The sequence below is a fragment of the Hibiscus syriacus genome, unplaced genomic scaffold (assembly GCF_006381635.1).
Source record: "Hibiscus syriacus cultivar Baekdansim isolate YM2019G1 unplaced genomic scaffold, ASM638163v2 tig00117048_pilon, whole genome shotgun sequence".
NCBI classification, from domain to species: Eukaryota; Viridiplantae; Streptophyta; class Magnoliopsida; order Malvales; family Malvaceae; genus Hibiscus; species Hibiscus syriacus.
In genome coordinates, this window is record NW_024063538.1 from 5,503,825 (window position 1) to 5,575,913 (window position 72,089).

General features: G+C 33.2%; 2 protein-coding genes across 2 annotated transcripts; both read right to left on the minus strand.

Annotated features, from left to right (window-relative positions):
• Window positions 1-30,640: 30,640 nt before the first annotated feature.
• On the minus strand, window positions 30,641-33,146 carry LOC120197405 (ER membrane protein complex subunit 7 homolog). The gene is made up of 7 exons (XM_039198947.1): window positions 33,025-33,146; window positions 32,708-32,754; window positions 32,156-32,264; window positions 31,817-31,880; window positions 31,607-31,723; window positions 31,407-31,515; window positions 30,641-31,039 (listed from the first exon to the last, which is right to left on the minus strand). Exons 1-7 carry the CDS (start codon window positions 33,087-33,089, stop codon window positions 30,948-30,950), a joined length of 603 nt encoding a protein of 200 aa, XP_039054878.1. The 5' UTR covers window positions 33,090-33,146; the 3' UTR covers window positions 30,641-30,947.
• Window positions 33,147-34,906: 1,760 nt separating this feature from the next.
• Window positions 34,907-38,489, minus strand: LOC120197404 (uncharacterized vacuolar membrane protein YML018C-like). The gene is made up of 8 exons (XM_039198946.1): window positions 38,184-38,489; window positions 36,882-37,271; window positions 36,456-36,667; window positions 35,915-35,985; window positions 35,724-35,822; window positions 35,451-35,568; window positions 35,205-35,340; window positions 34,907-35,117 (listed from the first exon to the last, which is right to left on the minus strand). The coding sequence occupies exons 1-8, from the start codon at window positions 38,262-38,264 to the stop codon at window positions 35,055-35,057; spliced, it is 1,170 nt and encodes a 389-aa protein (XP_039054877.1). The 5' UTR covers window positions 38,265-38,489; the 3' UTR covers window positions 34,907-35,054.
• Between the last annotated feature and the right edge of the window lie 33,600 nt (window positions 38,490-72,089).

Sequence of the window (72,089 nt, forward strand, 5' to 3'; positions counted from 1 at the left end):
TAGAAGAATGTGGACTTTATAATTGAACAAGCAACTAGGTAAAATTATATTTCATGTTTTGTTTAATGTTTACATGTTGTTAAGTTTATGGTATGTTGAGATATGTTGTAATTGTAGTATTGGGATATGTTAATGAACATTATAATTTTTTTTCCATAATTATGTCCAAATGATTGCATGTTTGCTGGTGAACATTATAATTGTGGATTTATGATATGCTGTGAACATTACAATTTTGTTTCTGTCATAATTATGGTTTTGTGATATGCTGATGAACATTACGTAAACTGTTTTTTGTTGATATATACAAGCGCTGAGCTAAACATGTTAAAGGGTTAAAATATCAATTTGAATATGGGCCAAGACACCAATACGTGGTGGACATGAGCTCCCCCTCTTGTTCTTTTAGGAAATGAGACTTGACAGACATCCAATGTATCCATACAGTAACAGTCATGCAACTGTACGATGAACGCCTGAACTTTATGTTCATTAATGCTACCACAAATCTACTCAGCTCACAATATACTTGAATTTTGTTTTCCTATGAAAGGTGAACTACTCAACTATTTAAATATAAAGTTCACCACTTGTGTTTATTTTCTAAACCTTTTTCTTCTTTATTAACAGGTGCTAAGCAATGGACTCCTATCACTGACATGAGCTTATTCTACCTCAAGAATTAAGAATACCACCTGCAAGGCAAACTAAAAAAGGATGAAAAAAGCTGAAAAAGGAAATAATCGACATAAGCTATGCAAGAAAAGTTCGCTCAAAAACTGCTCCAAGTATGGGAAACTTGGCTACAATAAGAGGACCTGTAGAGGAAAAATCGGTGGTAATAGGAGACTAAACCAACATGAACTTAGATCCAACTAACGACATATAACTCTCAAACAACAAGCTCGACGTGCACGTAACCAACCATTCCAACAGCCAACTCCAAGGAACAACAAGTAAGGCACAAATTACCTATAAGGATGCCACTTAATCCACCTACAATAGTTTATTGGATTATGCTACCACCTACAACAATCCATACGATGCCTGCTAGTCAATAATATTTCTTTTTAACCCTCACACTCAAAAATTTTATACTACATCAAAGGATTGAAGTATGTCCAAGTAATTATGGAACCTTTTGTGTAATTTACTTGGGAACTTGACTTATTTTGTCATATACCTACTACTTATAGGATATATGTTATTTTGATTATAATGGCTTTTATGTATAACCATTCTTTTGTCCTTATTTTGACTTGAATTAAGCTTTGGCTTAATGTGATATTGAATTAGAGCAGGTTTGACAAATTATTGTTTTAACTTGTATCAGTTTGAAAATTGATTTAAAGTTGAATTTCTTTTGCCAACTAAAAAAGGATGCAATAAGATGATGAAGAAAACAATCGACCTAAGCTATGCAAGAAAAGTTCGCTCGGAAACTACTCCAAGTGTGGAAAACTTGGATACAATAAGAGGACTTGTAGAGGAAAAATCGGTGGTAATAGGAGACTAAACCAACATGAACTTAGATCCAACCAACGACATATATCTCACCAGCAACAAGCTCGACGTGCACATAACCAGCCATCTCAACAACCAACTCCAAGGAACAACAACTAAGGCAAAAATTACCTATAAGGAGGCCACTTAATCCACCTACAATAGTTCATTGGCACCTACAATAATCCATGCGATGACTGCCAGTCAAGAATATTTCTTTTTAACCCTTTCACTCAAAATTTTTACACTACATCAAATGATTGAAGTATGTCCAAGTGATGATGGAACTTTTTATGTAATTTACTTTGGAACTTGACTTATTTTGTCATATACCTAATACTTATAGGATATATATTATTTTGATTATAATGGTTTTATGTATAACCATTCTTTTGTCCTTATTTTGACTTGAATTAAGCTTTGGATTAATGTGATATTGAATTAGAGCAGGTTTGACAAATTATTATTTTAATTTGTATCAAACTTGTATCAGATTGACAATTGATTTAAAGTTGAATTTCGTTTGCTAACTAAAAAAAGGATGAAAGAAGTTGAAGAAGGAAACAATCGACCTAAGCTATGTAAGAAAAGTTCGCTCGAAAACTGCTCCAATTGTGGGAAACTTGGTTACAATAAGAGGACTTGTAAAGGAAAAATCTATGGTAATAGGAGACTAAACCAACATGAAGTTAGATCCAACCATCGACATATAACTCACCAGCAACAAACTTGACGTGCATGTAACCAACCATCCCAATAGCTAACTCCAAGGAACAACAAGTAAGGCACAAATTACCTATAAGGAGACCACTTAATCCACCTACAATAGTTCATTAGATGATGCCACCACCTAAAACAATCCATACGATACCTGCTAGTCAAGAATATTTCTTTTTAACCCTCCCACTCAAAAATTTTACACTACATCAAAGGATTGAAGTATGTCCAAGTGATGATGGAACTTTTTATGTAATTTACTTGGGAACTTGACTTATTTTGTCATATACTTGCTAGTTATAGGATATCGATTATTTTGATTGTAATGGTTTTTATGTATAACCATTCATTTGTCCTTATTTTGACTTGAATTAAGCTTTGTCTTAATGTGATTTTGAATTAGAGCAGATTTGACAAATTATTATTTTAACTTGTGTCAAACTTGTATCAGTTTGACAATTGATTAAAGTTAATATGAAGTTATTTTGGTTATTCTTGTAGTTCACTGCAAAATAAAAATTATCATATGATAACTTATCAATGTAAAAGGAAAATTTTCATTACATAATTCTACTCTTAAAGCATAACACCACCATTACAGCATAACACCCTAAGAATTCATCTGGAAATCCATACAATCTGTCATTATAAAAAATTAACATTATAAAAAGCTTTTATCCACAATTCAAATAAAGTCATTCTTAAACAAAAACCTTTAGTCCATACAAAGCATCATTTCACTCATAAAGATAAAATCAAAACATATGTCATTTGCTAACCCAAAGCTTATAGAGACATAAAATCAAGACAAATAGCCAAAAAAATCCTCTCATTTTTCTATTTTTCTCAATTTCTTTAACAGCCCTAAGCACACAGGTTTTGCTCGAGACACCATTGGGGAATCCACTCAAACAAAAAAAATGTCATTTTTAGTCATTTTCACCCCTATAATTTAGATAACCAAAGAACCTCCTCCAAAAATTTTTGTTCATCCAAGCCGCAACCACAATAGTTGGTTGTCTACAATTGTAAAGCGAAACATCAATTGAGTCTTTCATCCTCACCTTAGCTAGGTTTTCTCTTGGGAATTTTCTGAGAAATTTTAAACAAAAAAGAGAATATGAATGCAAATGGCTAAATTAGGGTTAAGTGTTGATTTTTTATTTAAAGTGAAAAGGTAATTGTTAGAGCCATTTCACTGTCCATCATGGCAATCCAAGTTAGCATATAACAACTGTTAACATAATGTGAAAATTTTGTAACAAACGATAATGTTAGTGACCAATTTATGACTTTTAAAAAATCAGTGGTAAAAACAAAAATTTACTCAAACATTAGTGACCATTTGCATAGCTTGCCCGAAAATAATGTAGTTGAACTGAGTACTCAATCACTTGAATTTTTCTTTGAATTTTAAATTTATTTTAATTTTAATTTGATTTCAATTTCAATTTGAAGGATATATGCTATATCAACTATAAATAGAAGCCTTTATGCTTTGTTACCTCTCGTGCTAAAGAATTCAAACACATCTTTGTTGCCTTCAAACATATTTGTTCCTTCTCATTTTGATGGGATAAAAACCATAATCTCCTATCAATATTTAAAAACGATACTATGGAGTAGTCAAGTAACAACTCATCAGAAACTCTCAAGCAATAAAACCATAATCCATCAGTATATTTCTTCAAAGTTACTTACATAATTATTTATGAGCCACTCTCTTACATTATGTTTTGTAATTATTTGTTAATTAAATTGATGCAATATATGTAGAGCTGTTGGTAGGATAGAACTAGTTAATAAATGTTATGTATGTAGCATCAAACTCCATTTGTAAGAATATTTTCTTATAAACTTCCACAATTATCAGGTTCCCAAACTTGATTAACCATAAGTTGATTATTTATTTCTGATATCTTATTTGATTTTTTATTCATTTCAAATGTAATGTATGGCCATCAATTTGAGGCATAAGTAGGAAGATTGAATATGTGAAGAATATCTTTTAAAGAATGAGTCCATCCCGATTGAGAAGATTGAAGTTGTTTAAGAGATGCACACCTAATTGAGACTGATCATTAAGGCATGAGCTAGATGATTGGATTTGTGAAGGATGCCTTAGTTATCTCCATCAATTTTAATCTGTTTAGTTCGATCTAATATAATTGAGGAGATTGAAATTATCTAAGATATGCACACCTAATTGAGACTGATTATTTGTTTGTTTGCCTTCTCAAATGACCAGTGTCATTTATTGGCTTGCCTCTTTAAATGATCAGTTTCAATCAAGTGTTTCTCTAACATAACGACTGTATTATGGAAATGTAGTTTACAATTGTAAGCTACAAACACATATGTGGTTTAATAAGCAAGCACAAAATAAATGTAAATCAAGCGTTTTAATATATAATATAGGAAGCAATTTCAGGCTCATGTTATTCTACAAATTAAACTTCCCCAAGCAAATACATAACACAAAAATTTCAATCATAACGATGAACCATCCTTTCAATCTTCGTAGTCAGTAGACTCGTCAGATGGTAAGTTTAGTTCTTTAATCCATTGTTCTTTCTCTTGTTTCTTCCTATAAACAAATATGCTCGTTTCTAAGATTTTGGTGGCCCGGGACGAATTTAAAAATTGGGCCTCTAATAATAAATATTAAAAACTTATAAGAGTATACAAAAATAAATTATTTTATTTATAAAATATATTTTTTATCAAACCCAACAATAAAAATTGAGACTCTAATAAATATTAAAATTGGGCCTCATCGTTGAAGTTTTGCCTCACTTTTAGATAAATTGATTGACGGTGTAACACACTCTCACCTATATTATTATAATTATAAAAAGAAAACAATAAAAAACATAATTAACAACCACAAATTAAAAATATACAAAAATTCAGAATTTATATAAAGAAAATTCAAAGCATAATCATAAATTCATAAAATATACTTTACCTTATCTTGGGTAACCTTTGACCTTTGTATCTTAATGGATGAATAACCTTTGTATCTTGAGAAATACCAAAAGGGAAATACAAGCTTTAAACAATATAATGCCAAATACAAAAATGGTTTTTAACATAATACTCACTAATACCATTTATATACAAGTAAAAAGACCAAAAGAAAAAAAAAAGCTGTTCAGAATCCATCATTAAACTAAAAATGTGTATAGGGAAACTAAGAAAATAATTACTAATAATTAATCTCTATATAAAATAATAATTATATTATAACAACTCTTTTTTTTTATTAGATGTAGTTAGATTTGATTTAGTTATTTTATTTTATTTTATTTTTTGAAGGGCACCACTCAATTGATGGGATGTTTCTGGCTATTACTTTTTGTTTGATTTTAATATAAGAGCGACTAAATAACGTTTCAAGATAAAAAAAAAATTAATTTTATTGTAATAGGAAAAAATTTTGGTTGGGGGCCCTACACAGATAATATTAATTATTTATAACTGATTGAGGTCATGAGCAGGTGCTTCTCCTGCCCAAGGACAACTACGTCTCTAAACAAACAACTCTAATGTTTCATGTTTTGCTTCTTTATTTCTAAATGCATCTTCTTCAAACTCGTTATTTGAATTGCAGCAAAATGTATCTACTTTGACAATATCAATAAACAATTCAACTTAACTTACCGAATTCCCTATGTATGTCTCAATTATTTTACGAATTGTTGCATTATTGTTCATATAGCTCAATATTGAATCTTGTTGAACTGAGTTTATGGGGAAACTATAGCTTAGTGACTGCAATTTTATATTTCCCTGTACAGTAAACCTTATTTGGAACTTGATTCATCAAATTGAATGTTTCAATGTCTTCTTAAAATGGAATTTTGAAAGATTTCTCATCACAATACACAATCATTGAAATTTTTGTCATTGAGAACAAGAAGATTTGGTCTCATAATACACAATACACAATAAATATTATTGGATATATATGTCTAGTTCAATCAATTGCATTTTCTACACAATATATGTGTCTTATGTAACACCCACAGACCATGACCTCATCCGATCTGAGGTGTCACATTAAGACCATCGGAGTGACCCATAGTAAAAATCCAACAAAAATTTAAAATTTCTTTTAAAACGTGTAAAATCCTAAAACAATTTATAATTAAAATACAATTTCAAAAAACCATTCATATATTACAAACAGAACTAAAATCATACACGTTTCAAAATTCGGATATGAAAACGTAATACCACCTACACGCCCCCTAAAAATATGCACCGTACTCCGCAAGCAACGCTGGTGGAACTCCTTTAATATTGTCGATAGTTACACTGGTTCAATTCTTTTAACCTAAAATAGTGAGTAACAGAATGAGCTTTGGGAAGCTCAGTAATACAGTACTACAAAAAGATGTTGAAGGACATGTATATAATAGGTAAGCATAATTTTCCTTATTGATTCAGACATCTACAGATTCTTATGTTGAGCTATGGTCCCACTGATATCTTAGGTAGTAAAAGACGGGAAGCTTCCACTTCAGAGTAAACGTTCAGAGGACTAGGTTCATAAGATCAGAATAGGGTGTCTAGTGTATTCCCACAAAACCGTGAAAATGTACAAATATTTTTAAAACAATAGCAGTTTAAAATGTATTTTTAAAAACCATAGTAAAACCCTTCAACTAAACTCCAATCTTTATAATTGTATCCATAAGGACTTACCTTAGGCCCAAAGTGTATATGTGTAAATCTAAGGGAGCACCTTGGGTCCATAAGGTGTTACCCTAGCCGAAGCGTAGGTGCCCACATGATGGGAGTGCCCTCAGACCCGTAAGGACTTACCCAATGCACACAGCAGATGAGCCGCCTTAAGGGAGTATCTTAGGGTTCATAAGGTCTTACCACTAGGCCTATTAGGCCCAGAAGCCTACCCAAGAGTCGTCTTAGGTCCATAAGGAATTACCAGTCGGAGCTGAACCTATACAAGCAATTACCAGTAACTACTGAACCTACCAGAGTCTTTAGTCATACTAGAGTCCCAGAGTACCCCGTATAAAAATAATTTCAGTCAGTAAATAGAGATATCAAAAATCAAAGCAGAGATCATAACAAACATCAGAGATCAGTACATATATCAAAGCTCAGAGGAAAAAAGAGGCCATACAATATTTCAGATAACAGAGACATACTTTTAAAATCAGAGAAAGTATTTGTGTGATCAGGGAACACACTAGAGGTTTCAGATATTATTTGGAGGTGATTGGTATTTATCAGATATGGAATTATGAAACTTTTATAAACTGATTAAATTCATAAATGAGATCCCTATAATAGGGTTTGATAACTGACATATTCATAAGTTATTTAGAATGTGATTTATCATGATCATAAGGTATTTAGATATTTTTCGGAGGCATTATGTAATCAGAAAGGTATTCAGAATCCTATGCATAAGAGTTACTTGTGTTTTCATATATGACAGGAGTAATTCCATTATTCAGGAAATCAGAGTCATTTTGGGCATTAGGTTCTTGGAGAATTCTTAGTGATTTGATTTAATAAGGAGAAACGAATATTCAAGGCATTTAAGATTTTTGTCGATCTATCAAAATATTGAGTTAACTTGAACAATACAAATCGTTGCACTTCAAGGGTATTCACTCTTTAATACAAACAACTCTTGTGAATTGATTATCTTCATAATCATCACTGAATGGATCTTAGGGAGACAAACAGATTTTCCAATGGTCTTTATTTCATTTCTACATTGCAATGATATCAGGAAATATCAACGTGCTTGATTCGTGGTTCAAAACCCTTATAGATGGTACAATATATAAGATCATCAGTGTTTCCAGACTTATCCAAGTTATTCGCTTAATTCAAGGTCATTGAGGTACTTAAATCAATTCGTATTCAAGTTTATCCCGTCCACTTCAGAGTTTCTAGAGTAATTCTATCATTTTAACAATTCGAATACGTACAGTACTTCCATTCAGTTTAACTTTGTCATTTCGAGAAATTCAGACGTGTAAGGTACTTTTGAAATTTAGCCTCCGAGTGTTCACTCAAGAATTAGAAAATTTAAGTCTTTTACCATCTCAAAGATCATGATTGATTAACATGAGTATTTTCAATTTCTGGTAAAATCCTTATCTTTTTTATCATACCGGTATTTTCATTGATTCTTATCCAAACATTTTCGACATTTAACCTTTAACGAGATTAATCAGAATTTACGAGTTCCGAGATTGATTGATTGATTTACTGATTAAATCACTGAACTTATATTTGTGTTTTTGATCGGTCTACCAATTTCTTTTATGAGCTGTCAGAGTCTTATATAATGTTCCTTCTTAATTCCAAATTCAATTTGAGTCCAATGATAATTAAGTACACCTCATGGACGAATTATTTTCATTCGTGCATTTACCAATTATCAATGTGTTCCAAAAAGCATACAAAAAGAAGTAGAGAATTACCTCGATTTCCATGCTCTACCGATCGAACATTTAAAATCCATTCGATCACTCTCGAACTTGAATTCAACATCCAATAATTCATCGGATACATAGAAAACGAATTTACGTTAGAAATTGCACTTAATTGGAAACCAAATTGAATCCGAAGGTAAAACACTGAAAAATGGCTTAGCATGTGAGAATTTGGCAAAACAGACTTCAGATTCGGACTCATGACGTCTAAAAACATAAAATAGGACTTTTAATAAAATTTGACTTTTTTTATCAAAGTTAACAGTTAGACCGGTCAAAGTCAACAGTCAAACCGGTCAACGCTTCAGGTTAAAGTCAACAAGTAGGATCCAGTTGACTCGGTTAAGACCGGGTTGGCTGGTTCTGGTCGATCCATATCGATTGGACCGATTCTAGAAGATTTATAGGGCAGTGGCAAGCACGCGCACTATCGATGCGTGCGACGGTGACAGGGAATGGGGACAACATTCGAGCCTTCCACAAGCAGCCAATTACCAAATACAACCCAAAACAATCCAAAAAAGTCAACCAATATCCACAATAAAATAGTCGAAAACATTCAAAATTTACCCTTAACGTCGGATGACAAAACAGACGGTAATAGACGGCAGCTTCGGTCGGGTTAGGATTAGACGTCGATGGGGAACTCAATGGCGGCAGCAGTGAGGTGAGACGATTTTCAGATCTGTCGGAATTAAAGAATAACCATACGACGACGGTAGGGGTTTCGATGAAGCTTCATCCACTTCTCCATAGAAAATGAAGGCTTTGTTCAACAAATTGACCGAGGGGTTTTGGTCGGACGACGACGATGTCTTCCCTGAGACGAGAGGTGACGTGCACCACCTGTCGAAGGAGGGATAAATGAATAGGAAATTTGTGGGTTGATTTTAAGGTTTAGGGATTAAACGGGTTCACTAATACTCAGGGAACCAAAATGGGTTTTGATTTTTATTTTTGGGTTCAGATAGGTTATGGAAAACTTTCAGGTCTAGTCTCTAAACTTCCCAAACCTTTGAATTACACTTAGAAATCTTCAAAAATTATTCGTTTTAGTCATTTAATTAAATACAATAAAATCTAGCCCCTAAATTAGGGTATGACAGTTCTCTACCCCTTAAAAGAATTTCGTTCTCAAAATTCACTCAAGTTACAGAAATGCATAAGCAAAGCTTTCACCAATTATTCAATATCTTCATATAGCTTTTACAGAAGTATGGGTCCTCTAATAATCTTTAACCAACTGAATGTACATTATCGTTAAAACTCTCCCTCATCCCAAAAAATAATTTGAACAGAATTATTTGTGTGGAATCAATTCGACCTTAGCTCCGAGGTAAGGTTCATAGAGCGGTAATATATCCTAATTTCATTTCTAGAGTCGGGTTAGAATTTCTAGAGTAAGTAACTCTCTCATTACTCGTGAGGCGCTTTATAGAATTTGGACAAACGTTATTAGTATTCCTTTATACATTGGTCGAGCCCTAACAGATAAAAAACTTAGGTTAGCTTATTACAAAGAAGAGCTCGAATTTGGAGTTCCGACTTAGAGAAATATAGTTGTATTCTAGGGGCATGTATTAACCAGACATCTTGTGACATTCGACCGACCGATCTATCCAGAAAACTTGACTCAGTCTAAGCTCTGATACTACTAAATGTAACACTCAAAAACCGATGCAGGTGACCCGATCCGATCCAAGGTGCCACATTAAGGCCACTGGAGTGACCCACAATATAAATCCCGAAAAATTTAAAATTTCTTTTAAAACGTGTAAAATCCTAAAATAATTTATAATTAAAATACAAGTTCGGAAAACCATTCATATATTACAGACGTAACTAAAATCATACACGTTTCAAAACTCATATATAAAAATAGAATACCACCTATATACCCCCTAAAAACATGCACCGTACTCTGCAAGCAATGCCAGTGGAACTCCTTTACTGATGTCGATGGTTACACTAGTTCAATTCTTTTAACCTGAAATAGTGAGTAACAGAGTGAGCTTTGGGAAGCCCAGTAATACAGTATTACAAAAAGATGCTGAAGGACATGCATATAATAGGTAAGCATAATTTTCCTTATTGATTCAGACATCTACATATTCTTATGATGAGTTGTGGTCCCACTGAAATCTCAGGCCGTAAAAGACGGGAAGCTTCTAGTTTAGAGTAAATGTTTGGAGGACTAGGTTTATGAGATCAAAATAAGGTTTCTAGTGTATTCCCACAAAACCAGTGAAAATGTACATATCTTTTTTTAAAACAATTTCAATTTAAAACATATTTTTAACAGCCATAGTAAAACCCTCCAACCAAATGCCAATATGCAGTTCACCATAACTGCATCCATAAGGACTTACCCTAGGCCCAAAGGGCGTAAGTGCAAACCTAAAGAAGAACCTTGGGTCCATAAGGTCTTACACTAGCCGAAGCGTATGTGCCCACCTGAGGGGAGTGCCCTCAGGCCCATAAGAACCTACCCAAAGTACACAGCAGAGGAGCCACCCTAAGAGGGTGCCTTAGGGTCTATAAGGTCTTACCACTAGGCCCAGGAGCCCACCCAAGATTCTCCTTAGGTCCATAATGAATTACCAGTCAGATCTGAACCTATACAATGAATTACCAGCAACAACTGAACCTACCAGAGTTTTCAGTCATACCAGAGTCCCAAAGTACCCCGTATAAAAATAATTTCATTCAGTAAATAGAGATATCAGAAATCAGAGCAGAGATCAGATATCAGATATCACAACAAAAATATAAGATCAGTACATATATCAAAGTTTAGAGCAGAAATCAAAGGTCAGACTATATTTCAGATAACATATACATACTTTTAAAATTAGAGAAAGAATTCGTGTGATCAGGGAACATAGTAGAGGTTCCAGATATTATTCGAAGGTGACTGGTATTTATCATATAGAGAGTTGTGAAACTTCTTTAAACTTATTAAATTCATAAATGAGATCCCCATAATAGGGTTTGATAGTTGACAAATTCATCAGTTCCTCATAACGTGATTTATCAGGATCATAAAGTATTCGGATATTTTTCGGAGGCACTATGTAATCAGAAAGGTATTCAGAATCCTATGTGTCAAAGTTACATGTGTTTTCATATATGATAGGAGTGATTCCATTATTCAGGAAATCAGAGGCATTTTGGGCATTAGGCTATTGAAGAATTCTTAGTGATTTGATATAATAAGGAGAAACGAAGATTCAGGGCATTTAAGATTTATGTCGATCTATCGAAATATCGAGTTAACTCGAACTGTACAAATTCCAGCAATGATACTTGTCAACTGATCGAATCTTTTCACTTCAAGGGTATTCACTCTTTAATATAGAAAACTCTTGTCAATTGATCATCTTTAGAATCATCGTTGAATGGATCTTAGGGAGACGAACAGATATTTCAATGGTCTTTATTTCATTTCTACATTGCAACGATATTAGGAAATGTTGATGTGCTTGATTCGTGGTTCAAAACCCTTATAGATGGTACAATATATAAGAACATCAGTGTTTCCAGAATTATCCAAGTTATTCGCTTAATGCAAGGTCATTGGGGTACTTAAATCAATTCGTATTCAAGTTTATCCCGGTCACTTCGGAGTTTACAGAGTAATTCTATCGTTTTAACAATTCGAATATGTATAATACTTCCATTCATATCAACTTTTTCATTTCGAGAAATTCAGATGTGTAAGGTACTTTTAAAATTTAGCCTCTGAGTGTTCCCTTAGGAATTAGAAAATTTAAGTCCTTTACCAACTCAAAGATCATGATCGATTAACATGAATTTCACTTTATGGGAAAATCCTTATCTTTTTTTATCATACCGGTATTTTTGTTGTTTCTTATCCAAGCATTTTCGACATTTAATCTTTAACCAGATTAATCAGAATTTACGAGTCCCGAGATTGATTGATTTACTGATTAAATCATCGAACTTAGATTTGTTTCCGATCGATCCACCAATTTCTTTTACAATCCGACTAAGTCTTATACAGCGTTCCGTCTTTATTCCAAATTCAATTTAAGTCCAATGATAATTAAATACACCTCCTGGACCAATTATTTCTATTCATGCATTTACCAATTATCAATGTGTTCCGAAAAAACATACAAAAGGTAGTAAAGTATTCCCTCGATTTTCATGCTCCACCGATCGAACATTTAAACTCTATTTGATCACTTTCAAACTTGAATTCAACGTCCAATAATTCCTCGGATACATAGCAAACGAATTTACGTCAGAAAACGCACTTAATTGAGAAACCAAATTGAATCCGAATGTAAAACACTGTAAAATGGCTTACCAAGTGCGAATTTGGCAAAACAGACTTTGGATTCGAACTCAGGATGTCGAGAAAACATAAAATATGACTTTTCGAAAAAATTTCAATGGTCAGGCCGATCAACGGTTAACGGGTCAGGTCAGTTTAACTCGAGTCGGGTCAGGTTGAATCGGTTCGGGTTTAGTTGACTCGATTCGGGTCAGGTTGACTCGGTTCGGACCGGGTTGGTCAGTTCAGGCCATTCCAGTCGTTCTAGAAGGTATCTAGGGTAGGGGCGAGCCCCACGTGCACTACTGGCACATGTGGCGGGAACGAGGACAACAGTCGAGATTTCCACAAGTAGCTAATCATTAAATACAACCCAAAAAATCCAAAAAATCAACCAAAATCCACTATAAAACAATCAGAAACATTTGAATTCACCTTTAACTTCAAACGACGAAACCAATGGCAATAGACGACGGCTTGGTCGGGTTAAGAGCAGACGACGATGGGAAACTCAATGGCGGCAGCAGTGAAGCGAGACGATCATCGGATCGGTCAAAATCGAAGGAAAACTGTATGGCGATGGCGGGGCTTCGACGAAGATTCATTGGCTTCTCCACGAAAAACGTAGGCTCCGTTCAAAAAATTGAACGAGGGGTTTCGGTCGGACGACAACGACGTCTTCCTTGGGACGAGCAGTGATGTGCACCGTCGGTCGGAGGAGGGAGAAACGATAAGTAAAGTGGTGGGTTGGTTTTGGGGTTTTGGGATTTTGGGGGTTCACTAATACCCAGGGAACCAAAATGTTTTGGTTTTATTTTTGGGTTCAAATAGGTTATGGGAAAATTATGGTTCTAGTCCCTAAACTTTCCAAACCTTTGAATTTGACTGAAAAATGTTCAAAATTATTCGTTTTAGTCCTTCAATTAAATACAATAAAATCTAGCCCCTAAATTAGAGTGTGATATCTTACATAGTAAATATTCCATTTCATACATAATAAAGATTTCATTCTGATAGGAAACACAATCAATATTCCCTTTATTACGTGACTTTGTCGATATTTCTTTCTTTCTTGGGGATCAAGTAAGCTTTGAATAGTATTAATTGTTATTCTTTATCTGCTAAAGCCTGTTAATACATTTTACTTTAATAGTTATCTAAATCATGAACCTCAACCTATTACATAAATATTGTCCAATAAAAATTCAGTAAAATTTTTGAATTAAAGTATCGAACCTCAAGTAATATGTATAGATATTTTAATAAAATATGTTGAATATTCGAGAAAAAACATTGTTGAGTTAATCGATTGATGGAATCGGCCAAGAGGGGGTGAATTGACAATAAAAATTTTGGTGGAAGCTTTTGCAGAAAATTGAAAGTAATTGCACAGCAATTTACAGTGGTTCGACTTTATCAACCAAAGTCTAAGTCCACTACCTTAGCTATCCACACTAAGGATTTTCCAATAAATTCACTAATTTTTTCTTTCTTTTGAGGCCAAAGAGATAACCTTACAATTCCCTCAAGAATATACCTCAATTCTTGAGAACACTCTTTACTTAAAGAGAAGATTACAAATTTGCAAACTTACAAGAAAAACCTCACAAGGCAAATATGTTTGCACAATTCTAGAACAAAGAAAAAAACACTCAAGAATAAATACAATTGAGCACAATAAGTGTTCTTGAAAGCAAAATGAATACTGAATGAAAAATAGACTTGAAATGCTCAAACTTGAGGTTTGATGCTTTCTCTTTGATTCTCTCTTGATTCTAGTTGCTTGATGTTTCTTGTTCTTGATCAATGGCTTCTAAGCTTGCTTAAATACACCTTGAATCACTTCTAAACGTTGGGGATCATTAATGAAGTTATTGGAGCTGTTTAAGTGTGAAAACAATTAATATTTCTGCTTGGAGCTTGGGGGAATCGGTACCCCCTCATGGGGAATCGGTTCCTTAAGTGTAAAATTCAAATATTCGACCGTTTAACAGTGGGGGGGAATCGGTTCCCTCCAAGCACACTGTTATTTCTCGGAGCAAAACCATTCAAGGGGGAATCGGTTCCCTCTGGACAAACTGTAATTTTTGGCTTTGAAACGATTCGAAATACTTTGTAAAATTGTTTTGAAATTATTTTAAGATTAAAACTTAATTTTACACTTTAGTAAGGATTTAAAATGAACTTTGAAATACTTTGAGTAATATTTTGATATTCGATTTAATATATCGAATATGCTTAGAAAAAACATTTTCAAAATTAAAAATCTTTTAAATTAATTTGTTATATCGAAACATCAAAATGTTTTCAACAATCTCCCCCTTTTTGATATAACAAAACATTTTAAGATTTTCTAATTTAAAAATGAATTTTGATTTTGAAAAATACTACTCCCCCTTACTTTAACACTTTCTCCCCCTTTAAAACGCTTTTAACATTTCTCACCCTTTTTGTTAAATCAAAAAGACTCGTAAAAGATTTTAAAAAAAGTTTTGAAATCATTTAGCCAATTGATTATAGATATATATATATATCTTAAGCTGCTAAGATCATAATCAAGAGAAACGTTAGCCATTAGTTTCATAATCAATATTCATAATCAATGTGACATGGCAAAATTGGTCATATAGCTATCATGATGTAAATGATGCAATAATAATAAAAATTTAACCACGCCAAATATATAGAAATATAAGTTCAAACCATCCATAAATCCAAACAAATTCAAAGTAAAAAACAATCCAAAAACATTCAAAATGTTTTAACAATAATGCAAATATCCAAGTTCAATCCAAACAAGCAAAGCAAAGATCAAAGTTCAAGCATCCGTAGGAGGATCGGGAGGAGGGAAATGAGCTCGCATAGCGGCCATCTCATGTGAGAGTGCATCAATGCATTCATTCATAGAAGCATTGTTTGTGCGTATCTCCAGGAGAATTTCCAATTGTTGAGCTCCCATTGTGGATAAATGAGATTCTATGGAAGTAAAGCGATAATCCATGGAAGCATATCGGAAATTGAATGTCTCCATAAAGGATCGAAAGTATAGAGGCATTACATCCTCTGGTTGTGCTTGTTCCTCTGCTCGTGCTTGTTCCTCATGTTGTTCTGGTTTATCGTCGGAGTCATCAACTTCATGCGGTTGCTCACCGGTACGAACCCAAAGACCAGTTTCTTCATTGATCTTCCATCCCGATTTAGTTAAAGAGAATAGATTGATTTGGTTTTTTGAGGGGAAAGGAAGCATCAAGACCTACTCTAAGCCCATCCTTCTTAAACAGATTACTAAGAATACAACAGTAAACTAAAGAAGAACACAATTTCTTATTGGGAACAAGATTTACGGTTTCGACAAGTTCAGCAAAAATAATCTGTGGAAGGTTAATTTTGTAATTATTTTGGACACAATGAAGCCAAAATAGATCTAAGGCTCGAAGAGTAGAGTAACGGCCTCCGGATGGTCGAAACCACCAAAAGATCATGAGGTGAAGAAAATGGTCATGAAGGTCTAGAACACTTGCACTATCCCTTTGCTTATACTGAGATCCTACCGTAAGTTTTTCATTGTCTAACCCTTCATTATCTAATCCTAATGCTTTGGCAATGGATTTCGAGTCAAGATGAAAGAATCATCCTAGAAGATAGGATCAAATCCCTATGGTTAAGGTTTTCTCTCGGTTTTTAATGCAAACAGCATTAGAGTAGAAGATACGAACAAGTTGATGGTAGACAATGGGTTCAAGCTCAAAGAGTTTGTCAAATTTCCACTCATGAAGAGTAGGAAGATGACGAAAATTGATGTCTAGCATGGCTTGAAGAGATGGGATACGTTCTTCCCGGATTTTGTAGGACTCAAAGTATTGACAAAACCTATAGTAGAGATTTTGTTTACGACCGGGTTCATTGAAACAAGAATTGAGAATGTTCATGTTTGGATCATCGGGATTAGGAATAGGAATTTTTGGGATAGGTGGAGGATTTGGAGGTGAGTTTGGAGGTTGGCTAGAACGACTAGAGGAGGCCCTAGAACGTTTATGAGACATGGTTTAAAATAATCAGAATGGAAAGATAACCCGCATTTTTAAAAACATATGTATGGAAAATAATCAATCCCAAAACTCAAAAGAGTCTTCAATATTTCAAGGTTCTCTAAATCAATCCTAATGGGCAAAGTTTTTGAAAAACTTATTGAAAAATAAGGTTTGAAAATCAATATATGTATAGTTTTCATAACCAACAACGTAATTCAATCAAAACACAATAATTTGAAAAATAATTAATTTTTTTATTTCAAAAATTTCAAAAAATTTTGGAAAATTCTTGTGTTTTTGATGAAATTAGTTTTAAAATCTAGTTTCTAATCACTAAACAATCAATGTCTGATCTAAAGTTCATCCTAGAACTACCTAAAAACTAGTTCTAAAATCAAAATTTGATGAAATAGAAGTTTTAGAAAAATACCTTGAAGAATTTCGGATTTGAGTGAGATTAGATGAAGTTTGCACTTTTTTGATGATTCCAACAGGTTTAGAAGATGATATTTGAAGAGAATTCCAATTAAAAACGTTGTTTTGAGGCAAAGTGGAGATTTGAGAGATTGAGAGAGTGATAGGCGGCAAAGGAAGAAAAAGAGAGGGTTTGAGCAAAATATAAGGGTTCTGCCCGATAAAACTAGAACCCTCAAGGGGTATCGATTCCCCTGTGGGGGGGAATCGGTTCCCCTTCAAGGGGGTATCGATTCCCTCTGCACTAAAATGCTAAAATCTGATTTTTAAATACTCAAAATGCTAAATTAATTTTCCCTAGTGGTATTGGCAACTCATATATTGAAAATTAATCATGTTCAATCAATCAAATTTATCATAAAAAATTATTTGAACATAAAGTTAATTTTCACCAAAAATCATAAACTCCCCCTAACTAAAAGCAATGAATGTAATAAAAAATTACTATTATATGTATTTTTCATTTTTTTTTAAAGTGCTAAAATTATTTTAAACACTAAGTGAAGATAGGTTGGTCAAACCTAATTCTCTCCTAAGTGTCCAAAATCTTTCCTTGTCTAAAGGCTTTGTAAAGATATCCGCTAATTGATGCAAAGTATCAACAAATTCTAGAACTAGATCTTCCTTAGTGACATGGTCTCTAATGAAGTGATGTCTTATTTCAATGTGCTTAGTTCTAGAGTGTTGGATGGGATTTTTAGTGAGACAAATAGAACTAGTATTGTCACACTTAATAGGAATAGTACCTACTTCAATTCCATAATCAAAAAGTTATTGTTTCATCCATAAAACTTGTGCACAACAACTACTGGCTGAAATGTATTCCGCTTCAGTGGTAGATAATGCAACACAATTTTGTTTATTTGAAAACCAAGAAATCAACATATTTCCAAGGAATTGGCAAGTACCGGAGGTGCTTTTCCTATCTATTTTGCATCCTCCATAATCCGCATCAGAAAAGGCATGCAAGCTAAAGCTGGAGTCTCTAGGATACCAAAGTCCTAAACTAGGAGTGTCCTTAAGGTATCTAAAGATTCTCTTAACAGCTAGTAAATGTGATTCCTTATGGCATGATTGAAATCTAGCACATAAGCAAATACTAAACATAATGTCCGGTCTACTTGCAGTTAGATAAAGTAAAGATCCAATAATTGACCTATATAATTTAACATCTATATATTTACCTCCTTCATCTAAGTCAAGCTTTGTTGAAGAGCTCATTGGAGTGTCATGAGGCTTGCCATTTTCCAGTCCAAATTTCTTGAGCATATCTTTGACGTACTTAGCTTGATTGATGAAGATGCCATCTTTTCTTTGCTTGATTTGGAGTCCCAGGAAAAATGAGAGCTCCCCCATCATGCTCATTTCGAATTCACTTTGCATTAGCTTAGACATCATTAGTAGAACCAAATATTATATCATCAACATAAATTTGAACTACTAATAAATCTTTACCTTTATGCTTTAAAAACAATGTAGTGTCAACCTTCCCTTTTCAAAAACCTTTTTCAATTAAAAAGTTTGACAATCTTTCATACCAAGCTCTAGGAGCTTGTTTTAAACTATAAAGTGCTTTTGTCAATTTAAGAACATGATCCAGAAATTTTGAATCTTCAAAACCTGGAGGTTGTTCCACATACACTTCTTCTTTTATAAAATCATTTAAAAATGCACTTTTAACATCCATTTGATATAATTTATATTCATGAAAACATGCAAATGCTAATAACATTCTAATTGCTTCCATCCTAGCTACGGGAGCGTATGTTTCATCATAGTCTATGTCCTCTTCTTGAGTATACCCTTGAGCAACAAGTCTAGCCTTGTTTCTCACTATATTACCACTCTCATCAAGCTTATTCCTAAATACTCATCTAGTACCTACAATAGATTTATTACTAGGCCTTTCAACTAATGTTCGTACTTTACTTCTCTCAAATTGATTTAACTCTTCTTGCATAGCCATAATCCAATGTTCATCATTTAATGCTTCTTTAATATTCTTAGGCTCTATGCATGAGATAAATGCAACATAATTACAAATATTTCTAAGAGAATATCAAGTTGTTACCCCTTTGGATGGATCACCTATAATCTCACCATCCTTGACATAGTTGTATTCCCTTGGATAAGATACTTCCCTTTCTTCAATGGTTGAATTCTCGAGAGGATCATGAGTTTCCTCATCTTTCGTTTCTTCCTTTGATGATGATTCTCCAACGTCATGTCTAACGTCATTTGCTTGTACAATACCTACATCATCATAAACACAAGAATCCTTCCTCGGAAGGAGATTATCATCGAAAATAACATGTATAGACTCTTCTACAACTAAAGTTCTTTTATTAAATACTCGATAAGCTTTAGAATTTAAGGAATAACCCAGAAAAATTCATTCATCACTTTTAGCATCAAATTTGCCAATGTTTTCTTTACCGTTGTTTAAATCAAAACATTTACATCCAAAAGGATGAAAATAACTAATGTTAGGCTTTTTATTTTTGAAAATTTCATATGGAGTTTTCTTTAAAATTGGCCTAATCATTACTCGATTTACAACATAACAAACGGTATTTGTGGCTTCCGCCCAAAAATATTTTGGCAAATTATTTTCACAAAGCATGGTTCTAGCCATTTCTTCTAAAGTTTGATTTTTCCTCTCAACAATTCCATTTTGTTGAGGGGTTCTAGGTGCTGAAAAATTATGGCTAATACCATTAGAATTACAAAACTCATTAAATCTAAGATTTTCAAATTCAGTGCCATGATCACTTCTAACACTAGTGATAGAGTAACCTTTTTCGTTTTGGATTATTTTTGAAAATGTGATGAAATTTTCTAATGCTTCATCTTTAGTACTTAAGAATAGAACCCAAGTATATCTAGAATAGTCATCTACCAAGACAAATGCATATTGTTTCCACCCAAGCTAGTAGTCCTAGTTGGCCCAAAAAGATCTATATGGATCAATTGTAATACTCTACTAGTTGACACATCATTAATGGATTTAAAAGAAACTCGCTTTTGTTTTCCTTTAGCACAAGCATCACAGATTTTATCATTATCCAATTTTAGTTTAGGCAGCCCTCGAACCAATTCTCCTTGAACTAACCGTTGCAAAACACTCATGCTAGCATGTCCTAGTCTTCTATGCCATAACCAACTATCATGCTCATCTTTTGCAACTAGGCATAAATTAGTCATTTCTATGGAGTCTAAATGCACCATGTATATGTTTCCTATTCTATGACCAACAAGCATAATCCGATTAGATGCAATGTCAATGACTTTACAACCATTAGTTTCAAATATGACATTGAATCCTTTATCATATAATTGACTAATACTCAAGAGATTATGCTTTAATCCATTCACATATAACACATTTTTAATTTGTATGGAAGAGGTATTACCTATTGTACCTATATTTTCAATGTGACCTTTTGAATCATCACCAAAAGTCACTTCTCCTCCATTTTTGGCGTTAAGCTCAATAAACTGGCTTTTGTCACCGGTCATGTGTCTCGGGCATCCACTATCAAGGTACCATGAATTTGAATTTATTTCTCGTGCCTTGTAGCAATGCTCCTTTCCCTACAAACATAGATTAATTTTTTATTTTTGGTACCCAAATTCTTTTGGATCCATATTCATTAGTTGCCAAAATTCTAGTCCCTTTAGGTATCCATTTGTGTAGGATATCTTTATCTTTAGTAGTAATGAGTTCTTTAGGAACCCACATACTTCTAACGATTTTTCCATTAGAGTTTCTTTGGGGACCTTTATAATTGTAGTTTTTAAAATCTTTTCTTACAAAGTTGGATTTTGAATTTTCTCCTTTTTCAAAACGTTTTGTTTTAACTTTATCAAAAGAAGTTTTAAGATCATCAATCTTCTTTTGATGATCATCATGAACTTTTGAAAGTAGGTTATGCAAATCAATATTTTTCTTTTCAAAATCATTAATTTTGATTTGCAATTCTTTGATCTTACTTTCAAGCTCATTGTTGGTCTTGGATATAAGACTATTTTCGTTCTTCAATTTTGAAATATCATTTTTGTATTTTGAAAATAGAGTCTTATAATCCGAAGTCAACCCATTATAATCCTCTAATAACTCATCATAAGATAATTCATCCAAATCGAATGAGTTAGAGGTAACCTTAGAATCTTCCCCGATAGCCATCAAGCACAAGTTTGCAACTTCTTGTTCCTCTTCATCGGAACCTTCTTCATCGCTTCATGTAGCTACATGAGCCTTGTGCTTCTTTTTGGATTGACCCTTTTTCTTCAATTGTGGGCAATCATATTTGACATGCCCCAGCTTTTTGCATTCATAGAAAATGATCGGGTCTTTCTCCTTCGACTAAGTTTTGAAGCCTTCATGACGTTTGAATTTTCTTCCTCGGTTGGGCATCATTAACTTTATGAATCGTTTGGCAAATAATGCCATTTCCTCGTCATCATCATCGTCATTCGAATCACTCTCATCTTTTGTGGATTTGAGAGCAACTCCAATGTTTTTCTTATTCTCCTTCTCCTTTGGTGTCTCGTCAATATTATTGAGGTCTAATTCATCTTCAAGCATCATTTCATGAGTGAGAAGGGAACCGATTAGTTCTTCAAGAGTTAAGGACGTTAGATCCTTAGACTCGATGATTGCCGTCTTCTTTGATTGCCACGATTTTGGAAGGGAGTAGACTAACTTCCTCACAAGCTTTTCATTTGAAATGATCTCTCCATATGATTTGAGACCATTGACAAACGTTGAAAATCTATCCATCATAGCTTTGATATCTTCATTTGGTTTCATCCTGAAATTTTCATAGCTATGCGTTAGAATACTAATTTTAGATTTCTTTACCTCATCGGTACATTCATGGGTGACTTGAAGTTTGTCTCATATTACTTTGGCGGTTGTACAAGATGAAACTCTTCTGTATTCATCTGGTCTAAGAGCACAAAATATGATATGGATGGCTTTGGAGTTGAGCTTGAACATTCTTGTCTCTCCTTCACTCCACAATATTGGATGAGTGAGAGGCTTGATGTATCCTTCTTCTACGGCATTCCATGCTCCCATGTCACTTGCTTGAATGAAGTACATCATCCTATTTTTCCAATAGGCATAGTTAGCTCCATTGAAGAAATGAGGCTTGTTGACGGGCATCGAATCGAGACTGGAGTCGAAATTTGAAGCGGAGGCCATTGATGACTTGATAATCGATGTAACTCTTCCCGAATCGACTCAAGAGGCGATTAAACCTTCAAATGAGTTAGGATCTGATGCCAATTATTGAGTTAATTGATCGATGGAATCGGCCAAGAGGGGGTGAATTGGCAATAAAAATTTTGGTGGAAGCTTTTGCAGAAAATTGAAAGTAATTGCACAGTGATTTACAGTGGTTTGACTTTATCAACCAAAGTCTACGTCCACTACCTTAGTTATCCACACTAAGGATTTTCCAACAAATTCACTAATTTGTTCTTTCTTTTGAGGCCAAAGAGATAACCTTACAATTCCCTCAAGAATATACCCCAATTCTTGAGAACACTCTTTTCTCAAAAAGAAGATTACAAATTTGCAAACTTACAAGAAAAACCTCACAAGGCAAATATGTTTGCACAATTCTAGAACAAATAAAGAACACTCAAGAATAAATACAATTGAGCACAATAAGTGTTCTTGAAAGCAAAATGAATATTGAATGAAAAATAGACTTGCAATGCTCAAACTTGAGGTTTGATGCTTTCTCTTTGATTCTCTCTTGATTCTAGTTGCTTGATGTTTCTTGTTATTGATCAATGGCTTCTAAGCTTGCTTAAATACACCTTGAATCACTTCTGAACGTTGGGGATCATTAATGAAGTTATTGGAGCCGTTTAAGTGTGAAAACAATTAATATTTCCGCTTGGAGCGTGGGGGGAATCGGTACCCCCTCATGGGGAATCGGTTCCCTAAGTGTAAAATTCAAATATTCGACCGTTGAACAGTGGGGGGAATCGGTTCCCTCCGAGCATACTGTTATTTCTCGGAGCAAAACCATTCAGGGGGAATCGGTACCCCCTTGGGGGGAATCGGTTCCCTTTGGACAAAGTGTAATTTTTGGCTTTGAAACGGTTCAAAATACTTTGTAAAATTGTTTTGAAATTATTTTAAGATTAAAACTTAATTTTACACTTTAGTAAGGATTTAAAATGAACTTTGAAATACTTTGAGTAATATTTTGATATTCGATTTAATATATCGAATATGCTTAGAAAAATCATTTTCAAAATTAAAAATCTTTTAAATTAATTTGTTATATCGAAACATCAAAATATTTTCAACAATCTCCCCCTTTTTGATATAACAAAACATTTTAAGATTTTCTAATTTCAAAATGAATTTTGATTTTGAAAAATACTACTCCCCCTTAATTTGAAATTATAAAATCTTAAAATGTTTTGTTATATCAAAAAGGGGAGATTGTTGAAAATATTTTGATGTATTAATTTGTTATATCAAAACATCAAAATGTTTTCATTGTTATATCAAAACATCAAAATATTTTCAACAAACAACGATATTTCAAATTTTTAAATAATTTTATCCCTATTTTTTAACCAAGAGTATTGATACTAAGATCAATTGTCTTAATATTTTTTTATGTCGAACGATATTTTAAAAGACAAAGTATCGAACTTCACATTTAGATGATATTTCCACCAAATAGTATTGAATATAAGAATATAAGTATTGATATAAATTCAAAAGTATAAAACTTCATAATATATGTGTCGATATTTTAAATATCAACAAACAACTTCTATATAAGAGTATCGATCATCAGCGCATAAGAATCGATATTTTAACCTTCAGTATTATTACAATCGATTAAGTTATAGTGCTTTTAACCTTTTATATTATAATAACCTATAATAAATCCGGTTTTGATGGTAACCTAATAGGTTGCGCCTTGATTTTTTGAATCGGTTAAGTTATAAGGCTTTAACCGTTTATATTATAATAACCTATAATAAATACAGTTTTGATGGTAAAATAATAGGCGATTTTCCCCAAAAATCACATTTTCGTTATATATTTACCTGTCAGGCACCCTTTTACATATATTTCCCGATCTAACACCCTTTGCAGAAAGGTGCAACCCATGTACCGTGCCTTACGCTGATGTGACGTCACATCAGGTAAGGCGCGGCACATGCATCGCGCCTTCCGTCACGAGTAAAGACTAGGTGCTATTTTCGTAATTTTTTTAAAAATGTGCCTAATATGTAAATATTTATCGAGTTATAAAATAATTTGTAAAAGAATATTTAAAGATTTTAATGCAGAAAGTTTTTTGCACTCACAAAAAATAAATAAAAAACTTGATGTTTTTACACAAAAATTACCTTAACATAACTTAATTACATATTAGGCACCATTGTTAAAACAATTATGAAACTAACACCCAGCCTTATACGTGGAAGGCACGGTGCATGGGTCGCGCCTTACCAGACGTGGCGCCACATCAGCGTAAGGTGCGGTGCATGGGCCGCGCTTTTTTATAAAATGTGTTAGACCGAGAAATATATATGAAATGATGTCTGACAAGTAAATATATAACGAAAATGTGATTTTTGTGGAAAATCGCCAAAATAATAGGTTGCACCTTATTTTTTTAAAACCGACTAACTTATAAGGCTTTAACGTTTATATTATAATAACATATAACAAATACGGTTTTTATGGAACATATTAGGTTGCGCCATGATTTTTTTAACTGTTTAAGTCATAATTTGTTAGCCTTTTATATTATAATAATCTATAACAAATACAGTTATGAGAGTAACGTAATAGGTTGCACCATATTTTTTATGAACCGATTAAATTATCAGGCTTTAACCGTTTATAGTATAATAAAGTATTACAAATTCGGTTAGAGGGTAATGTAATAGGTTGCGACTTTAACGAATTACGTTGAGCCTTGTATGTAGTGTTTTTTTTTTATTTTGTATCGATACGTCAACCCTAAAATCAAAACTTAAGCAAATATTTATATTTTATTTAAATTGTATATATACGTTCCTCCCTCATAGAAAAGGTATCGATATTTCAAATATCAAAATGATTTCGTCACTATTTTTTAACCCAAAATATCGACCCTCATATCAATTGTCTCGATATTTTTTATATCAAAAATATTTTAAAAACCAAAGTATCAATACTTCACGTTTAGTTCTCGATATTTCCATCATAAAGTATCGATATAAATTTAAAAGTATCGAACATCATAATATATGTATCGATATTTTAACTATCGATCATATCTTCAACAATTTCTTCTATATAAAAGCATCGATCATCAAAGCATAAATATCGATAATTTAACTTTCGATCTTATCTTCAACTCTTTCAATACTTAAAAGTATCGATCATCACCGCATAAGTATCGATATTTTAACTTTCGATCTTATTTTTATTTTTTTAATAATTAAAAGTATTGATCATCACTGCATGAGTATCAATATTTAACTTTCGATTTTATCTTCAACTTTTTCAATACTTGAAAGTATCGATCAACATAAATTAAGTATCAATATTTATAATTTTTTTTTTGTATTCATAAGGTTTTTTATTTTAACTTATTTTGTTATTGTAGTAATGTTTTATGTGCAACCGATTTTATTAAACATAAAATTAATATTTCAAATCGCAACCTACTTTCTTAGCGACCCATAACATTCATGGGCGCAACATGATTTCTTATATATATTCATAACATTTTTTATTTTAGCGTATTTTGTTATCGTGGAAAATTCAAAAGCTCCATCAACGTAAACTCTGATAACATTTTAGGCACAACCGATTTTATTAAACATAAAACTAACATACTTTCTTAACGACCCATAACATTCACGGGCTCAACCTAATTTCTTATAGATATTCATAATATTTTTATTTTAATTTATTTTGTTATCGTGAGAAATTCGAAACTACTATCAACTTAAAATCTAGTAACATTTTAGGAGCAGTTGATTTTATCAAACATAAAATTAACATTCCAGATTGCAACATACTTTCTTAGCGACCCATAACATTCATGGACGCAATCTAATTTCTTATAGATATTCATAATATTTTTATTTTAACTTAAATTTTTATTTTAAGAAATTCAAAAGCCCTATCAACTTAAACTCAAGTAGCATTTTAGGTGCAATCAGTTTTATCAAACATAAAATTAACATTCCATGTCGCAACCTACTTTCTTAGTGACCTATAACATTAATGGACACAATCTGATTTCTTATAGATATTCATAACAAATTTGATTTTAATTTATTTTGTTATCGTGAGAAATTGGAAATCCTCATTGGTTCAAACTCTGGTAACATTTTAGGCGCAATCGATTTTATTAAACATAAAACTAACATTTTAGATCGCAACCTACTTTATTGACAACCATAGCATGCTTGCGCGCAACCTGATTTCTTATAGATATTCATTATATTTTTTATTTTAACTTATTTTGTAATTGAAAAATTCAAAAACCCCGACTGTGTAAGTCTGATAACATTTTAGGCACAAGTAGTACTGTGTAAACAAATAAAACAAGGGTACTGGGCATGTAGGGAATCATCTGAAGATTGAATGAAAGTTCTATTTTCTGAAATCTCCCCTTCTTCTCTAAGTTCTTTTCTTCTCTAAATTCTTTTTCTCAATCCTATTCTCAAATTTTATTTCTATTTTCTTCGATCATCGTTTTTCTATTCTTTTGGGTTCATAATAAATTGGTATCAAGAGTCATTAATCCTGGTACGTTGATATCTGGGTATTCTAAGAAAAATCATGCAATTTGAACGAATTTTCTTTTCTCAAACCTCATCTCTATTCCAAGAAAAATCAGGTAATGATTGAATCAGCTGACTTATCTGCCATTGAAAAGCAGACAATGGTGAAATTAGCAACTAATGTGAAAAAAGCAGAAAAGTCGATTGAGTACGCTGAAATCAAGAATGAAAACAAATAAGAGGTATATGGAGCAGATCTTATAGATTCTGACTGATAAAATGGGTGAGAATTAGCAAATGAATTCATAAATTGGCCAAAAAAAAAACTGGTGACCAGATAATTCATGCACAAACAAAAGACAACACTGTTCATCCGATATCCATACAGCAGAAACAAGCCACGGAAGATGACAAGGCTTCTATGAGGGATGATGATTATGCACATGGTGATTCCACCAATGAGTTTACAATCAATGTTATTATGATACTTCATAACAAAGGACATAAATTGTTTGAGAAAATGTCAAAGTTAAAGTTTTAGCATTGGGCAGATCATGACAGTGATGACAAACTATTCGGAAAAGTGTTCATTCTTGGTGTTGATAAATTCATCAAATATGAGTTCAATGTCAAGGGGATAAGCATCCACTGGCTAAACCAATACCATAGGCTGAAGTTTTACCTCTACGTTAATAGAACAAAAATTTGGGATGAGTTGAATTTTGAACAAGGACTTCAACTTCAAAATCAAATGAAGATTCCAGATGAACTGAGAAAGAGAACCGCCACTTATTATGATACGGGATGGAAGGTGGGCCATTATAAATTGAGGAATTTCACTCCATGGCGAAGTGAGTGCCTTGCTGGAAGGGTTCCACGTGAAGTTACTGCTAGTGCAGCAGATTTTTCAAAGAAGAGACCAAAAATTGTCCTCCGGTTCATCTCCCAAGGGCGAATCCAAAGGGCGACACCCCTAAAACACAAGCAGGAACAAGTGACAAGAAGAGGGATCAAAAGAATAATGACGAGGAGGAGGATTCAAACATTCCGTCATCGAAAGATGTCAGTACATCAAGAGATATAACTTCTGAAGGAACGCCATTGGATAGCACAATAACTGATGACACTTTCATTGATGGAAAGCATTTGGATGGTACAATAATTGATGACACTGCTGCTGAAGGGAAGCATTTGGATGGTACAATATCTGACGACACTGTTAATGAAGGAAAGCATTTAGATGGTAAAAAAACCGATGGCAATGATATTCAAAAGGATGAAAATGTTGCCTGATGAAAAAACAGTTGAAGAAGTTTCGACAAAACTGAAGTTGGAGATGGAAGAAAACTTGCGTAAACAGGAAAATGAGGGGCTTGCAGATAGGGGTGGGAATAGGCCAGACCATGTTTAAAAGGCTCGAGTCTGGCCTACGATGAAATTTTTAAGCTTGAGTATGGCCTACAGCCTATCAAAGGCTTTTTATTTTGACTCGGCTTGGCCTGTTTAAAAGTCTGGCTTGACCTGATAGTCTTTTAAAAAGCCTTCTTCACAAAAAAAAAATATCACACCTGATTGACTAATGGCGAAAAGAATTGTTGAATTGGGCGTAGTCAATTACGATAAATGGACATCATCGTTGCATATTTTTTATGTTTCTATATCTATACAGGAACCAAGGTAAATGTGCAGCACATTCCATCTATATTACCATTTCTTTCTTCTTCAAACAAACAAATAAATATATGTCTAAAAGATAGTAAACAAATAAATAAAACATTGTTGCAGTAGAAGCATCATGGGTAATTCATCCTTATTGGCAAAATTCCTCCTTTTTAATTGCTACTCCACCCCACTAGTATTAAACAAATAAATAAAACCCTTTGAAAGAAACGAAAGAAAATAAACGATAAAGAAGTGATGGGTGTGGTCAGGGCGAGCATGGGCGAGAGTGATGGGCTCGGTGGATTCACGCGCCGGTGGTGCACTGTTTCGGGCAGAGTGCTGACAAGGTGCGGGTGCTTCACGTGGGAGCTCGGGCGTGCTGGCAGCTACAATGGGTCGGTTTAATTTAATAGGCCGGCCTATTAGGCTTATAAGGCTTTATAATAAGCTTAAGCCTGGCCTATTTAAATTAATAGACTTTTAATAAAGCCCGAGCCTGATCTATTTATTAAATAGGTCAGGTTTTATGTAGGCCCCTGTAGGTCGGCTTGACCTATTCCCACCCCTACTTGCACATGAAAACTTCCTTGAAGGGGAACAAAATTTTTGTTTATCTTCAGATTGTAAGGCCTGATGAAGGCATAGAAGTGTTCTTTAATAGGAGCTTATCCCCTTTAAATGATGAGCCATATATTCTAATCATGAGAACCTTCAATAGCTGGTGATGGAGATCCTTCACTATAAGGTTGAGTAAGACTCAACTCAAATCGAATTGGTCTTTCATGTTCCGAAGGAAGCTTACAAGATGGATTTTGTGTTCTTTAATGGATAGAATTTATACGGCAATAATGATAAGAAAGAATTATGCATTACAATGGAGGGTGGAATGGATGAGTTTGCATATGAGGATTTCTTGCTTGAGGAGAAGAGAAATATTCAAACAGTCACCAAGCTGTTGCTATTGTGGACGAACTTAGAATCCGAGAACACCTCTTGGAAGGAATATACTTTGCTTCAAGTACAATTTCCAGACTGTGATCCTTGGGGACAAGGATCGATTGAAGGGAAAGGAATTATCACGAATAGAGGAGAACGGTTAGGGTTAGAAGGCGGTGAATTCGAAATTGGTGATAATAAATTAGGGATTGTTGAGAAAAGGAAAATTAAATTGGGGATTTCAAGTGGTAAGATAGGATTAACGGGTTCGAGGCAGATAAAGGGAGTGGGTTGGGTTCTCAGGTAAGCCTGCAAATGACCATTTCAATTAGTTACAGCAAGGACAGTCAGCTGTAGAATCATCTAGCTGAATAGTACCGTGTAAACAAATAAAACAAGGGTACTGGGCATGTAGGGAATCATCTGAATATTGAATTAAAGTTCTATTTTCTGAAATCTCTCATTCTCTAAGTTATTTTCTTCTCTAAATTCCTTTTCTTGATCCTATTCTCAAATTCTATTTCCAATTTCTTTGCTCATTGTTCTTCTATTCCTTTAGGTTCATAACAAACTCCCCTTACATATTTGTCATTGTGTTTGAGAATTTTCCAACAAAATGCTTGTCAAGCAGCAGTGCATGTGCATCAAGGAATGCTTTTGTGGGAAATGTTGCTACTAGACACTAATGTTGCTAGAGGCTTTAATAACAAAATATACAGAATAGGTGAGGTACAAGGAGAGTTGATAAACGACAAGCTAAATCACCCACATAAACAGACCGGGAATTCTTCAAGTAAAAAAGAAAACCATGATGTCCATAACAATATTTTCCCTAAATTTTCTTTGTTTTTGATATCAAAGCATCAACAATGATTTAAGTTCTGCAACTATGGTAAAAAAAAAAACTACATAACCTTTGAGATGCTGCCAAGAATTCAAAGGGTATCATCCATTCTTTCCGCAACCAATCGGTGAATGTTGGGGTACAAGACCAATCCAGCTTGACATTTGAACCGCCCTTGATTTTTCTGAACATTAACTTTGAGTTCATGGTTCTCGATCAAGAACTTAATTCCTCCCACCTCCTGGTAACAAACTAGCCAAAGAGGGAACCCCTTGGTTTCTCATTTCTTCTTGTGCTCGCCTCATTTCTTCCGGATCTGTTGCAATGGATAATAGATTTATAAAATTAGCAAAACTGAAATTTCTAGTCTATACATTGAGAGGGACAGGGGCATTTGAAGCACATGCACAAGAAAGTCGTATTCGTAAAAGTCAAGAATAAAAGATCCCCAAAATTGCAATTAGAATGAAACATGTAATGTTTGGGAAAAATGAATTGCAGCTCAACAATTCTTCGTACAAGCATCGAATAGGCAACATAGGAGACTTTATATCAGTCGAGAAAAAAATGCAAGCAAGAAATGAAGTAGCAAATTCTCCATCAAAATTGACTCGTATAAATCTATTGCAAGTCAGAACTTCAAAGAAGCTACCAAGTTATGAAGTAGTAGCAGAGTACTTTACCCATGTTTTCCACTAATTTGGGCATTAAAAACACAACCACCAGCATAAATCCCACCATGAGACCCATTGGGCTTTTCACAACATTCATTATGGAGAAAGGTTCCCTAATCTGCAACAAAGTAGGATAAATATGAAGCAAAGGATAGGCAATAACTGCAAGCAAAGGAAACATAAACATAAATAGCGAAAAGTTCCTTAACCTCGTAATACTTTTCGTCTCTCAATGGCTCTAGAACCAATTCGCTGAGACCCCTCCTGTTCTCTGTTAATGCTGCCTGCACCTTCCCTGGGTTTCTAGCACTAACATCAACTCTAACCTAAGCAATTTCAAAGTCGTTAATGTTAATGAAGAAAACCAAAATGGTTTGATGATTAAAATTCTTGAGACAGACAAGAAATAAAAATCTTACAGGGGAGAAGAAATAGCCGATTGCAGCTACTTCAATCAAATGAGTCCCTGCTGGTATGTTCTGGCTTTCAGCATTTATATTAAGGAATTATAATAGTTCAGAGGAAAGGTTTACTACCACCATTTTATACGGTATCAGATTATTTACCAACAGAAAAACAGTATTAAAAGGGCAAAGAAAAAAAGTAAAATATATGGATTTTCAATCAGAGCTATGCATAAGAATTGCCAACAACTTCTTGGTCCAAGTGGCAGGAGGTTTGTGAAGAATGAAAACTTGGGTTCAAACCCTAGCAACTCCACCCCAAAATTAAAAAGAATTCGATAAACCTTAGGATACAAAGAAAAATATCCATCAGGTCTCAGATAAGAAACAATTTGACCACCATTGAGTATAACTTTGATATTTGACATTTTTCCAGGCAAAACAAGCCCTGCTGTACCCAGACCTGCCAAATAAAGTCATCAGACATCTGCACTAAATTAAATAAAAGATAACATATCATAACAGAACACGAACAAATATATAGTGAGATACATACACTGTAGCCATATTATTAATAGTATGCCTAAGTGAAGAATAATTAATGTCAAATTCTCAAATGTCGAATCTGCACCGATGTTTATAGGAATATAGGTTCAATGGGGATGAATTTCGTTGTTTTCCAAAACCTAGTATGGGATGGATTAATGGTTTGATATATCACCCACATGCTATTATATAACATCAAAGCCAAACAAATAGTCCTAATCAAAATTTGAAAAACTAATTCAGAAATATCTAATTATCTATACAGAGACTGCTTTGCAAAATAAATCACCATATACTTTACACACTGGAAATCAACGTGAAAGATCAGTAACTAATAAAAAATGAAAAGGAACGAAATACCTTGGGGGATTTTCACTCGACCATTGATGGTGTATCCATATCCAGACCTGCCAAAAACAGGTACATAAACGAGAAAACAAGTTGAAAACCTAATCAAAGATCCAAATACGATAGAGCAATCAATTAAGAAACTAAACAAATTTACTTGATCTTAATTTTGGCTGAAACAAGGTGAATACGGTGATAAAGTCCCTAAATTGAATTTCTAGTTAAAAAAAAGAATCTAATTTTCAAAAGATTCCAATTAGAGTTAAAATCAGCGATAAAAAGAGAATCATGAAATACCAAAGAAAAGGGCGTCGAAGATAATTTCGTACCCAGATGAAACCGTTAGTGCAGTTGACAGAAGCACGAGCAATAACAACCGTGCGATCGACGCCATGGCAGCTGAGAATTGAGAGCTTCAACAGTTGATGAAAACTAGAAAAAAAGTACATAGTTCCTGGTTTTCCCAGCTTTTAGATATATGTTGAATTTGTAATAGTTGCTTCTGACTTTGTGATGGCTATTGAACCTGGGCCTTTTATATTTGGGCTTTTGCCATTTTAACAAGGAGAGACTGAACTATGGTTTGAATTTGAGACTTATTTAATTGTTAAACCTAAATTTTTAATTCGAATCGAGTATTGCATTGATCATTATAAAAAAAATAGTTTAATTTGTATAACATTAGGATTCAAACTCTTTCAACTTCTATTCACAATATCAAGATTTGAACTCTTTATCTTATCTAAGGCTAAGGGATCAAGAGTAATGCAGATAAGGTCGAGCATGATACTCGAAGTCAGCAAGTTTTGACTAGGGATGGCAAACGGGCGGATCGGGTGCGGATACCCCCTCCCCCATCCCCATACCCACCTAATATATTTCAATCCACCACCCGTCCACCACCCATGATGGGTACAAATTTTAAAATCCACACCCGCTCACGCGGGTACATTTTCAAATCCATCCCCACACCCACTACCCACTAGCGACATACCCATCTAGACCCGCCTGACAGCAAACTAATGGGATGTTGGATTTGGTTCCCAGACAGTTCGTGATGGGGTAGCAGCGCATGCTTCAATTTGTCAGAGGAGTGGCTCTATGAATGTTATGGAGACAGATTGTAGGGAGCATGTAGTCGTAGAGCTAGATTGTTGTGTTGTTTTCGATGTTAATGCTCATAGTGCGCCTAATATGGGTTTTGAGGGGCTAAAGAACATGGAAACTACTGCTTTTGATGTTAATGCTTATAGTACGACTAATTTGTGTTTGGATGGGCAACATTGGCTAAAGAACATGGAAAGTGACGTGGTTAGTGGGATTATGGGTTTAATCAAAGAGCCGAATATTTCCTTAATTAAAGACCAGATTAAAGACTAAATATCCTTAATATTTGGTTAAATTATATGTTATATATTATACAATATTAAAATTTACAAATTAGTCTCTAAAATTACACCTAAATTCATAATGGTCCAAAATTTAATAGATATTTAGATGGGCGGGCGGATGCGGGGCGGGTAATGTCTCAAACCCATTACCCGCCCACCACCCATGACGAGTACCACTTTATAAATCCACACCCGCCCACTACCCGCTAAAATTATACCCATCTCCGCTCCAATTGGAGCGGATGCGGAGCGGAATCCATAAAACTATACCCGTTTGCCATCCCTAATTTTGACCCTACACGATCTTATTAGGAGAAGGTAGGATTGAATTTGATTTTAGGGTGAAAAATATAAGATCCAACTCGAGATAATAATATAACTTTATGTTTTTTCAATTAGTTTTTTATTTTATTAAATGAGAATTATATATATATTATTGTCGAGTTAGGGTATAAATTTTATCTCAAAAGCGAGTCATGTTTCGTGTCGGATGGATTTTCCCGAACTGGGTCATGTTTCAAGTAGGGAGGGTACTTTTATCGGATCAAATTGAGTTGACTGAAAATTCAACCAGTATACATCCCTAACTATAAAATGCATTATATATATATATATTTATTTCAACTTAATTTATTCGATTCACAACTTCAAAATTTTAAACCAGAATTTGAATCTTTTAACTTTGCATAAGGGAACAAGCGTCTAAAATCAACTGGTAGCAGATAGCGAGAATACATGTTTTGATTAAAGAAAAATATCTAACAATTAGGACTTCGTTTTTTAGGAGTGGAGAGAGAGAGAGAGAGAGAGAGAGATCATTTACAAGATAACATTACTTTCAGCATTTTTTGCCAACAAACCAAAGCTTTAAACAAAGTGTACACAACAAATGAAAGGAGACGAGGGCTCCTGATAAAGAATGGATTGTGTTCTGATTTGAGCTATACGATTGATGATTTCCACAACTGCTACAATCCCAGCTTTCTTGTCAACCAACCCGAAGCATTTGCTATTACAAATCCAGCAAACACCTGCAAATTCACCATCATAAAACCAAGTCAGAGATCAAAACAGACGGTTCCACACAAAAATCGCATGTATTCGACAGTGTGGTTTACCTGAGCCGAGCCGAGAATGTAAATTGCCGAGTAATGACGGCCGTGGATGAGCATGTCAGCCACCATCGCGAGTGGGATGGTAAGTGACATGCCTAATGTTGCTACTAGAGGAGTCGTCCACACAACACACAAGGCCCTAGGGGGAAAAAACGAAGTTCAAAAGAAGATTAAGAATGAATGAAAGAAGAAAACCGTGAAGATTTGGTTCGTGAAAGTGCTCGAAAAAAAATAAAACAGGGTGCATACAAAAAATAATCGGAGATGACACTTCCAACAAAGCCATTTGCAAGGACTACTTCATCCAGTTTAGCAGAGTGTGGTACCGTAAATTTGGGTTCTATCCCCAAGGCCGTCAAAGGCCAAACTGAAACAGTATTTAACGGAGTGATTAGTTCGAACTAACCAAATGTCGGGATACACTCCTGAGTAGAAAGTCAACAAACCGTTACAAGAATCTGGAAACCAATTTCGATGACTTATACGAGAAGAATTGTAAATTGTCAAAAAAAAAACTCGTACCCAGCCACCACAGTGCTACAAGTGTAAAGAGTCCAATGTATCCAAACAACTTTTGGACATCGACCTTTTCTTCTTCACCTGCAAACTTTTTAAGCAGCACTGCAACATAATTGAAAAAGTAAGAGAAGATGACAATTTTCCTTATGAATGGATAAGAAGTAAATGAATTAAAATAAGAGATTCAGCCAGACCTGTAAATAACCCATATGATATAGCAGAGAGAAGGCCGAAAAGATCGCCAACAAGAGAGCGTTTCCCATTGCTAAAAACAAACATCAACTGTAAATCTTAAAAACATACATTACAAAGTAATTTAGTGTTTTGTGATTTTTTTTACGCTTAGTAAAGAGATCTTCTACAGGATGACACTTAATTACTCCATCACTTTCGTTACGATAATAACAAAAGCCATGCAGTTTATGAAAGCAACAAAAAAAAAATTGAATTACAAAAGACAGCAACTCCAATCACTAATCTTTTCTTTACCAAAATAGAGAAAATTGTTGCAGAAAAGTATAATAGTAATCTGAATGCTTGAAAAGGAAGTGTATAATCCACTAACTCTCTTCCTCAAAATAAAGCGGGTTTGGAAGCACTATTTTGCTCACATGAAAATAGTAGAACCATCTATAAATCATATGCGCATAAACATATATGCGAAGTTCTATCAAAACAACATAATCCTGAAAAACAAACACATCCTGATAAGCCATTAAAGATAAATGAACTTACGCAGATCCTATTGAATCGTCAGCAGCCCAAGTTTTTCCAAGAGTGGTCATAACAACACCAGCCATGCTGACAAATACAGCAACCACCTTTGCTACATTTAACGAATCTTGGCCCAGTAAAGCACCAATAAAAAGTGTAAAAAGTCCTGAAGTAGAGGACAGTACTGTTGTACTTGCTACACTTGTACGCGCAAGAGCAGCATTCGATAAATACTGCAACAACCAAAAACCATTAGCAATAACTCCTTTGATTCCTTTGCGTTGTATGTTTCATATCCAAAAATAGTGCAGAATATTTCTCAGTACTACTCTTTTGAGCGAGAGTTCATTGCATATTCAATACACAAACTCAAGGCTAAACTTTAACATAACAAAAGAATTCGAAAAGGAAAAAACCAAATACAAAATGATGATTTGAAATTTTTACCTCTGTTACAAACCAGATAGGCGCAATATAAAATCCAAAGGTAGCAATCTCCCTTGTGGAAAGCTCTGTGTCCTGTTTCTTAAACTGCAATTCATCTTTCTGTTTAGGAACCAGCGGCTTACCCTCTATGCGAGGTGAAAGATCTGCATCAATGTCCTTCCTAACCAAAGTCCCTTGAAGTTCCATTTCATATATTTTGTGCTTTAGAGGAGAATTAAGTTCAGTGGAAGTCTCGTCTAAGCTTTCTATATCTTTAACAGTTTTAGAAGAACGGCGTCTTAGCCAGTTACATATCCAGTCCTTTATAAAGGCTACTGGAATGTAAATTACCATAAGAGAAGCTCCGAGATATGTAACAGCAAATGGCTGCTTATAGTCAGTAAAAATATCCTGCACACAAGACATCAATTAGTTTGAAATTCAACTACCTTCAAAATATTGTAATGCAATCTCAAAACATGAAAATATGCAAGACTACAGAGTTAAAAAAAGAACACATGTTACTGCCAAATCTAATCAACCCATTCGGGCACACGAAAATACAACAATACCTACATAAAGGCTCTCAGAATTACATTCCGAGATTATAAATGCTTTGATTCATCAGATAGCCTATTCAGCTAAACAAGATAGGATCTTTACAAGATTTAAACATTCAATGACATTAAGCATTGAAGGCGCCTACCAGAAATGGTACAACTCACAATATGAAATACGATCAAATGCTATTCTTTTTATCTCTCGTCCCGATAAGCATTTGTGCAAAAGAAATGAAATTAAACCCAATATTTTCCTACAAGAGTTCTCTATTTAGCAATGAATCATGCAAAAAAATGGCCAAGACTAATTAGAAAAGAGATTAAACCATTAATTAACAATGAACATGAAAAAAAATATGATGGATTAATGTAGAAAAAACACCTTCAAACGCTTCAACTGTATATAGAGATGGATGAAGGAGGCGACTGGGGCGGTCACCCTTGAAAATTTCAAATTATCATAGATATTTTGTTTATATTTTCTATTGATAATATGTTTATCCACCTTAAACTTTAAAAATTCAGTCCCTACTAAAATTTTAGAAGTTTTCTCTTAGTATAAAATCATGTGTTCGTCCCTTGTTATATACAAAAAGTCAATTACGCAACCTAACCCAAACCGATACATAACGAGAAAATAAAATAATTGATCAAGAACATGAACAAATGCATGGCCAATTGGCCATGGATGTATTAATCAAAGTTAACTATTCAAATCCAAAGACACTTAATTATATACGTAGTAAAGGAAAAGAAAACTAACCTGGGTTACTTCTGCAGAGGTCACCCAAATAACAACAACAGTACTTATCAAGAACAAGCCAGCCTTGTACCTCCAACCCATTATAGATCAGACAAATACCCAGATTCAGAGAGAGAAAAAACAGCGGTTTGTTTCAAAGATTCAATTGTTGCTTTAGCTAGATCTTTAATTCAAGTCTTTTGGCTTTCCGATCCGCCACCGACACGATAATGTAGGATCCAGGATAGCGTAGGCTTCAATGTAGGCGGAAGGTAAGTAGTAGCCACGAGACAATGGAAGACTCTTCCGAATATTAAGAAATAGCCAAAAAGAAGAGTCTTACTGCAAACAAATTGGAGGTGGTAGGATTAAAAAGTAAACCGATTCCTTCCCCAGTCAAATGAAGTCATTTTTTTGTTTGTTTGTTTTAACAGAGTCAAAATAAGAGGACTCGGTTGATGAAAAACAAGATAAATTGCCCAAACATCCCAAACTATCATTTATATTCTAAATTGATCCATAGCTATTAAAATATTCTAATTTAATTCTCAAAGTATCAATCAAGTCATTCTATCAACAAATTCGTCAGTTTAGACTGATAAACGTAAAGCGTATTTTAAATACACAAATTAAATCGTATTGTAAACTTTATTTTTAATCGATTAAATCTAAATTATTCATGTAATAAGTATTTGTCATACATTGGAGAGGTGAAGGATATTAATCATATATATCACAAAAAGAAAATAGAGGTTTTAAAGTTTAAAGGCGGCGGTGTTACACATTCTATCAAGTGTGTCTTTTCAGAAAATGATAATGACCCACAATAAGTGATATCAATAGGATCATTTGATTGTTTTATTTTATGTTGAGTACCTCAGTGAATAGGATAGACAAAGTGAATAATCGTGATTATAGACCGTACGAAATGTGTCACTAGATTAAATCAAAGAGAATGTCACACTTTAAAAGGCGAAGAACATTAATCTGATATCATAAAGGAAAAGGAAGGTTATGAAGTTTGAAAAACAGTAATGATGCACATCTTATTAAACATGTCTAGCTAGTTGTTGTGAAAATGGAATACTTTAATTGATATAAACTGAAATTTTAAAGATTAAATTAGAATATATATATATATAGAAATCTAAGGGTAATTTAAAATTTAAATTATAGTTTGGGCACTTTTAATAACATTAACCCAGAAGGATATTACTTTCATTTAAGTTTGACGTTTTTCTCGTTCAATTAATTTCTATTTTCATGCCTTTACTTTATTTGTCATCCCTTAAATGCTGAAATCAATGGAATATAATATATTTATTATTTGCATTTATGTAATATTTATTTAATGAATAAATAACGTCAATTTTGAAATTAAATTTGGGAATGAATAATTTACGTGCTTATTCATACGTAAACAATAAATTTACCTTTAACCAAAAAAAATTACCTAAGACATAAAATATTAAAAAACATATTTTATAATTAAATATATGATAAATTTACGAATTTAATACTTAAATTATTAGTTTTTGCCCACTTTAATAATTAAACTTTTTTTCAAAAGTACACATAATGTTTGGTTTTTGTTTTATTTTAATACTTCGTTTTGAAACTTAACGGATGGACTAGTCAGTTGGCTTATCTACAGTTATCGACCGTCACATCCGTCTAAAGCCCAAAATTTTCAGCCCGCACTTTTTCGACCCCGTGAACGAGATTGCGGCCCCTGATTCATCGAAGAACACCTTAATCTCCCTAATTCGATGATGGAATCTTCGATTTTTTCATCTTTCAATCTCCATGGTCCACCGTCGATGGGCCTGAAACTGGACTATGTTGGTCAATTCGTCATTCTCTCGTGGTCCACCATTTGGATTAGTATTTCATCCATTGGAGCTATGCCATGTCAGTCCGTCCGTTAAGTTCTTAACGATAATGTATTAAAATGAAAAAAAACTAAATGATAGGTATAGTTTTGAAAAAAAATGAAAGTTTAAGTACTAAAATAGACCAAAACTGATAATTTAAATACTAAACGCGTATTTCACCCTTAAATATAAAACCTTAAATTACTTATTATCCACCACAATCTAAAATTGTATCTTATAAATAATTTTAATTTAAACAAACGAAAATGCAACCTTCATTACCCCAAATTTCCAGATTTCAACGTTCATTAATGCTCCTGTTTGGATCTCTCAACTTTGGGAAATAGGGTTAATAATAAAGACCCCATTACCATAAACGATGCGTTGATATAAGTTTCTTTATATAGTATAGTTCGCCTATCATGATTCAACAAATAGGTGAAGACTTGAAGTATCATAGACATATTTTAAATTAATATCTTTTTTAGGTATAATCATGATTATAATTATAATTTTCAATAGACATATTTTAGTTCTTATTCTTTTAGCTGTGTTTCAAAATAATAAAATCGGGTTTCCTTTTCATTAACAAAAATTATTAATTAAAGTTTAAATTTTAATAATATTAACGTAACATTTCGTATAATAACACACGTTCCATGCTCACATGACACCAGAGAATGCACCAAGTTCTCTCGAGAAATAATGACACACCTATCATTTTAAAAAATAAGTTAAATTTAGTTTAATGTATTAAGAAATTAAGGGGAAATAGAAAAATTTACATCTAAAAAAAATAATTAAAATTTTGAACCTATTTTTAATTTTTAGATCTATCACTGTGTAATATTATGATGCAATTAAAACTTTTATCTTCCTACTGAAAATAAATTCATTTAAGCATCTGGTTAATGAAGGTAATCTTAACCAAATAATGTACTTGAAAAAAATCCTTAATTAATGCATTTCTAATATTATTTTCTCAAATAAAATCTTTTGAAAAGTATCACTAGAAAGACGTTCGAAACAATTGGCATCTTCATAAAGATACAAGGAAGAGGCAACATCTTTCTCATGCTCCCATGATCGGTGTACATATTATGTATTTCCTTCCCATGCTCCTTGATATGTATAAAATGTCAAGTGATCATTGCGTCCTTCTCGGATATGCAGAAGATGCCCACTACTTTTTGCGTTTTTTCTGTGTTACTAAAACATTTCATTTGATTTTTTTTATCCCACTACAATACCTGGGCAAAACTGCTAATCAAAGGCGCAGCAATTGTAATATGGCTTGTAGTTGTGTAGTCTGAAGATAGTGTATCATTGATTACATGTACTAAGATTTCTGCCTCCTTGTCTTCTTCTTCAATCAGCATAAGGTCACATTAATTTTCTACTTCTAACCACAGTAACTCTTACATTTTGGGATGTTATTTTTTTCCAATTAAAATCGAATTAACAGATCAAATCTAAATTTAGATTTTAGAGATTATTTATCTGTTGTGGAATGTTTTACGACAGTAAATCATAGCAATGCCAAATCAGTCTCTGCATCAATTCTAAACTTGCAAAACACCTTCCCATAAACAGATAGGTAATCCGAGAAATAAAATAACAACAACAACAATAATAATAAATATTATATAAATAGAACGAAGTAAAATAAATAAAAAAATAAAGTAAAGATATGATTCAACGAATAGGTGAAGTACCATAGACATGTTTTAAAATTAATATTTTTAGGTATAATTATGATTATAATTTTAATTTTTAATATTTATATTTTTTTGTTTTTATTCTTTTACTGGTGTTTCAAAACAATAAAATCATTTTTTTCTTTTCTTTAACCTAAAATATTAATTTGAATTTATATTTTACTGATATTAACGTAACATTCCGTATAATAGCACACGTTTCATACTCATATGACTTTTGAGGATGCACTAAGTTCTCTCGAGAAATAATTACATACCTACTATTTTGAAAATTTTGTTAAATTTAGTTTAGTGTATTAAGAAAATTTTACTTTTTAAAAAATATTAAAATGTTGAAATTTGTTTGTAATTTTAGCTTAATACCAAAATAAATGTTCAAACTATATCGTTTTCCCAAATAGATACCTAAACTAATTTTTGTTTCATTTAGATGTCTAACGTTACAATCGTTACATGTTTAGGTGCCTAGGTCATAACGGCCACTAAATTAAAACCGTTAACCATTCATTTAATTCTACATGGCGCTATTTTAATTTCTTTTTCAGTCTTTTGTTAAATTCGAACATATTAAAATTAAAATGATTAAAATATTAAAAATAATGTTTTAATATTAACATTAAAACTAAATTTTTAACCTAGAAAGTAAATCCATAAAAATTATTGTCGATCCTTGTCCCCTTCTCTGTCGTTTCTCATTTTCCCTCTCTCTTCTGAAACAAATCTCCTCCTCTCTTCATTCGTTCGATTCTTCTTCTTCTTCTTAGTGTTTGCTTTCTTTTTGGGGTTTGTTTTATCGAACCCTAAATTTAACCCATTAAAAGTTGAAATAAAAAATGATATGGGTTTTAGGGTTACTACTTAAACTAAAAACCCACATTTTGAAATCAAACACTTAGTATTGAAAACCTCATAATCTAGTTTGAAAAATATGAATCCCTAATAGTACAAAAGGAAGAATATTCGAGGCAACACTTTTCATAGGTAATATGAAATTTATATTTCTTTTTTTTTTTGATCCAAGACTGAATCTAATGCTTTATTTCTTATAGGTTTGTGTGGAGTCCACACATAAGGTGAAAGCACTGGTCTGTTGTTTCCAATAAAATTGTTGGTACATTCTTTATATATATATATATATATATATATATATATACAAATTGTGTGTTGACAAGAAAAAAGTTGACTAATAGTATAAACTTGTATTGTAAGTATTGTAAGTATGTTATTCTGCTTAAAACTATAAGAAATTATGTTTGAGTATGTTGAATTGTTTAAAATAGTGAAACATGTCTTGAATTGATTATAAACTAAGAACAAGTCTATGTTGAATTTTTTAAAACAATGAAACATGTTGATTTTTTCCTCATAAAAGTATGAAACATGTTATTTAGGGAACATGTTATGTGAAACAAATTGTAATGTGGAACATGCTGTCATTATGTTGATTTACTTTGGGTTAGTTGTTTAATTATTGATTATGTTAAATAAATATGTTGTTTTAATTCTTGTAGAAAATGAGCATGGAGCATCCAAAAGACAGTGGTAGTTGTGGGCCTAATGCTAAAAGTAGGCCTAATGCTGAAAGTAGGCCGAATACACTGGAAGGTGATGGAAGTGGGCCTAATATAGTTGATGATGATGAGGAGGAGACAATTGCAATATAATATAAGTGTCGACAGTCATTTTCATTCGAGACTATATATTATTATTATTATTATTATATTACAATTATTATTACAAAATAAATTGGGAGCCCATTTTCAAAACCTGAAGGTCCAGTTACTGAAGTCCAACAGTAGACCCAGAAACCCATTTACAAACCAGACCCGATCCAGAATCCGGAGGCCCAGATCCAAACCCGGCCTAAGACCTTATTCAGATACATCTAGGGTTTCCACATCTTCTCCAGCCGCCAATGCTATCAACCGTTGGATCTGGCATGATCCAACAACCCAGATCCAATCTAGTAGAAACTCTAGGGTTCACCAACCCTAGAGCTATTCTGGCCGCCACCTCCAGGTGTTCCAACCAGTGACTGCCACGCCGCACCTAAGACTCCAGAAGAAACGAGGATAGCCGCACATATCTCTACTCTTTGGTGAGTCACCATCGTCGATCTGGTGACTCATCGAATGAACGGTTGTCCGAGGCCTTCTGAAGCCTATAAAAGGCCATTCAAACTACAAACAAAGGAAGGGAGGAACAAAGAGGAAAAAAATCGAACAGAAACAAAAACGAGGGAGAACTACAGCAACCAATGAGAAGCAAACCAATCGAAAGGAATTAAGAAACTTACTGAGGAGCACAAACGTTGCCGGAAACCATCGTTAACCGAAGGTAGAAACTTAGATCTAGGAGGTTTTAGGCTTTTTTAGGAAGAAAGAAGGTCGGATTTGGGACAAGGGAAAGCCGATCTACGATTTGGGGTATTTTTATTTTTTTCGGTCATTATGAATAGTGATTAGTGGTCGGAATAGTGACCGTAATAGTGATCGATGGTGGCCGGAATAGTGACCGACGATGATCGATTGGTAACCGGCTCTCCTCCGATGAGGAAGTTTAAAGAGAATGGAGAGTTTCTCTCTCCTTAGAGAGAGAAGCAAAATGAAGAAATGAGAAGAATTGGTCATTTTGGGCCAAATTTAGGGTATTTATACCCTCCTCAAAACTATGTCGTTTTGGGGAGAGGCTTCTACGTAATTTGTTAAATGTGCAAATCATGTCCATGGTCCATATACTTTGTACGTATTACAATTTAATCACTAAGGTTTAATATTTTAATTAATATTTTAGGATTATTTACACTAATAATACCTAGATTTCATGATATTTAGAATTAGATTTTTAATTTCGATATTTTTACAATTTTAATCTTTTAGTTTTAAAATAATAATTTTAAATATTATTTTTAGAATTATTTACTATTATAGTACTTTGCATATTATGTATTTATTAATAGTAACCTAAAATTTTAGTATTTTCATATTTTAATCATTAAAATTATTATATGTAATATTGTTATTTTATTTTATACAATAAGTCATAAAATATTTCCTTTATTGATTAGGAAAGTATTTTAAATGATTTGTTGGTATAAAATAATATCCTTAATGTTTTTATGGGATCATAAATTGAAATTAAATACAAATTTGTTAATTTATTGCAAAGACGTTAATTAATAAACAAATGTACCAATTTTGAGCGTTGTGGGGTGCTAATCATTCCCCACACGTAATCGACTCCCGAACTCATTTTATGGTAAGCAAACCCTTTTTGTGTTATTTTAATAATATTTTTATAAATTTTATTAAAATAACATAGCATTTTGGTGACCAATCACACCTCGATAAATGATTGGTGGCGACTCTTCAAAATTGTGTTTTATCTTATACTAGAAGAAAAACACTTTCATTTTCGAGACGAGATTTAGAAAATAACGACACATGTTTTTGCTGGGAGAATACCGTCTCGACAATAAGTTTAGGCTATTAAAAAGGAAAATCAAAGAGAAGTCTATCACTGAAGAAGACTTTAGACCTGATGTCGTATTGGAGGACACAAACATTTCGAATGAATAAAATGAAGAAAATGCATATGGTGTAGATCATGAAGAGGATATTGAGTATCTAGATTCCTCTCATGTTGGCAGCTTCGAGAGGATTTATATGGTGATAATGTTTGTAAAAAGAGTAATAAGGTATTTTTTTTATCCTTCAACAGATGAACCCAGGTTTCGGGTGGGAATGATTTTCCAATCTCGAGAGTATTTGAAAGATGCCCTTTATAATTATGCGGTAGCACATAGTTTCGAGTTTAGGTTTGTTTTAAATCGAAAAGGGAAAATAAGGGTTGTTTGTATGTCAAAAGCTTGCCCATTTTTTATACACATTTCTTGGGATAGAAACGATAGATGTTTGAAGATCAAGACTTTAGTTACTGAGCACAAGTGTACAACCACTTTTAAGAACAAAAGTACAACGTTTAAGTTGGTGGGGAAACACTTTTTAGAGAAGTTTATGATTTTTCCTGAAATGAAGATGCTCGAGATGAAAAAACTTACTAGAGATTAGTTAAAAGTAGACATAAACAAGCAGGCTAGCTTGAAGGCTAAGAAATGGGCTTTGAAAAAGATAAGGGATCATATTGTAGATGAGTTTAACAGGTTGTTTGATTATGTCTTTACATTGAGGACTGCTGATCCAAATGGAACATTTGAGCTAATGGTAGAGATGCCCACTGAAGCTTGTAAATCAATTTTTAGGAGATTTTACGTATGTTTCAGTGCTCTCAAGGAAGGTTTTAAAAGGTTTTGTAGACCTGTAATTTCTTTGGATGGATGTTTCTTGAAAGGGTAACTTAAAGGTGAAACATTATCAGTTGTGGGTAGAGATAGGAATAATAAAATATTTCCTATAGCTTGGGCATTGGTTGAGGTTGAAAATAAGAGATACTTGGGGTTATTTTTTTAGCCAAATTCAGACATATTTAAACTTGAGAGATGTTACCCAATTTACTTTAATTAGTGATATACAGAAGGTAATAATAATTTCAAATTGTTTATTAGTAATTTATTATCAATATTCATACTAACCATTTCTATTTTTATTATGAAGGGATTGATTGAAGAAGTTCAACTGCTATTGCTAAATGCAGAACATAGGTTATGTGCTAGGCATATGTATGCTAATTGGAAGAAATTGCATAAAGGTGGTGACCTATAGTTTCTGTTCTAGACATGTTGCAAGGCTACTACTGAATCAGGATTTCATATAAGTGCTTCAAGAATTGGTGAGTTAAAGAAGAAAGCATTGGATGATCTTATATCAAAGGATACCCATCAATGATCAAAAGTTTTCTTCTCTACTAGATCCAAATGTGATACAATAGATAACAATTTCTCTGAAGCATTTAATTATGCAATTATTGGGGCTAGGTTTAAATTTGTCATATCAAATTTTGAAGATATTAGACAATGTTAAAAGATATTAGACATTATATTATGATTAGACTAGTTGAACACAAAAAAATCAATTAGCTGGAGTGGTGAGTTGTGCCCTAAAATTGAAAAAAAAACTTGAACTGCATAAACGTAGTAGTGCAATTTGTCATGCTATTTGGAATGAGGCTGATGGGTATGAGGTTGTGTCAACAAGACACATTTGTGGTGAACCTTGTAGGCTGTAAATGTACTTGTAGGTATGAGATTTAATTGGGATTTCATGTCTTTATGTTGTATGTGTCATTTTATTTCGGGAAGAAAAGGTGGAAGATTATGTATTTTATTTATACAAGAACCATGTATACACTGATTTGAATAGTGTTATCATGCCAACCATACCAAGTTCAAGATTTTGGAAAGACATTGAAATGGAAAGCATAGACCCTATTGAAAAGAGCCTTACCTAGAAGACCAAAGAAAAAAAAAGATAGAAGAAGGTAAAGTGCGTAGTCAAGCAAGATTGACAAAACGAGGAGTTATGATGACTTGCAGTATATGTGGCGCTTTGGGACATAATGCAGGAGAATGTCGAAATAAAAACTACTCAAATGTAAGTTAAAAGTGTTTTTTAATGAATTTTTTAATTTTTTATTTAAGAAATATTTTAATGAGATTTATTTATTTTCTTATTTTCTTATTTATAGGTTGCAAGCCAAGGATCTCCTCAAACATGATCTTCTCAATCAGGATCTCCACAAATTCAAGTGCTATTTTGATGTTGACAATTTTGATTGATTTATTGATATATTAAAAATTCATACTAATATTTTATTATTTTGTTATTCATAGATTGAAACTGAAGGTGGTCAACCAGGATCTGCTGAATCAATACACAATGAAGAAATTGGTTTGGGTACGTTAATAGGGAGAACAACAAAAAGACTTGCACTTAAGAAGAAGATAACAACAAATAGGAAACTCGGATTGGGTAGGCCAAAAGGGAGAACAATTATGCAAGGTCTTGGCATGTATACAAATAAAGAAATTGATCTCCAAATTCTAAATGTGAGTTTTTTTTATTTACTACATTAACCATTTACAATCCAATGTAAATTTTAAATATTGTTTTTTACTTTAACAGCCCGGAAAACCAAGACAGGTCATACTTTCTCAACCTCACACTAAGGATCGACAACATCTTCTGGACATTCAGCAAATGTTCCTCACCCCACTGCACCATCCTGTAACCCCACTGCAGCATCTTCTCGACATTTAACAAATGTTGTTGAGCCTCGACAGGAAAAGATCAAGCTACCCATAAAAAGATATAATCCTAACATATGGATACCTTAAAAAGAATTTGATCAGTCTGTTGTCATAGCACTATTTTGTTTGCTAGTATGTTTAAACATGTTTTGCCTGTGTGCCCAATGTTGTTAGTTAAACAATTTAGAAAGTTATGTACAAGGGTGCCAACTGTTTTGGGAAATTTTTGTTTGCTATGACTGATATTTTTTATGTAAGTTAAACAGGTAATGTTGATTTTTAATGTGTCAATGGAAGATGTTCAAAATGTTTTGTTTAAATGTTATATTTATTGTGTCAATGATAGAATGTGTTATCAGTTATTGAATATGCACTTTATAACACAATATGCTATTTTATGCATATTAATGTTACCAAAAAAAATAAAGATTAAGCACTATGTTTCTACAAAAATTAAGCTTTAGGATCTTTTAGACCAAAATTAAACAGTAGGAACCCTTTTGCAACAATAAATAAACTTTAAGAACCTTGAAGTGACAAAAATAAACTTTAGGCACCTTATTGACACTAAAAATTAACTTTATGATAGCCATATAATTGACATAAAATACGTCCTAAAAAATAATACAATAAATTTTTACACTATTTTTGTCTAATCACATTTAACAATTTATGCTCTCTAGAGACCAAATTTTATCAAAATATACATTAACCTTGATGTAAGGAAGGCAATTTTGTAGGATCAAATCTTCAATTTTTGCTCCTACACCATTGCTCTCAGTCTTTGGACTTCATCGATTTTGATAAGTTCCTTCAATTCATTATCTTCAGCTTTGATTTTTCTATTTTCGACCATCACCATTTCAAGCATAGATCTTAATTCTTCAATTATACAACCACTATCTTCTTCTTTGTTAATCCACTTAAAGAAATTACATCGATTATAAGGACATTGAAATACAAACAAACCAAACAACCATCAATTAGCCAAATTACATGTAAAAATCAAAATAGTCTATTAAGAACATTGAAATTAGCCTAATTTCTAGTTGAATTTCCAGCAAATATGTTGAATTTCCAGTTGATTCATTATCAAACACAACAAAACAACATGCTTTTCAATATATTTAATAGACTAATTTCTCATCAAATTAACAAATTTAATTTTTTTTCTATATTCTTACAAACAAAAGAACACATATTCATTATCAATAACAACATTCAAAGTACAAACAAACCAAATATGATGAATTTTCAGTTGATTCATTATCAAACACAATAAAATAATATGCTTTCCAATCTATTTAATAGCCTAATTTCTCATCCAATTAATAAATTTTAAATTTTTGTTCTATACTCTTACAAAACGTATTCATTTAGGAGGTTCAAAAAATTCTTACCTCTTTCATTTGTGCACACCCATAAAATCTCATTCCTTTGTTTCGAGGTACATATGAATTGAAAATTGGAGCCCTCATCTCGCAGTAACAATACTCCACCCTTAAAATATGACATGATTTCAAAGATTCACCTGATATGTTTCACGATTTTGAAGATAAAGTACTCATAGGATTATAAAACCCTAGTTTCAGGAAGAATAGAAGAGAATGAGAATGAAAGGGGAGAAGAAGGGAAATCGAGATAATACGATTCTAAAACCCTACTTTCAGGAATAATAAAAGAGGATGAGAATGAAAGGGAAGAAGAAGGGAAATCGAGAAATAACACAGGAGGAGGAGAGGAGGAGGTTTTTTTCAGAAGAAAATGGGGGAGGAGGGTGAACGATAGAGAATAGGAGGAAGATTGTGGTAACTTTTAAGGCATTTTTCCCGAAAAATCATCTTTTTAATTTAATATTCTCGATCAGGCACCGGTCAGACTATATTTCTCGATCTAACACCTTTTGCAGCAAGGCGCGCCCCCTGCAACGCGCTATACGCTGATTTGGCACCATATAGGGTAAGGCGCACTCCCTACGGCGTGCCTTATGCTGACATGGATACACGTGTGTATGGCGCAGGGTAGGGGTCGCGCCATACTCCATGTCATAATGCAAGGCGCGATGCAAGGATCGCGCCTTGCATTATTTTCCCAGACTTCTCGGCTTTAAGGCATCCTCTCTCGGCTATAAATAGCCGTCTCCCGTAAACTCTCTCACCAACAATCCTTTGAATCAGTAAATAACATCCGACAATCATCTTATATTTGATTCATAAGTTTGCTCGATCTTTCGTTATAAGGTAATTTTGTTATAATATTTATTTTATAGTTATATATGATTATTTGAAAAAATATTATACTAATTGTTTTAAATTAATTTCTATGTTTGTAGAATTAGAAAGTGGGAGCATACGTCGAAATATTTTTATGGTGCATGTAATAATATAAAATTATATTATTTAAATTATTTACGTTTATGCGTAAAAAATTTATTATGTTATATTTTTGGTCATATATTATTTATTTAATCAGGTTTGTTTCAGTTGTTTTTTTGCAGATATAATATTGTTGCACTCTTAAACTCTAAGAATGACGCGACTTTCAACTATTGTTTATTATGATGGAGATATTCGAGAAGATGAAACAGGCATTGTTTTCGTATCAAATGAGCGTGTTAAAATATATCATTCAAGAGAAACATAACTCTTGAGGAGCTGATAACGAAGATTTCGAGGGAGGTTCATGTTGGAAGTGGTAGAAGAATGTCGTCGTTGCAGTACATATTTCCAACATCATTGTTGCCATTAATTTATACATCGTTCGAACTATCGAACAATGATGATGTTGAAATGATGGTTGATTCTCAAAGTAATTATTCAAACGGCGATATTGAGATGTATGCAAAGTTTGTTCAAGTGTGTGTTGTTCGGGGTCAGCCATTAAGCTCACACTATGGGCTAGCTGAACAAGTTGATCAAGTTGATAGCCCGACTACAGTAATGTGAATTGATTTTAATGCCATAATGGGAAATCCACATCATGGTGTCGGCACATCAACTTCAATGGGGAGACATTCATCCGCAACTCCTTACTATATGTACCGAGGTGGGTCCACGAACAATCCGTATGGCAACATCGCGTCCAGTTCAAGGGGAAGACATTCATCTGCAAATTTATTTGACCTTAATATGGAGATGCCATCGACGCAACAATCTGTGCAATTTCCATTTGACACGATGGCTTTAAGCTCCAGGGGAGGCATTCGACTGCGAGCTTTTTCGATCTCAATCCAGATATGCCTTCTAGTTTAAGGGGAAGGCGTGCCAGTAGTAGGTTCTTCGACCTAAATGTGGAGAGCATGGAGGAACCATCATCACCACCAGAAGAACCGCTTCGTGAGCCTGGTGCGGATGGTGCTGAGACTGGACTATTCATTCACACAGAATCACCGTAATTCAACTCCGATGGTGATGATGATGTAGATGAAGTTCCAGCAAATGTGGCACAAACTGACCCTCCAGCACACATGTATGAAGCTGATTATGATGTAATGTACGGGTCAGAATTTGCGGATATGCCTCATCTCGGTGACTATGCATATTACTCATCAATAAATAAAGGTGAGTTATCTTTAGGCATGGAGTTTTCAAGCAAGGAAGAAGTGAACTTGGTTGCGTGATTTGTCCGGCATCAGCAACCCTCCTATCAGCTGCAGTATGCATGCCCGTGCATACTGTTTAACTTCATCGTCAGACGCGTCCTCACTCAACTCCTGAAAATTGGCATCTAACCAATTTAACGGTATCCGTCCACCGTTAAAATTTTCCGGGACACGTCCTAGACTAACTCGGCACAAAGTAGTCCAAGAACCGGAAGATATCCCTGATATCACACCTCCATCCACCGGAAGCCCCAGGTGCATAGAAACATCCTCAAGCGTGATCATGCACTCTCCGCACGGAAGATAGAATGTGTGGGTCTCCCGGCCTCCACCGCTCTACTAAGGCAGAAATAAGGTCTGATTCTATCTTACAATGACCCTGATATCTACCTAGGTGACCGAATCCAGCCTCTACTAAATACGACATTACACGAGTAGGTATAACTAACTTAAGGTTCCTAATAAAAGGATCTAATATAAGGTCTCTCTCCTAAAATATAAATAATTACACAAATTAATTTTTAAACTAATAATCATGCATTAAATTAATTAATTAATTAAATTAAAACGTTAAAATGTTACCGTATCAGCAAAGTGTCGAGATATATGATTTCCATCCAACCAAAGTAGATCGCCTTCCATTTTATATCTGTAAAAAAAATTAATTAAATAAAATATTAAACAATTAAAATAATTAAATAAATTACTAAAAAATACTAAATATAATAAAATATACCTTAATAAGAGAATATAAGAGTATTTGAGAGAAGTTGAGAGGATTTGGTATGATGAAAGTGATTGAGAATGGGGGTATTTATAGGGAGGGATGGGTGTGAACGGGCGAGGGTAGGTTGGTAATTAAGGGTATAGCGCGGGGCAGGGGCCGCGCCTTTCTGACGCGTGTCAGAATCACAAGTAAGGCGCGGCCCCTGCCCCGTGCTATACCCTTAATTACCAACCTGCCCCGTGCCATACATCCGTGTATCCATGTCAACATAAGGCGCGCCGCAGGGGGCGCGCCTTACCCCACGTGGCGCCAAATCAGCGTATAGCGCGCTGCAGGGGGGCGCGCCTTACTGCAAAGGGTGTTAGATCGGGAAATATAGCCTGACCGGTGCCTGATCGGGAATATTAAATTAAAAAGATGATTTTTTGGGAAAAACACCAACTTTTAAGGATTTACTTTCTAGGTTAAAAATTTTGTTTTAATGTTAATATTAGAATATTACTTTTAATATTTTAATCATTTTATTTTTAATATGTTCTAATTTAACAAAAAAAACAGAAAATGAAATTAAAATAATGTCACATGTCATCAAATGAATGATTAACGATTTTAATTTAACGACCGTTATGACTGAGGCACCTAAACAGGTAACATTTGTAACGTTTGACATCTGGATGAGACGAAAATTAGTTTAGGCACCTATTTGAGAAAAACGGTATAATTTAAACACTTATTTTGATTTTAAACCTTTAATTTTTAGATCTATCATCGTATAACATTGTGAAGCAATAAAAGCTTTCATATGTCCATTGAAAAGAAATTCGTTTTAGGCATTTGGTTAATGAAGGTAAAATTAACTAAATAATATATTCGGAAAAATCCTTAATTAATGCATCTCCAAGATTATTTTCCCAAATAGAATCTTTTGAACTATATAACGAAAAAGACGCTCAAAACAGTTGACATCTTCATGAAGATGTAGGGAAGACGCAACGTCTTTCTCCTGCTCCCATGATCAGTGTACATCTTATGTCTTCCCTTCTCATGCTCCTATGATATGTATAAAATGTTAGGGGGTCATCATGTTTTTCTCGGACATACAGATGCCTATTGCTTTTTGCCTTTTTTTTTTTATGTTACTAAAGCATTCCATTTAAAAATAATAATTTTCGAGTGCATTATACTGAGAAATTCCCCCCCCCCACCCACTACAATATCTAGGCAAAACTGCCAATGAAAGGTGCAGTAATTGTAGTATGGCTTGTAGTTGTATAGTGTGAAGATGTATCATTGATTACATGTTCTAAGATTTATGGTTTCTTGTCTTCTTCAATAAGCATAAGGTCACATTAATCTTCTACTTTCAACCACAATAACCTCCTACATTTTGGATGTTTATTTTTTTTTGATTAAAATTGAATTAACCGAACAAATCAAAATTTAGATTTTGGAGATTATTTATCTTTTGTGGAATATTCCCTGACATTGAATTGCAACAATGTCAAATCAGCTTCTGCATCAATTCAAAACTTACAAAAACACCTTTACATAAACAGATAAGGGACCTTTGTTATACAAAACATTAATCCGAGAAATAAAATAATAATAATAAATATTATTATATAAATTGACCGAATAATAAATAAATAAAGAACTACAGCATAGATACAAAATTGTTTACTCGTATGTAGACATTAAATCAGATGAGTAGAGTCAGATAAATAGAAGAATGATTTTTTTAGGTCTGTATGAACAATTTCCTTAAGACATATCCATTTTTTGCTCAGTACTTTGAGTAACGTTGGATGTCGGTCTCCCAGGATACAATAACAAACGATTGCAATAATAAGCACAACCGTAATGATCAATAGAACAATCTTACCTTTCTCTATCACCGAAAAGAAGGAATTTGAAATGATTTTTCTAATTATTTTCCTATTCCAACATTGTGAGTTGTAACTCAAAATCTTGTCTATGATTTGTGCCTCAATTAACTTGTTTATAGAGGAGGAGAAATGAATAAAATGGTTAAGACCTTTTAATGGAGTTAAAACCTTTCATGAAATGAATTGTTGAAAATGTTAATAGATATAATTGAATGGATGCAAGTTTAAACAAAAATAAAATAAAATTATTCACAAAGTGACACGACTTATTATAAATAACATCAATTTTATTCAATTATTTATTATTTTCCAATAACATTTTCATTGGTTGAACTTATGAGTGTCAAGTTTATTTCGTTGGGCATCATGGAGCACTTAAATGGGTCAAATCTTCGGGGCTAAACTTAAAACAAAATCACCTTGTAATTGGTCTTTATATGTTCTTATTAAGAGCTTTTATTTAATATTTTATATAGTCTCTCTGTCCTAAAAAATCATATTCAATTATTTGTAATATGTTTATATTTATATGTGCGACTACTATTTAATGATAAAGTTGGACAGAACAATGAAAATCGAGTAATTAAAAACTGATTTGGATTATAGTGTATTATAGTTAATGAACTTATCGACTAAATTTAGTAGTTATGGAGAGTGTTGTTCTTACTAGAGATTATGAGTTCAAACAACCGTATCTATAGAAGTGTGCATTATAAACGGCTAATAATCTCAATCGCGTATATAGAATTGTGCATTATAAACGGCTAAAAAAGATTGTGGGCAAATATTATCTTGTAATCACTTTGTATTATTTCATTTTTTTTTATAATTTATAAGATTTTAAAGTGTGATTACTTGAATTTGTCTGAATATGAATATTTTAATTTTATAATTAAAAATAACATTTATGAATATTTTAAATTTATAATTATATTACTTTAAAATACGATATGAGAATTGTTAATTGTTTTTTACTCTAAAAATAACATTTCCTAGAAACATTATGAAAAATATTTTAAAATTTTATTGGATAATATTCAAAATTCATAAAATAGAGCTATTTTATCAAAATAAAATTCAAAACTCAAAGGCCAAAATTAATAGTATTAAAAAAAGGAATAGTTGTCAATCATACTAAATTTTTATGAATGGTTCAAAAAGTTTTAAAACTGAGCTAAACCCAAATGAATTGCATCCAACCCTACTACAAGAAACAAAAATTACAACGTCTGGATTATTATTATTATTATTATTTTTAGGTTAATATATGCTCTAAGTACATGTACTCTTCATACATTTAGAATTTTATCCTCTTATTTATTTTGAGAATTATCACCTTGCTCATCATATTTAAAAATTCAAGTCTTATCGATAACACCGATAAAAAAATTTCACTTGACTTCGTTTATATACATTTTAAAATAAAAATATTATGTTTCGTCCTCACAAAAAAATTTCCATTTTTCTTATATAATTTTATTTTATTTATTTATTTGGATGATAAAATATAAGTGAAGGTGTTGAAATGTGGACCAGAAATCAGCATTTCATAGGAAAAAAAAGATGATGCTATTGAGGCGATGTGGTCCTTAGCTGGGGTACCTGTTTCAAATATGGTGAAAAATATATTGTTTCATGGCTCAATCTTTATAACTGGAGATAAATAAAATTATTATGTTAAATTTAAAATTTTATTAAATAAAAATATATATTGTTTATCAAGCGATCTCGGTGATAAATGAATTGTTGTTATTTCTTGAGGTTCTAGGCTCGAACATCATGAATGCTAGGGGTGTAAACGTTCTCTATTAAATGGCTGAAAGTGTTCTTTAAACATATTCTGCCTTTTACTTAATCCATACTAATAAAAAAATCTATAATAAGTATTGAATTTGTTTTCAAGTTAACATGTAATTAATTTTTTAAATGCATTGTTTATACATATAACTATAATAATTTTTTGCTAATAAATTGAAACCAATTAGATAAAGTTACGATTATCAAATTCATCATGTGATTATAGTAGTAAAAACAAATATTATTTTTCCTATAGATCCTAAATTTGAGTAATGCATGGTATGTGTTATCAATATGTTAAAAATTTTTTGGGTATCTATTGGGATTTGTGGAAGCTCGAATCGACAACCGAAAAGGTTTGCAAAGAGGGGTTGGAACGGTTTTTGTGTTTAGGGAGTGAGGAGATTGAAAGATAGAGAATTGTACAGCGATTTATAGTGGTTCGACTTCTCAACCAAGTCTACATCCACTACCTTAGCTCCTCACCAAGGATTTTCCAACAAATTCACTAATTTGTTCTTTCTTTTTCAAGGACAAAGAGATAACATGTACAACTCCCTAGTTTTCACGGGCTAAACTAGAACCTTTCCCTAGCTTTTTGTAGGCTAAGCTAGAACCAAAACCCCTTTACAATGAAAGGAAATGCAAGCAAGAAAACCTCTTTAAGGTAGGTGTTTACAAGAATTAAGCTCACAAGAACAAAAATATTTACAAGAGAAAGATGAAATAAGAATGAAAAACTCTTCTCTTGTGTTTGATTGCTTGGATAGTTGTTCTCTTTCTTCTTCAAGTGTCCTCAGCTTGTATTTATAGCTTAGAATGTGTTTGAAGTCGTATCTAGCCATTGGGGATGTTTTGGAGCCGTTTGGGAATTATTTTTCTGCAAAATAAGGCTGCCCATAACAGGGAGTATCGATACCCCTTCATAGGGTATCAATACACCATTAAATTCAAATAAACTAGATGTTACTAGCTGTTGCAGCCAGGGTGTATGGATACACTGCAGGGTGTATCGGTACACCATAGATGTATCGGTACACTAATTGCATTTGGTGTTTGAGCAGTCATAAGTGTATGGATACACTACAGGTTGTATCGGTACACCAGTGTATGGATATACTACAGGGTGTTTGGATACCCTTTGACATTTTTGCTCAAATCCGAATTTAATGGACTTTGAATTATTTTTGAAACCTTTTTAAAACGTTGAATAAATTCAATTCAAGTCCAAAAAACATTTTGCCTTAAATTTGTTATATCGAAACATAATTCAACAATCTTCCCCTTTTTGATATAACAAAACATTTGAAAAATTGTTTTTGGCAAAATTCCCCCTTAATAAAATGTTTAATGAAAAGGATATCAATTGTTTACAAAATGATACCAATTGTTAAATTGTTACCAATTGTTGGAAAATATATGAAAATGTTAAGCTCCCCCTTTTTCATTAAGAAATTGAATTTTTCAAACCAAACTTCTCCCCCTTTTTTGTAATATAAAAAATAATTCAATCTTTAAAGTTCTAAAATAACATTGGAGAGTAAGTGATAAATTTGATATTTAAAAATCATTTGAAAAATCAAAGCTCCCCCTCAATAAGTGCATTCCAAACAAAATTTTGCTTTAAAAACTTGACACTTAAATAAAATTGAATTTCAACAAAGAATAACAAACATGTTAGTAACACATGAAATTCAATATATCCAAGACTAAAATACTTTATGCAATACCAATAGTTGAAATTAAGCACATATGCATAAAGTTTTATAAAAATGTTATGCATTTGAAAAATTTTGATATCAATTGTTAGAGAGATATCATTTTCATTTAAACCACATGCATAAACATTTAAATTTAGGTCAAAATTTTAAAATTTATAAAATCAAAATATTTCAAAAGTTGATATCAATTGTTAGAGAGATATCATTTGCATTTAAAACCAATTTTGACCAAAATTTTATTATGATGAACTAAAATTTTTGAAAAATCATTAAAACTTTAAAATGTTCATCATAAACATCTTTTCAACATACATGAGATTAAAACAATAATGCATAATCATTTAAAACCAAAAACTCATGCATGCTTAAAATCAAATGAGCAACCAAATAACCAAAATTTAAAAACATTAAGCTTAGAGGTTACTCGTTCCTTTTCATGTGTGGCTAGAGCATATTGAATATCATCACTTTCATCACTATTGCTCCCACACACTACAAGAGACATTTAATTAGATTTTGGTATCCAAATTGCTTTGGATCCTTAAACGTTAGTTTCAATGCCCCTTGTTCCTTTAGGAACCCATACTTGTCTAATTTAAAAAAAATTATTTTTTTTATAGGACAAGTATGTTCTTTATAACCATGATAATGGCAATGCGAGCATTTTGCCATTATGAAACTAGATGAATTATTTAAAATGATTTCTTTTTCTTTTGTTAAGCATTCAAGCTTAACTTTTAAAGTAAAACATTCATTTTCAAAACTTTCAATTTTCATTTTTGAAAGCTCTAAATCATTTTTCAAAATTTCATTTTGATTTTCAAAATCAATTTTAGCTTTCAAAAGAAAATCATTTTCAATTTTGAAATCATTTTATTATATTTGGAGTTCATGGTCTCAAACTCCGAAAATAATTCATCGAATGCATCTTGTAACTCATTAAAAGAATACGAATTTAATTCATTTGAGTTAGAAGATACCTCGGGCTCTTCACGAGCCATTAAAGACACCACCTTTGTTGGTTATTCTTTCTTGTTTCCATGGATTTCCTCGAGCTTATTCCAAAGCTCCTTGGCACTTGAACACGAAGAAACTCTTTCATAGATTTCAGGACCAAATGCACAAAATGTGTGCATGGCCTTGACATTTTGTTGAGCTTTCTTCTGTTCTTGGTCACTCCACTTCTTCTCCTCTTCTTTGGAGAAGAGTATCCGCTCTCCATCATCTCCCATGCATCAAGATCATTGGATTGGATGAATATCTTCATTAATTTCTTCCAATGATGGTAGTTGGCTCCATTGAAGTATGGAGGCTTGTCGATTGGCAGGGAGTCTTCCATGTGGAATGAGTCGGAGAGGTGGAAGCCATCTTCTCGATTGTGTCAGGAATTGGTAGAGCGTCTTCTAGGATCGTCTCAAGGATGTTAAGCCTTCTAACGAGTTAAGCTCTGATACCAATTGTTAGGATTTTCGGAAGCTCGAATCGACAAGCGAAACGGTTTGCAAAGAGGGGTTGGAACGGTTTTTGTGTTTAGAGAGTAAGAAAATTGAAAGATATAGAATTGTACAGCGATTTATCGTGGTTCGACTTCTCAACCAAGTCTACATCCACTACCTTAGCTCCTCACCAAGGATTTTCCAACAAATTCACTAATTTGTTCTTTCTTTTTCAAGGACAAAGAGATAACATGTACAACTCCCTAGTTTTCATGGGCTAAACTAGAACCTTTCCCTAGCTTTTTGTAGGCTAAGCTAGAACCAAAACCCCTTTACAATGAAAGGAAATGTAAGCAAGAAAACCTCTTTAAGGTAGGTGTTTACAAGAATTAAGCTCACAAGAACAAAAATATTTACAAGAGAAAGATGAAATAAGAATGAAAAACTCTTCTCTTGTGTTTGATTGCTTGGATAGTTGTTCTCTTTCTTCTTCAAGTGTCCTCAGTATGTATTTATAGCTTAGAATGTGTTTGAAGTAGTATATAGCCATTGGGGATGTTTTGGAGCCGTTTGGGAATTATTTTTCTGCAAAATAAGGCTGCCCATAACATGGAGTATCGATACCCCTTCATAGGGTATCGATACACCATTAAATTCAAATAAACTAGATGTTACTAGCTGTTGCAGCCAGGGTGTATGGATACACTGCAGGGTGTATCGGTACACCATAGATGTATCAGTACACTAATTGCATTTGGTGTTTGAGCAGTCATAGGTGTATGGATACACTACAGGTTGTATCGGTACACCAGGTGTATGGATACACTGCAGGGTGTATGGATACCCTTTGACATTTTTGCTCAAATCCTAATTTAATGGACTTTGAATTATTTTTGAAACCTTTTTAAAACTTTGAATAAATTCAATTCAAGTCAAAAAAACATTTTGCCTTAAATTTGTTATATTGAACATAATTCAACAATATCATATGTACCACCTCATTTAATGATTTTTATAGTAAAAAAAGTGATTCAGAAGTAAAATAAATATAATTTTTTAACTTTTTTAGAAAAATAGTTTAAGTTATCTCTGAATTAGAGGTTAATATTCAATCGATTCAAATAATTTTTTTAAGTTTGTTAAGTTGGCGAGTCCTATTTTATGGTTCAAATTTTATTTGATTTTTTTCAGTCAAATCATGTTTATGAAATTTGAGTTGAATCAAATCAAGTCGAGTTGTTCGAGTTTTTAAAAAAATTCAATTGCATTTTTATAATATCATTATACATATTTAATTTTAATTTAAATGATTTTCTCTCATCGTATAATATATATTTCCTTATACTTTTTTTCACATATGTAAGTAAGATTTATAATGTTATTTAATAAATAAAATAATATATAAAATTATTAAATATACTTATAATGTTGTTTTTAAAAATATATTTTTTGGACAAATTATTGTTGGGAGTACAAAATAGTCAAAGTAATTGATGAGAAGAAAAAGATTACAAAAAAGCCAATCAAATTATCAAATTGAATAAAACATAACTAAATTGTAAAAAATAAGATTATTGTTAATAATAGAAATTGAAGTTACATAGATATTATATAATATCAGTGGAACATGTTGTTTAAATTTGATCAAAAATGAACTTAAAATAAAGGAATAATTGAAGAAATAAAAGAATCATGCAAAGTTAAGAGATTAAAATAAAAAATAAAAAATTGATTTTCCAAAAAAATGAAGTTACATAACTATTTTATAATAATTTAGGAGTCTATGATTTAAATTTGATACAAAAATGAACTTAAAATGAAGAAGAGTTGAAGAAATAAAGGATAAAATATAAAAGAAAAAGTCAGATTTAGTTTATTAAATAAGTAAATTGATCTCGATTCAAACTCAAGAACCAAAATTTGAATTCAAATTGATTCGAATAATTTGATTCGAATAATTTAAATATATATATATATATATATATATATATATATATATATATATTTGGAATCAAACAGGTTTATTCATCTCTATCTGTAATTGGCCGAAGGTTGCAAAGGCCTAAATAGAGATGTCTAAGGAACTTAAACTGGGCTAAGGTAAATCATGGTGGGATGCGCCACCACTTCAATTAACATCCTTTGTTCCGGTAGTGAAATTTGTTTGAACGTTGAGATACACATAAAATTTCATGTTAAGAGATAAAATTTTTAAATTTTAAGAGAAGTAAATAATTATAAAATTTTAAAGATAAAATATCTTATTAATATATTAAAAATAAAAAATAAGATAATTTAAAATTTTCATATAAAATAGTTGTCCAACTCATCCTTTGGGTGCATCCTGCTTGCATGTGAAATATTAATAGATATATAGAGGACCAACACGACAAGTAGACAAGCTAAAGTCGTGTTCATTGTCACAATCCCCGAGAGCTGGATTCCATTTCTTAAAGGAGGAAAATCACTTCACCTTTTCTTTCTTTACTTATATGTCGGGAGTGGTTAATGAGTTGAGTAGTTTATGAGTAGTTCGGATTTGATTTTGTCAAAATTTGATAAAAACTTGATTTGAATAGACTTAATTCGAATTTGAGTTCGACTCGAGATCTCAACGAGTTGAGTCTAACAAAATCTAACTCGATTTGATAAGTTCGCGAACAGTTCGTTAATTTTTTTATAATTTTTTACTAGTTTTGTTAAAAAAATATTTTATTAAAAATTACTAATTTATTGATAGATGGTAAATAACTAATCTATTAATTTTCTAATAAATAATAAAAAAACTAAATTATTAATTCATAATTATTATTTTACTACACTAAAAAATTAAACTCTAATTATTATTTTAATGTATTTATGGTTTGTTATTTTGGATTTTAGACTTTCAATTTGTTTCATATACTATTTTGATGATTTTTTAGTTAAATTTATCAATTTAAGTTTATATTAAGCTCTATTAGTATTAGTAGATTTTACCTTCATTTTAAAAATAAAATAAAAATTTTGGTGAGCTTAACTAGCAACGAAACTAATAACAAACTTAATAAACAACGAGTTTAATGTACGAATCGAGCAACAATTTTTTTAACGAGCATGAGTCTAGCAAAATTTTAACGAACACAACTAGCAACGAGTCAGTCAAGCAATAAAAATTTTTACTAGCAGGAGTCGAATACTTCCCAATTCGCGATCGACTGGCTCGATAAACACCATAATCTAAGCTTTTCTTTAATAAAAGGAGGCAAAATGCCTTACAACTCCACAACACCTAGAGCTTCCGTTTCATTCTTCTCGCGATCTTCCTTCGGCGCCTGCACATACAGTCGGTTCCAACTCATATCACCCCAGGCCATGCTCGCTAACCCATCAACTACCATATTACATTATCTAGGCGCAAAGCGAAATTGAAGACTCCAGTTTCTTTGAATCAATGCACGAATATGTGGCACAAGGGGGAACTTCCTTCGCGTCCGACCTTATATTCCAAAACACCTAAAGCATCATTGCAATATGTTTCTACCACAATCCGTCTCATGTTCCTCTCCCAAGCCAGCTCAAGACCGACACAAATTCCCCATAATTCAACATCAAAAGTCGAACAAATGCCAATTCTCTTTGAAAAACCCAGAATCCATTTTCCACGATGATCCCTGAACATCCCCTACATGTTGCTAATCCCGTTGAGGCCTGCCTTGCTCTATCTGAATTAAGCTTTATCCAGTGATCCAGCGGAGGCACCCAAATAACATTTCGATCCACCATTTTTCCTTGTACCGTTCGGTCCCTTCTATGGTTAGTAAGGGTCGTGGTAATTTCCTGCATACCCCGTTGGCTTTTTTGCAGTACTGATTCACCATCATGATACTCCTCATCAAACACAATCTTATTCCAACGATTCCATAGCACTAATCCAAACATCAAATCCCAATTTTCACTCATATTTGGGTATTGATCTAGCTACTGTAAGTTCTGAACAATCCAAAGATTTATCTTAATTCCCATGAAATAATCATATCTATTTAGTTGTACCAATTCTCGCCAAACGAACTTAGCTGTGTGAAACTCACAAAAAATATGAGAGATCGTCTCCCTCACTACACCACATATAGAGCAACTCGCATCATCGGCCAAATGACGTTGAACCCGTTCATCATTGGAGAGTAAGCGATTCTTGCAAATGGTCTATAGAAACATCCGAATTCATTGGTAGCCTCTATACTTTTGTATAACAGTCCAATGAGCAATACTCTCATTGCTTTGCCCATCTCCCCGATAGTTATACGCACTTGAAACTGTAAAAATATGCTTTGAAGATAACCCCAATCGAGTCGTATCTGTTCCACCCACTGCAAGTGGTGGCCGAATCGTAGCCAACGTAAGCCTAGCTTTCATGGGAAGCAAGGATTAAAACTCGTTGTAATGCCCCAAATATTGGATAAGGACTTTATTGAAAAGATTTCAAATTTGGGGATTGATTTGAGTAAATGTTAAAAGATGAGAAAATGATTTGGAATAGTATTTTGAACTAAATTGAATAGAAAGATGAATAAAGAGGGCATTTTGGTCCTTTAAGGGGAAAATGAATTTAAAATTCATTTGTAATAAGATATTAAGAGAAAGGGGGAAAGGGGAAAAGAAATTACCAAAAGCCATCTCTCTCTTTTCTTCTTCCCCGTGGAAATAGCTATTCCCCTTAAAAAAGGTGAGATTTCAATTTGATGGTTTATCCTTTTATTTTTCAGTAGTTATTGAAGCCTTGAGCATGATGGAAGCTTAAGGAATGATTAGATGGGATTAAAACTATGAGATAAGGGAAATAATGGAGATTATAGAAAATGGGTTTTGAAATGATATATTAACATGTGAGTGTTTATTGATGTTTACTGGTAGATTTGACTTGTCAAAGAGGTAATTGAGAGATTAGAAGAATTGGATAGGATTAAGAACATATTAGGAAAAGTGGTGTGATTCTTAGAATTGAATGTTCTTGAAAGATTTTAGATGTTTTAAGAGGCTAAATGAAGGAATGTTAGTATGGTTAGTTAAAGAAGAGTTTAATAGCATTGTATGGTGTATATATAACGAAATTTAACCCCATTTGGGTGATAATCGAGTTAAAAACTAAAAATTCTGGGCACATGTATCGAAACTGATAGAGCAATACCGATACTACTGGTTAAATCGGTATCGATACCTAAGGGGTAGTATCGATACCGAACGAAAGGTATCGATTCCATTTCAAAATAGAATGCAAAAATGGTATCGATACCATAGCGTAGTATCGGTACCATGGTATGAGTATCGATACTGAGGAACCAGAAATTGTAAGATAGGTTGATAATGTTGTAGAAAAGTTAATAATAGGTTCTACTGAGTAATGTTTAAGTGCAATTGTTAGGAAATATACTAACAATTGATATTATACATGTATTTAATGGATGCTTGGGTAGATCAAAATCAAAATCTCGAAACAAGCAAAACGAAGGGAAAAAGACAAAGGACCTGAGTAAGCAGCTTTGCATTTTGGATACAGTAGCGAATATAGCCAGGTGAGTGCACTTAATTGTGTAACTATATGTTGTACTAATCATATGTATGATTTCTTAATATGTATGTGGTGATTACCAAATAGGCACTAAGTGTGCATTTCACGGAATTCATCCTACGTGGATGAATGACCGTTTCGGCACTAATTGTGCATTTCACAGAATTCATCCCACGTAGATGAATAACCGTACATGCACTGTGTGTGCAAATCTACAGAATTCATCATGAGTTGATGGATAACCGTGCATGCACTATGTGTGCAAATCTACGGAATTCATCATGAGTTAATGAATAACCGTATATGCACTATGTGTGCAAATCTACGAAATTCATCATGAGTTGATGAATAACCGTACAAGCACTATGTGTGCAAATCCACGGAATTCATCATGACTTGATGAATAACTATACAGGCACGATGTGTACAAATCCATGAAATTCATCATGAGTTGATGAATAACCATACAGGCACTATATGTGCAAATCCATAGAATTTATCATACGTTGATGAATAACCGTACAGGCACTATGTGTGCAAATCCACATAATTCATCATGAGTTGATGAATAACCGTACATGCACTATGTGTGCAAATCCACAGAATTCATCATGAGTTGATGAATAACCGTACAGGCACTATGTGTGCAAATCCACGGAATTCATCATGAGTTGATGAATAACCGTACATGCACTATGTGTGCAAATCCACAGAATTCATCACGAGTTGATGAATAACCGTACAAGTACTATGTGTGCAAATCCATGAAATTCATCATGAGTTGATGAATTGTAAAGGCACGATGTGTACAAATCCACAGAATTCATCATGAGTTGATGAATAACCGTACAGGCACTATGTATGCAAATCCACGGAATTCACCATGAGTTGATGAATAATCGTACATACACTATGTTTACAAATCAACGAAATTTATCATGAGTTGATGAATAACCGTATATGCACTATGTGTGCAAATCCACATAATTCATCATGAGTTGATGAATAATCATACAGGAACGATGTGTCCAACCCATGGAATTCATCATGAGTTGATGAACTACAGTATAGGCACTACGGGTGCATCTTAATAAATGAACATGAATAGGAAGTTGGTAAATTACCATGTTAGCACTAAGGGTGCAAATGTATAAGGTTTATAATAAATTGAAAGAGTTAAGTGATATTATGAATAATTATTAGAGTAAAAATAGTTAAAAAAAATAAAAGATTAATGGCCTAGCTGTGCATTTAACAGAAAAGTGTCCATTATGCCAGTTAGATGAAAGGCTAAGTGCCTTTGAGGCCTAGCTGTGCAGTTGCCAGAAAAGTTTCAATTATGCCAGTTAGATGAAAGACTAAGTGCCTTTGAGGACTAGCTGTGCATTTGACAGAAAGGTGTCAATTATGCTAGTTAGATGAAAGGTTAAACGCATTTGAGTAAAAGACTAGATGTGTGACAATGTATAACGTTGTATAGAAAGGCATGAAAGGATGCCATAAATGAAATGCATAATAACGTATAGAAGGGCATGAAATGATACCATAATTGAAATGCATATGGATGCATTATTGGCATGAAAGAATGACATATATAAAAATGCATAATGGTGCATTATTAGTATGAATGAATGCTCAAAGAAGATAAAGAATAATGATTAAAGAGATAAATGGAAAAAATATATAAAGAAAGATAGCTATGCTAGGTATACTAAAAATAATTAAGATAATTGGGAATGGAATACGGTTTAACTGAGGAGGATTATAGGATCATTAAAGAATATACGATTTAGTATGAATTAGATAAATATGGCATATTTATGTATACATAAAGATTTCTTTACAATATTATGTCTCACTAAGTAAATACTTAACGTGAGTGCTTCGACGCGTAGGTAAAAGAAGAGACAAAACAAATAAGGAGTGCAGTCGTAGCAACGAATATCATCAATTAAGGTTAACTCATCAGTAACTATAAGACAATATGGTTTATTTTGAAAAATATTAATTTGCATGTAATTAAAGTATGAAAAATGCTCTGAATTGTATTTAAGTAGATCTCTTATCATATTTCAATTAATATTTCTGTTTTATATTAAAAGTGTAATGTTTGAAGAAAAATTAGAAACAAATTTTACGGGTTTTTAAAAGAGAAAATATTTTAAAAGTGATGTGACATCTATATTTCGTGTACGGAAAGGTATACGGGATATGGATGTTACACTCGTCACACTTTTAGTCACCATTGGAAGACACCATAGCTAAAACCTTTATCCCTCTATGAGGAATATAGCTCGGATCAAGAAGAAGGCAGTGTAAGGGACCACAATCGCCTACCCAATCATCGAACCAGAAATCAACTAAATTACCATCCCGAAGCGTCTATCGTAGATTATGCACAACGTCGCTCCAAACAATTGATATTCTCGACCAAAGTGTCGTGCACCATCTACGAGAAACCCACAAACAAGTTTCGAAACCATGTACTTGGAACGCAAAACTCGAGCCCAAAATTATGATGCTTTATTCATAAGCCTTAATGTCATTTTCATCATAAAAGCCTCATTTTGGGTGTGTATTCTTCTTAACCCAGGACTGCCACAGTCGCTCGATTTACATATCTCCTCCCATTTCACCAAATGAATACGTTGCAGATCATTAATGTAACACCCCCAACCCGTACCCGACCCGGATACAAATCCTAGATGTCACATTAACTTTATAAAACAATATACTTACAAAATAATAGAACATTTGGATTTATATTAAGAAAATACAATAATATACGGTTGAATTATGTTCGTTATAACAAATTTAAAGAAATAAACGTTTTATGAATAGTACTATACTGTATGAATTGTATTGATACTGTGCAAATAGTGACGTGAATAGTAATGAACAGTACCATTAACAGTGTATCGATGCACTACTACAGTACCGTGAACAGTGTACTGATGCACAAAAACATTGAACATAAATTGTGTACCGATACACTGCTACAGTAACTTCGGTAAAACATATATAAACTTATAAAAACTAAACTTTCATCACTATACATTAACCATTTACATAAATATATTTAAACATTCCAAAACTTGTTTAGAATACACATACTTAATTTAAAGACTTTGTTTACACGCCAACCTATTATTATAAAATACATACTGTATAATTTACTTCTGATCTGATGTTTGAGCAGAGATATGTTGTTCCTTTGAACTTAGCTTTAATCCTCCTGGTTCACAACCTACGTGTAAATCACTTACACGCCAATTCATAGACTTAGTGAGGCATATAATATAATAATGATGCACCTTATGAATCTGGACATGCAATCTATCCATTCAATCATGCCACATATAATTCAATGTAAACAATAATAACATGGTAGCATATAACAATAATAATGAAATCACCTTTGATAACCTTTTATAGTCCCATGTACATTACTGAGAACTCAAGGCATTCGAGTACATTGAGATTGTGCACTATTGCTGTCACCACAGCTCGTATGGGGTCCCACTAGTGGCATGTGAAATTTGTCCTGAATGACCTATGTATTTGTCCCGAAGGACCACGTAGAACCCTCGACTCTTGGCATGCCAACTATACCTATAGCTCTCATATCATATACCATGGGCATTATTCTTATGTTTCATATGTTCATGTACTCATGTCATTTCTCTTGTGATCACATAGCTCATATCGCTTATCTTATGTCATATTCTCATATCACATATGCATTTGAATCTATTCACATATATCGTTTATCAAATCATATGAACATATATATCTTATGCATGTATCATAATAATTATCATGTATGCATGTTCATAACGATTGTACTATGAAAATCAACATAGGAATTAGACTTATCACAAGTCTTATTCCATTGTACTATACTTATAGTATGCACTCACCTATATTTCCATTGTACCGATGCACCTGTCAATAATAAACTGGTTTCACCCGAAAATCATTTACACTTCGCCCAAATTTTCATGTATACAACCCTTATTATGCTACTAAACTCATCTATAACAACTTTAACTAATTTCTATCATTCTAACACTTTAGAATCTCCCATATTTCATCCATATTCTTAAAGTTAAGAATCATACCCAATTTTCCATGTTATCCAAACTTTGATTTAACACTTATAACTTCTTATTCACACCTATGACAAGACAAATTCAACTTCTAAATTCTTTATACATCCTTATTCAAAATTTCACTTATCCACTTCTTATCTTTAATCCTTCATAACTAACAAATCTTTGAGTTTCCGTGACCTTTTTCATCTCCATCATGTTTCCTAAGTCTTCATTAACCAAAACCATACTTAAATTTTAAGAATTAACCAAAAGAAATCAAACTCACCTTGGCTTGGGGCTTCACGTTGGAGAAGAGAAGAAGATGAAGAAGATAAGTCTGGAAACTTATCTCCTCAAAAACATGCGCCACATGGTATTATAATACCCAATAATTATTATTAATTATTTTTCTTGTTCAATGACCTATTTGCCCTTTGACTCTTTCTTCATTTACTAAACATATATAAAATATTTCAATTAATTCCTTCATCTTTTCAATCTGGTCACTAAATTTTTAAAATTTCACACTTGGTCACTAACTCGGTATTGAGGATGTTACAATTAGTACCACCCCAGATGAAATTTCTAATTATTCGCTTAGCTCATCACAAGTTTTCTTGGGGAGATAGCTAGTTTGCATAACTAAACTGGAATCGCTGATAGAACATCTTTGGCTGTTATAATTCTCTTTGCGAAAGAAAGATAACCTCTCTTTCCATCCTGCTAAGAGTTCTGAACTTTCTGAACGAAGTACCCGTACATTGCTTTCAAACTTGATTGTGAGTAATGAAACCCCCAAATACCTCTTCAAATCATCTACTCTAGTGAACTGAAATCGATTACTGATATTTCTGTAAGTGGCCTCATCAACATTGTTTGAAAAACAAATATTAGTCTTTGAAAGACTAACCTTATTCCCCCGAAGCATTACAGAAATCGTCAAGAACTTGTTTATCACTTCAAGTTGAGTAAAGATGCCTCGAAATAACACAAGGTCATCAACAAAAAATAGATGTGATAAAGAAGGTCTATTTCGAGCTTCTTAATTGATTTCCATGTCCCCCTCTCCACTACTTTCTGAATCGCCTGGCTTAAGCGCTCCATACATAACACAAAAAGATAAGGCAAAAGAGGGTCCACTTGTCTTAAACCTTTAGATGGCTGAAAACTTTCGGTTTTTCGTCTATTCCATAGAATTTGTGTACTAACTGATGAGACATGGCATGATTAGATGAATCGTCACCTTTGGAATACCATATGCATCAAATTTCTTCAATAAAATGACACTCCATTCGATCGTACGTCTTTTCAAGATCAATCTTAATCATCCATCCTTTACGACCTTGCTTCCTTTTCATTGAGTGAATTACTTCCTACGTTATAACAATATTATTTGAGATACACCTCCCAAGAACAAAACTAGTCTAAGTCTCACCAATACAATTCCGAAGAAGAGGTTTCATCTGATTCACAATAATCTTCATAATGACCTTGTAGATAACTTTACAGAGACTTATCGGTCGAAACTGGCCAAAATTCTTCGGATGAGGAACTTTTTGAATTATCACCATAAGAGTACGGTTAATCTCCACTTAGACAGTTCTACGCTGGAAACAATCCCTCACAACTCAATCACACTACTGCCGACAATCTCCTAATTTGTTGAAAGAGGCATAATACCCATCCATACCTAGAGCCTTCGACAGATTTATCTCAAACATCGCTCGATGAACTAAATCGCACCTCCCCGATGTTCCCCATTATTCAAGATAACATTGAAATCACCCCCTAAAAGCCATGGATAGTTACTTACGGAAACTAAATCAGATAGAGATGACGACGAACTTCTATCGAAGGTATATACCACAGTAATATACATAGGCCGATCCACATCCTTAGCTTCCACTCGGATGAGCAAACTGATTCGAAACCTTAATGACTTCCACCTTCAATCCATCTCTCCAAGAATCCATCTCTCCTCGTACCCTGCTGTCTTACTCACCCTGAGCAATCAGTGGCTATTATTCGCTCCAACCTTTTCACCATTCTGTTGAGAACCAGTCCGTGCTGAGTGCGACATCTTCACAATACTAAGTTTACTAGATTGATCCACTCCACCATCAGACTTCATCAAATTGTGCCTTTCTGTGCTTATCCACAATTTTTCTCGAGCTTTATCCGCCAAGGTGACATTAGTGGCTTCATCTGGAGGTACCTGATTTCTTGGATGTTGCTCAACACTCTCTCCATCACCGCCTACACTAAAACATTCAAACATGACTTACCTAGTTATGATGCCCCTTTCGTGTTTTCCACTCATCCCTCTATTGGCTTTGAGATCCTGCGCTTTTTCCCAGCCACCACATCTCAAGGTTTCCATTCAAATTTGCTAACTCCCTCGAAGTTTGATAATTCTCGCGAGTTATGGTGCATTGTTCCTTCACATGCCCATAAACGCCATACTGAAAACATATATTTTTGCAATCCCTCATATTCAATCCGTGAATAAAGCCATCAATCCCTATACAAGGGAACAACGGCTTCGAAAGATCCACATAACTGCAGTTCGCGAACTTTCCCCTTTCGCCCGCCTTAGTATTGTAATCAATTTGATCACTCTTCTCAATTTCAGGGACCAGAAGTTTAAACAAAGTTTTGGTATAATATCTATAAGGAATCTACGAAGGATGTTTCTCCTCCGTATCAAAGTCCCGACTCCACAATTGTACTGTCATATAACTACCAAACACCACTTATGGGCCTCCAGTCAGTACTTTCGTGTAGTCGTATTCCAGTTTAAAACGCACTAGAAAGTAATCATTATCCAAATGGATCAATTGAAATCGTCCTGTCGGCATCCACAACGTGTTGATATTATTCCAAAGGGCACGATAACCAATCAATTTCCCTAGTATTCGAATAATAACTGATTTTTGCATATGATGGTCTATCGAATCGTGTACACGATTCAAAAACTGGATAACTGGATACGGCCCGCTGCGATCAACCACCACATATTCCTCCTTGATTTCCACATCTTCATCATTCAACTCAGAAAAAGAAGTCCCTGTTACCTTACTGGTTCACACAATAGTGGCAACATAAGATTTTTGAGATTCAGAGTTGTTTCAAGGAGTGGGATTAATCATGTGTACATTGATATCCTCCGCCACCTACATTATAATATCACCTAATCCACTAACATCTCGAACATCCTGATTAACTAACAGTTCTATATCTTCATCTTGCCTTGCCTCCCCCTCGATTGACACATGGTCCTCTTGAGACAATGGGATCATAGTCTCACTCGCCACCACTAA

What these genes read in the sequence shown, in the direction of transcription:
- LOC120197405 (XM_039198947.1), bottom strand. Translation starts at nt 33,089, where the DNA reads ATGGCGTCGATCGCACGGTTGTTATTGCTCGTGCTTCTGTCAACTGCA. An exon ending in TCGAGTGAAAATCCCCCAAG is followed by an intron (nt 32,265 to 32,707) that starts GTATTTCGTTCC and finishes TTTATTTGGCAG; the next exon opens with GTCTGGGTACAGCAGGGCTT. An exon ending in GAGACGAAAAGTATTACGAG is followed by an intron (nt 31,516 to 31,606) that starts GTTAAGGAACTT and finishes ACTTTGTTGCAG; the next exon opens with ATTAGGGAACCTTTCTCCAT.
- LOC120197404 (XM_039198946.1), bottom strand. Translation starts at nt 38,264, where the DNA reads ATGGGTTGGAGGTACAAGGCTGGCTTGTTCTTGATAAGTACTGTTGTT. An exon ending in CTATCTGGTTTGTAACAGAG is followed by an intron (nt 36,668 to 36,881) that starts GTAAAAATTTCA and finishes TGGTTGTTGCAG; the next exon opens with TATTTATCGAATGCTGCTCT. An exon ending in GACGATTCAATAGGATCTGC is followed by an intron (nt 35,986 to 36,455) that starts GTAAGTTCATTT and finishes GTTTGTTTTTAG; the next exon opens with CAATGGGAAACGCTCTCTTG.